The following is a 72,089-nucleotide window of genomic DNA, read 5'->3' on the forward strand; positions in this document are numbered from 1 at the left end:
ATGGATAAATGCTATGGAAGAGGAGCTCAAAATGATTGAAAAAAATCAGACGTGGGAGTTGGTGGATAGACCTAGTCATAAGAAGGCCATTGGAGTAAAGTGGGTTTATAGAACCAAGTTCAATCCCGATGGTTCTGTGAACAAGTACAAGGCAAGACTTGTTGTCAAGGGATATGCTCAGATGTTTGGGGTGGATTTCTCTGAAACATTTGCCCCAGTTGCCAGGTTAGACACAATAAGATTGCTGCTAGCACTAGTTGCACAAAAGGGCTGGCTTATACATCAATTGGATGTAAAATCAGCATTTTTGAATGGATATTTGGAGGAAGAAATTTTTGTGGAACAGCCAGAAGGTTTTGCTCTTCAAGGACAAGAAGACAAGGTTTATCTACTGAAAAAGGCATTATATGGTTTGAAACAAGCACCAAGGTCTTGGTATAGCAGAATTGATGCACATTTAATGAGCTTAGGCTTTGTGAAAAGTCTGAGTGAGTACACCTTATATATTAAAAAGGTGAATGAAGATATACTTATGATATCTCTGTATGTTGATGACTTATTTGTTACAGGAAATTGTAAGGAGATGATTGACAAGTTTAAAGAAGAAATGGAAAATGTTTTTGAAATGACAGACCTTGGAAAGATGACATTTTTTCTTGGTATGCAAGTGCAACAAAAGAAGAATGAAATATTTGTGTGCCAAGAAAAGTATGCAAAGGAAGTGCTTATGAAGTTCAACATGGGAGAGTGTAAGTCAGCTGCAACTCCAATGAACCAAAAAGAAAAGTTCTGCAGAGAAGATGGTGCTGAAAAGGTTGATGAAAAGCTGTTTAGATCCTTAATTGGATGCTTAATGTATTTAACTGCCACCAGACCAGACATCATGCATTCAGTGAGTTTGTTATCAAGGTACATGCATTGTGCTAGTGAAATTCATTTTCAAGCAGCAAAAAGAATTCTTAGATATGTTAAAGGCACAATTGATTATGGTATACGGTTCAAGAAAGTTGAAAGCTTAAGTTTTCATGGTTATTCAGATAGTGATTGGGCAGGATGTGTTGATGATATGAGAAGCACTTCTGGTTATTGTTTCTCACTTGGTTCTGGAGTTTTTTCATGGTGTTCCAAAAAACAAGAAATTATAGCTCAATCAACAGCAGAAGCAGAGTATGTTGCTGCTGCAGCTGCTGTAAATCAAACTGTCTGGATAAGGAAGATCATGGCTGATTTACACATAGAACAAGAAGACAGCACAAAGATTTTTGTTGATAATCAAGCTGCAATTTCAATTGCCAATAATCCTGTTTTTCATGGCAAAACAAAGCATTTTAAGATAAAACTTTTCCTTTTAAGAGAAGTTCAAAGAGAAGGACAAGTGAAACTAGTCTACTGCAAATCAGAAGATCAAGTTGCTGATATCCTAACCAAGGCACTTCCAAAATCTAGATTTGAGTTCTTGAGACAAAAGCTTGGAGTTTGCAGTTCCAAAGTCAAGGAGGAGTGTTGATTAATGACTATTGGAAATTAAAAAAATTAAAATTAAAATTATATGTTATGCTATTTTTTAGGAAAATAAAAGTCATGTTGACTAGTAGAATTTATTTGCTATTTTCTAGGCACTAAGAGCACTAGTTTGTTAGTGGTTATAGAGGCCAACATTTTCGTACATTTACGTTCACTTATTTGCTTTATAAAAGCAATTGCACTCCAAAAATTAAGATTAAGCAGTTTAATATTCCTCTGTTCCACTCTCTCATTTGTCTCTGTTCCACTCTCTCAACCTTTCCTTCAATAATATGGATTAACCTGACACAGATAATATGGAGGTAACATGGAACATATTGATTTGTTCGGTTGATCATTAACTGACTAACATTGATCGGATCTCTGGAATTTATCAGATTCAATATGCACTCTATTGATGTTGCATTTTTGTCTAATTTAGTAGCATTAATTTTCATATTAGGTTTTACTACGTTATGGAAATGAAGAACAACTACAAGAATGGCTAGTTCCTTTGCATGAGGGGATAATTGGGTCTGGATTTGCTATGACAGAACCACAGGTAGCATTCTTATAGTGGTGCTATGGATCTAAGATGTAGAATTCTTATAGTCATGGTGAGCATTTGATTGAAAGTTATTTCACTAACAGTCATCTGCCATTCATGTCAATAATCAAGTGTGATCAAAACATATGGACAGGGGAAACCTGACTTCAACGCAACCATTTCATAGGACATGGATTTGAGATTGCTCAAGTAAGTAAAAAAGTATTTCTTAGGTTGAACATTGGGATCTGATGTTGGTTTGAACTCTGTTATCTACTATTGAATATTGGGATCTAATGTTAGTTTGATCCTTCCTATCCCCTGGGTTCACTTTTGCTCAGCCATTTCTGATTTCACTAAGCGAAAAACTATTAGTGTTGATGTTAGTTGTTGCCCCAAAATTTACTTAGCTTCTGATGTTCAGTCTCGAATAGAGCTAGAGAGGACGAGATTGTTAGTGTTGGAAGCCGCTGACCAACTTCATAGGCTTGGGAACAAAAATGATCGGGAGATACTAGCAATGAAAAAAGTAATTGTTTATAGCAGAGCGTAATGTTCTACTCTATGGCTCTTATCACTTCACTCTGATGTTGATTCTTTCAACACTCTGTTTGGAATGGGAGCAGGTAGCTGTATCGAACATGGCACTAAAGGTGCTTGACATGGCAAAGCAAGTGCATGGAGCAACTGGTGTTTCATATGAAACCATTCTGGATCATCTCTGGACAACATCAAAGAGACTGAGAATCTCTGATGGTCCAGATGAAGTTCACTTGGGGACCATTGCCAAGTTACAACTGCAGAAAGCCAAGCTTTGGAAAACAAGAAAATGAAGAACTTCCTAATTTGCTTAATTATTATCGTGATTATTAATATTAGTAAATTCTTAGGCTTTATATTTAATTTTATGTTTGGAGATCTTCGACTCATATTACATAACTAAATATTTGTATCTTATAATATTTAGAATTTATAGTGTTTGGATTTTAAACTTTTTATATGGGAATATGGTTGAATTTTAATATTATTTGCTTAATGATTATTTCTTAGATATCATATATAAATTTTCTATTATAATATATGTATTTTAATAAATGTCTAAGTCTGAAATAAATTGTTTCATCAAAATTGATAACTACATACATACAAGTTTTTCCGTAAATAATTATTTATGAAAAAATATATATGTAAAATATTTACGAAATGTGTAATTCCAAAGGTTGCAGGTACCAAAAATTTACTCACCTAAAAAATTTAATAATCAAAATCGTCAATTATATAATTTTCATTATATAATATCTAATAATACTAAACAACCACCGTCACTTCTACAAATCCTTAAACCTTTTTATATACATTATAGTATAACAATCCAGAAACATAATTCATATTAAAACTGCTACTTCCCATCCTTATACAAAATATGTATATAATATTATAACACAACGGTAACCACTTATAAAAAATTATTGAAACTGCGAATATGAAAAACACCAGTAAAAATATTTATATATTATATAATTTTAACGAAAACAAAATAGTCACCAAAACACTACATATGCAAATAAATGAATACACATGATATAAAAGAAAAAAAAATGGAATTATATTAACCTTTTGAACTAAAAACAAATCATAAAACTAGTTAACTCCTCTTACTTGGATTGTTATTTTCATTATAGCTCTTGATACTTCCGTCTATGTGCTTAAAAAAATATGATATTCTTCTCTCTTCTCCTTTTACTCTACATACTTCCAAACGACATTGTCTAAACAATCCGAAAGTTTCATTACTAATAAAACTCTAATGAGTATCATAAGTCTTATTTCACTCTTGTTACTCTTTTCCAAACCCGAAAGAAACATACCCAAACTCATTAATCTTTCAAATTAAAATTTTATAAAATCTCAAAAATGAAAATGCTGCTAATAAAAGTTGAACTCAATACTTTCCATACATTACCTAAATACTCTAACCAATGAGTTATATGTTGTTTAAATATTTTGCTCATTCTACTAAATTTAATTTTCTAGACTCTTACACCATGTGTGTATCATCTAGTATGAAAATACTTATTAAACTTAAAACTAAGATTTCACAACAACACAAAAAACTTACGTCTACATGATTTCTTATTTTGACAAAACTTGTGTCTTATAGGTAAAATACAGTCATATTTTATGTTGTTTTCACACTTAAATCAAGATCGTGTTGAACTTTTCTATAATAATGTTTATCTTCAAGATATAGATGGAACTTCAACCTTAAGTAGTGTTTATTTTTTCTATTTTGCCCTTCTTCATTTTTTCTCTGTTATGTTATTCTTTAAATGTTTTAGTCTTGTTTCTTCTCTTTCTTTTTTTACCTCACATCTAATTGTTTCTTAATTCGGTCATGTGTTTGTTCAATTGTTCTTGCGTTTTACTTATTCATAATTCATATAAGTTGATTCGTGTTATTTGATAATCCTTACTTGAAGTTGGTTTTTAAAAAAATAAATTCAAATTCATGATACGAAATAAAGATGAGAACAAACTTAAAAATAGATCCTGTGTTTGTATATGTTAAACTTGTAAGACACACTTTAATCTATCGAGTATGCATGTATATCTTTTTTTCTCTATTTTGTTATCAACCATCACATTACTACGTTCCACCTTCTTAGAAACGCAGTTTACCAAGTTCATTACGTTCCTGCAAAGCGCGTCGTCAATTAGAAGCCATGCAGAATATTCAAGAGCCCTCACAGGAAACTTAAATCACTTTTTGATAAACCAAGTCAGCAGTAGTTAGCTGTTTACCTGTTACTAATTCGTTATTTCCTTCTCACGACATACAGAAAATAATTTTAATATTAAAAAAAGTCAATTTATTTTAATTTTTTTAAGTATTTTGTGAAAACAAAAAGGTCTAGTCACTTATTTATTTTTATGTAGTATAGTAAAAGTCGATTGCTCATGGTCCTGAGAAGTATCACCCATATATCGGATAAAGGTGATAAAAATAGAGGCTCAATGAGAACGTGAGTGATATGAACTGGATTTAAAGTAAATATTTGATGGAGCTAGAAAACTTCCTTTTATTTTTGTTTGTTTGAAAGCTAGAAAACTTAGAAGGTTATCTTCACGGAAAGTACGCATGCATGCTGTCACTTATAATGTCATATGAACTCGTATATATCCGTAATTGAGAAATTGCTATTTTTCGTGGATATAATTTAATAACATTAACCTTTGACTTTTCATTCTATCCTATATAGAAAATGTCAATGACTTCAATGGCTATGAAATCTATCTATTTTATCTTTATAACAGAAATATAGATGAAAGGTCATGACCTTTTATTTTAATTGGAATGTATCACGTGATTTTTGTATTTTATTTTAAGATATCTATAAAACTCGCAGAGATTCTAAATAATATCTGAATATGACCCTTCCATTAAAAATGTCTTTGTATAAAGATATTTAAACCTGAGAACAATAATATATCAACACAAAATTATAGAGATAGATAAATATTAATACACCAAAAAGAAAAGCTTTGAGTATTTCATATCCTTAACATTTTTAACTATGTCCATAATTAGTATTTATCAAGTCCAAAAATTATTGAAATGAAAAAATATTCCAAAACACCATATTGTTGTAAATTATTTAAATAAATCATAACAAAGAAAAATATTTGCATGCAACTTTTTTTCTTCTTAATAAGAGAGAAACTTGATGTTGTGATAAAAAATATTATGAAGCAACATCTCAAAATAGCAAAGTCAAAGCTTAACAAGATCGTTAAAAGTAAGTAGTTATTATCTTTCTTTCCAATAGTAAACACAACGCGCAAAATATGTCTTACAACAAAGACACTTCTCTTTTGCTCACTTTATAAACACATTAAATGTATAAAATTTTATTAGCTTTTTAACATATTTAATTTATAGGAGACAATTTAATCAGAAATATAATAAATTTATATTTGAAAAGGCTGTCAGAAAATTTTGAAAGATCGTGTAGGTATTTTATGATTTATTAATATTTTTAAAGAATTGTTATGATAATTATTTTAATGGAATTTTGTATATAATTAAAATTTAAAATATGTGAAAGATGTGAACGCAACTAAAAAATAAAGAAACTTTTGCAACAAAAATACCTAATTCCGAAACATTTAAAATTTTATTAGCCAAATTCATTTATAAATTTTATTAACATATTGAAAATTCATCAACAATTATTGATTATTAAAATTTATCAATAACTATTTGTTTATAAATATCTAATAGTAATTATTAATGATTTTTTTTAAGTTGATAAAATTTGTTGGTAAATATTGTTATTTGATTTTTTTTTCTTCTTTTTTTGTTTTTCTTTCTTTCTTCTTCCTCATCTTCTCTTTCCTCCTTTGTGTCGTTCTTATTTATTTTTAATATTTATTTTAGTTAATGTGTGTTTAGTCAACACTAACTTATTGATTTTAAATAAAATTAAATATGTTTTTCATCTCCAAATTATAATAAAAAGTTGTGTTTCGTTCTTAAACTAAATTATATATATATACACTTTGTGAAAGTGATGTAAAATGTCAGAATCATTAAAAACTCACCCAAAAATCCTTTGAACGGACGCCAGGTGTCAAGCGGAGGGGATCCGAAAATCAGATAGTGGAATGCAGGTGTCGGCAGATGAGCGAACGTTCGTTTTGAAGTGGGAAGCAAAACTGATTTTTGAAAAAATTCACGTCACACTCTCTGCATGCACCTTCTTTCTCAAACTCTGAAAATTTTCATTTCTCCTTCTTCTCTCTAAAAACCTCTCCCTTCTCTCTACCAAATCTCACATTTTCTCTTCTTCGATCACCGTTCAAGCACCGTAGAAGCACTTCCGCGTCCAGAGCTTCAATTTGAATCGATTGATTTCGAATTCTGAACTGGTAAGTTCTTCTTGTCCTTAGTCGTTCGTTCTCTGGCACATGCAAATCAAGTTTTGGTTGCATGAGTTCATAGTCTCATTCTGAACCATTTTGGTCTGTTGTTTGATTTTGGTTTAAAGAGTTGTTGAGCGTTGAGGGTAGAGGGAAATTGTAGTCAGGCGAACCGTATTCTGTCTCTAGGAACGTTCATTTACACTCAGAGGTAAGGGAAGCTTATTTAATTTAATTTGTATGTTTACCGTGTTGCATGAACGTTCGTTGATTTGATGATTTTGAATGAAATATGATTATATATGAAATTTATATGATATGGATGTATGAACTTACGTAGATAAATGTTGAGAAATTGAATTGAGAGAAATGACTTCTAAGTATGAAAATCCCCTATGAGAGTGTACGTTCGTAACTGGACGGTTCTTGACCGTTCGGTTTTCATAGTAAACTTGGTTAGAATTAGATTCTTTTATTTGGGAAGAATCCTATTTGAGAACGAGCGTCTTCACTACGAAATACTATGCATGAGCATTCGGCCAAGCATAGTTGGTTATTGATGTTCGGTTATAAACTTAAGTATATATATATATATATATATATATATATATATATATGTAATTGTATATTTTCGTTGTTCGTAAACACTACTACAATAGTATCTTATTATATTTATCAAGGCCTTCTATCATAAGTTTAGTAGTGCTCGGTCTTACACCAAGCGCTTGTATTGAGTAGTGTTCGGTCTCACACCAAGCGCTCGTACTGAGTAGTGCTCGGTCTTACACCAAGCGCTCGTACTGAGTAGTGCTCGGTCTCACACCAAGCACTCGTACTGAGTAGGTGCTCAGTCTTACACCAAGCGCTCGTACTTGTTTCTTTTATAATCTATTTTGATGAAAATAGCGTTCATCCAACTTCAATAGAGTTTTTCTGTTTATCGTGCTAGGTCATTGACTAACATTCGAATTTTTTTATGTAAATTCAAATAAACTAAGTATTTATCAGCGTTCGGTTTCACTACAAGAAAAATCGCATTTATATACGGCCAAAATCCGTATATAACATCGAAAATCCGTATAAAAAGTGGTGTTATATACGGATTATATACGGTCAAAAATCCGTATATAAAAGGGGCGTAGATAAGATTACATACGGATTATCCGTATATAACTTATATACGGATAATCCGTATATAAGTTATATACGGATATTCCGTATGTAATTTATATACGGATATTCCGTATATAACTTATATACGGATATTCCGTATATAACTTATATACGGATATTCCGTATATAACTTATATACGGATATTCCGTATATAAATTATATACGGATATTCCGTATATAAATTATATACGGATTATCCGTATATAAGTTATATACGGAATATCCGTATATAAGTTATATACGGAATATCCGTATATAACTTATATACGGATTATCCGTATATAAGTTATATACGGATATTCCGTATATAATTTATATACGGATATTCCGTATATAAATTAGATACAGCTTGACTTGAATAGCAGACCTGGTCATCCAACATCCAAAAAGAGACAATTTACAAGACCTGCCCATACCACACAGATAATTCACAAGACCTGGACATTATATCCATTCACAAATTTGATAAATAAATTAAGTCTTTAAAACCTACAAACATGCATTTCACATTAATCATAATAAGAAAGTTTACATAATTGTTAATCATAATAAGTTCAAATAAGTTTACATAAAGTGTGAGTCATACACATGTCCTACTTCTAAAAACATAACTAGTAATCTCCATAAACAGTATCATCTTGTGGTTGATCTGTTGGTTGCTGTGGTTGATCTGTTGGTTGCTGTGGTTGTTGTGGTTGAACATTAGCTTGTGGCTGATTCTGGGATTGAAGAAATTGTTGTGCAATTGCGGCTGCAGGAGGTGGAAGATACTGCATCATGACACCAATAAAGCCTTGCAATTGAGAGTTCATCTGTCGAAGTTGGTCATCATGGGTTGATACTCGTGTGTGGAGGTTAAGAATGTCCTCTGCAATCGGTTGCTGAGAAGAAGATGCCTGTGTCTGTTGTATGTAACTATCGACACAGTCATCTTGAGCACTGACATTTCCAATGCCGTATACGCGTCCCTTGTACCTTCCACCAGCAACATCCAACCAACATTGGTTCCTCAATCTTTCCTCATCTGCAGGGTCTAGGGGAGCACATGTTGAAGCCCCAACGGATGCTGTCTCAGATCTTATTTGAGAAAATCTGGCTTCAAACTCTTCCTGTTAAATGAATACATGATTATCGTTAAATAGATAGACCTAAGAATTATATAACCTAATAAAGAATAAGTTAGTAGAAACTAACATGTGTCCGCCTAGACCTTTCATCGACAAATTCTCCTGTTGATGCTCGAATATGTGTCTGCTGAAATATTTCATCAACATGCACTGACCGACCAAGCTCCTGTGACTGCAAGCAAAGAAGATGTAAGTTGTTAACATCAAATATTTTTAAAGTTTATCCGTATAGAAATGTAAAAATAAATTTATATGTACCAGACGAATTGCATGCTCATGCACGCTAATGGATCCCCCAGTGTGCAAACAACCACCCTTGTCAGATGTCCTGTTCTTTTTGGCCGTTTCACATTTTTGTCTATAAAGTGGCATGTTCCACTTCTCCAAAAGACCATTCCAAACAATATCCCCCATCCAATCAGGTTTTTTTCCTTCTGTTCGAGCTTTTTTAAACATCTCAGATAATCTATGAGATGCTTTTGTGTGGAAATTTTTTTTCACCTTTTCTTCATGGTTAGACCTCCATGAAACCTTTCTCTGTTGACAAAAAAGATGAATATTGGATAAGATAATTGAGGACCTTAACATTTAAAATTAAGTGTAGTACATAATGTAAATGAACACAAGTGTACCCTAAAACGCTCAAAGAAAACATCTCTTCGTGTCTGAGGTATTTGTCCCCATGTCACCCATGGCTCATCAAACTGTGCCTTGATGGTGGCTGTGATTGCTTTGGATGCTGTTTTTGTTGGATAAAAGCTATACCAAAATAAAAGTCAAATATTAGAATAATACAGTATATGCTTGGAACATTAAATTGATGTTTTCTTACCCTCCTCCAATAGGTGTAATGATTGGACGATTGTTGGAAACATCTTCAAAGTCATTGGCTGCTGAACTTGAACGTGGAGGGTTATCCCCTATAGGAGATGGTGATGGCATATTTGTGGGAGTTGTTGGGTTAGAACCAACATGGGGGGAGGGTGATCTCCATTGATCAGCAGCAAATTGTTGTGAACTAGGTGTCAAAGGAGGAACTTCCAACGAAGGTGGAATTGGTGGTGGAGTAGGTGTCAAACCAGGAACTTGTAATGGTGGTGGAACAAATCTAGCAGTGGAGGTAGAGGTAGGTGTAGATGGCTGACTACTTGAAGCATTTACGTTATTGAAACGGTTTAACAACTTGACCGTATAAGATTTCTTCTTGCCCTTCTCCTTTTCTGATTTTGAAGAAGGTGGAATAGGAGGGTCACAACCATCTGATGCCATATTCTTGAACAAAAAACAAAATTGTACGGTCAATTTATGTTTACAATTGAATAGAAAGGAAAAGTAAGAAAAGAACATTTTGTGTTATTATGATATTACCTATTAAATGTGCAGGGAAAAATTGCAAAACCTATTATTGAAGCCTTGAAAAGGAAAGGTGCTTCTGCTATGGGATTTGTTGGTTTCTATTGGGGTGGTAAGTGGCTTCCACTAAATTGGTTTCTATTGGGGTGGTAAGTGGCTTCTGCTATGGGATTTGTTAGCTATAAAATGAAGTTTTTTTTTTGCAGTGAAAAAACTTCATTTTATAGTGCAGTAAACTGGAGAGATATTGTTGGTAAGCTGGTCTAGGTGCTGTGAAGAGTAGTGCAGTGGGAAACCTCCACCTGACAGTAATCTGAAGTTATAAGAGAGAAGTCTAATTTGAACGTGAATTGATCTGAGATAGGGATGTGTGAATTGTTGGACCAGTCAACTTGTTGCTGCCAGTCAAAAACTCTAATGGACAGTTCAGATTATTCTTATGCAACTTGAGATAGCAAGTCATTACATCTGAAGATGAAGAGCTGGAAAAGACTACGAGACAAGGAGGATATACAGCCACAAATTCGAGTGTAGTATATATATATTAGTATGTGTGCATAAAATCAGATTCAATTTACTTTTTTATGTTTTAGTTCTTCTGTTTCCTTTTACTTTTTTAATCAGTTTTTAGTTTTTACTAACATTAATTCTTTACACATCATTCAAGCAAAATTTAGCGAGGATTGACTATTCACAGCAATTAGAAGGAATAATAGAAGATCTAATAGTAAGCAAACATAAGAAACCACAAAATTATCCAAGAAAAATAAACTATGATTTTGGAGAGTTATGCACAGACTTCAGAAGATTAATAAGATGATCTTCTAAAGCCCTTTTGTGCTCCCCCAACAGCCTTTCAATCATTGTCGGAAGATTCTTCTGAGGAACTTGTCTCAGCAAGACTTTCAACCTGATGTGTCGTATAGCATTGGGGAATTCTTTAAGCCTCGTTGTTTCTTAAGGAGTTATTGCCTCTTGCAATTGGATGTACATTTTTGTTGGGTATCTTGTGGATATTGCAGAATTTTATTTACAGTGTTGCTCTGTTTCTGTTTATTAGTTCCTGTGTGTATCTAAGTACTTTTAATGTTTAGTTTGTTATTGAGTATACTCCTTTTAAATGGAGTCAAAACTCAGTGAAATTCAAGATTTTGCAGTTCATTAGAAATGACAAACATTGTGCTATTTCATGGTAGTATTGTGTTTGAATTTACATGAAGTCCTGCCTGTGTTGTCTTTATGAAGATGTTTAACCTTCAAATTTATGGTTGACAGTTTATGTATAATGACAACTGTGACTGTATACAGTAAATTCTAGAACAATTTTGTTTCTGGGTCCCTCATTTGAGAACTGGTTTAAAAATGTTACACTATGATGGTCCATCTAGATTTTACAGAACAGCATTATTAAGCAGCCTACGTTTTCTGGACACTCACCTTTTATCCAATGAATGGTAGAGGTATAACTCAATTAAATGTTATGTTAGTGTCATAGTTCACTGGGTTAGGTTAGGTCTATGATGGAGAAAGTATTTGGGCAATTGTGTCGTTGAATTGAGTGGCTGAAGATGCAACTGAAGTTGTTACATAAGGGATTGCTGCATGCATGCGTTTTATGGCTCAATTGTCTCTCAGAAACTGGTAACCAGAGTGATTGTTTTGTTTCCTATGCATTGTACCATGGTTATTTGGTGAAGTTGCTGATCTATTAAGAGTTAAGTTGACTTTTGTACCTATGAATCTCTGGATTTGTGGTTGATACATGACACCACACTCGAAGGGTGTTCAACAAATTCCAAGATCAACTAGAGTGCTGATACTTTGATATCAGTTAACAGCTATTTCACATTTTTAGAAAATTACAATCAATTTATCTTAGTCATTCTGAACAATATAATTACATTTTTTTCACGATTAAATGTTTTATTAATTAAAGATGGATTGTCAATGATAGTTGTAAAAAATATCTCTTAAACATAGCTCTTAAAGTTTCTCATTGGCACTTATTTTTTTTACAGAACAGTGCAAAGCAGATATAAATTAATATGGCAGAAGGCATGATAGCCAATAGTAGAAACCAAATTAATAAATATATCTATAAATGCTAAATATATAAAATAGAATAGAAGATAAATAAATAAATTAAAGAAAACAAACTCATTGACTAAAATCCAAGAAAACATCACAACTCCAACATTATTTTGGGCAAAAAGATCCAAATAAAAGGTTAGAACCACTTACTTGAGTTTTGATTTCACTGTTTTACTACAACTTTGGGGGAAATTTTGACCTGATGATTAACATAAATCAGAGTCAAGACAAAGAACACTACTTATTAACATAAATCATACAATGCCTAAACACTAGATCTAACTACAGGATATCAGCTAGAAGATTTAAAGTGACCTAAAACCACACAAAGACAGCAAGCACGGTGCAAACACTTTATTTAAAACTGTGACAGTTTTGAAATCCAGAATTTAATCAACTCAACCATTCATTTTTCAATTTTGTGATTGATTGGAGTTGCTATCCCTTGAGACATGCTTAAAATCATAAAAGAAACTTGTCTCAAGCTTTATACACAACAAAACTGAGCAGAAACAGTATTGACCAAAGCAGACCAGAAATTGAATTGGAGAATTGTGAAACAAAGACATGACAAGCTACTGAAAGTACGGAAATCAGGTATGCATTTTTCATTTTAGTGATTAACAAGAGTTGCTACTACTTGAAACATGTATAACAATAGTAAACACACTTGTACCAAGATTCAAAACCACAAAATCTGACCAACAACAGTGAGCACAACTTCAAACCAGTGAAGAATATTGATGCAGATTTTTGAAATCAGAGTGTGAGGAATTCAACCAGTCATGCTCTATTCTATCTCACTGGTATGTATATATATAACTTTATAAAATTATAATTTCACTTAATATTAGTAAGAAAAGGAACCCTGACAGCAAATATCAGTTCCTTATGATATGGAGGTCTGGACAACCTCAAAGACTTCCAAAGGGAAAACATGAAAACTATCACAAATATGGGTCACCTTTCTCATTTCTAATGTGACCCCTAGCTCTCATGTACCTAGCTCCACCATTGCTTAAGCCCAATTCATATACTGCATCAAAAGAGGATACTTGTTGGACATAGCAGATGTCATAACTGAGGAGATTTAAAAGTTTCATGTTCTGAACCTAATGGCTTGGCCTGGAGACACACCCTTTCAAATGGGGGAATCTAGTGTAGTTATAGTGGACGACTCTTGTTTACAAATATAAACTATTTTGATTAATAGCTTGTGGTACATGCATGGATGTTGTTTTTTACAACTCATAATAACTTTGTTGTGTTGTTCTAACTTCTAATTCAGAAACAACAGCCTATTCAGAGAAAGATACACTTACCTGGATACACTTGTGTGTTAGAAAGATACACCAAATCTATGAGAAAACAAGTGTTCTTTGGTTTCCCAATAATTGTCATTGTCATTTTTGTTATCCTTGCAATTGCATCTTGGCTGTGATCGCATGTACGTACCACAGTGTATGATTCATATTATCAGAATTGTGTTTCAAAGACTTGAGTTTTGGAGGTATGAATGGAAGCAACTATGGGTGCTTGATTTTAAATCATGTTCAGTTTTCTATGCTTAGCATTGGTTTAAGTTGATGTACTAAATAGGTTTTGAAATTAATCTGGCAGTGAGGATGTGAAAAAAGGAATAACGGCCCAAGTGATAGGATTTGAACATTCTGATATAGTGGCTGAGAGAGTCTGTCCTTGGCTTTCACTTCAAATTTCTTCATTTCTTAAAAGAAATGGTAATTCCAATGTCTAGGAGTAGCAAACATTTCCTCAGAATTTTATATTTGAATTTTGGATGTCACAGGTTATAAATAGCCATCCTCATCCTTGGTAAAATCACTTTTGATATATTGAAATTTCAGAGCAAGTTTTGACAACTTTGTGTGTGTGAAGTAGATTATAGAGTTTTATCTTATTTCTTAGGAGTCAGTGATTCAACATTAGGAGGTTTTCTTAGAGAAGCATGGAGTAATCTCTACTTCAACAAGTGTCACACCTTTCTCTATTCCTTCCTAAGGCTTCTGACAGTTTATCTTTTATTCTTTCTTCATCCGTCCATTTCATACTTGTGTTCATATAAAGTTATTATGTTGATATAAACTTGTGATTGGAATCATTGATTGTAAGATGAGCATGAAGTCATTTCATGAGATCACCATGGGAACAAATTCAACTCTTTTTTAATTCATGTTCATAAGCCTATATTTTTCCTATTAAAATATGCATATCACTAGCCAAGCTCCTCATTGCTTGGGTTCAATGTAATGAAGCTAAACTCCATGCAGTCTCGGTGAGCTAAAGTATAACAACTAAGAAACCTTGTGCTGACGACATTTGGTTTGTCAGTCATCCTTAAATTCTTCTCCTACGTAAGCTCCATTGCTAAGATAACTAATGAATGAGGGATTAAAAAACGGAAGTTAGACTCTTTATTGGACGACTCTTGTTTACAAATATAAACTATTTTGATTAATAGCTTGTGGTACATGCATGGATGTTGTTTTTTACAACTCATAATAACTTTGTTGTGTTGTTCTAACTTCTAATTCAGAAACAACAGCCTATTCACAGTGCAGAGAAGAGCATATGCAGAATTATATGGTATTTGGTGAGTCATGGAACCTGATGAATATCCAATATGCGGTCCCAGCTCAACATTCAATAGGAACACCTGTTCCCATTCTTTCCCTCTACACCAAATGTAATGACAATGTACTTCCCATCTCCTTTGCTGTTACATACACCTTACTTACAGAGATCTCTCAAGCTTGAGAGCAATTTATCTTCAATTAGATTAAAAGGTTTTCCCAAAAACAAGGACGATACTATTCTATAGCAGAATCCTATATATATGCTGATATTTCGCATCTGCAGTTAGAACTTAGACCAAAACTTGGATACTTAATGGGAAATCACCATAATTAATATGGAAACAATTGTATTCGCCATGGCCAGTTTTCAGAAAGGCTCTCTTACAGCTATGCAGTAATGTGCTTGCCATCATTATGCTATCAGATAAAGGAGGACAATATCTGCTCAAACTTCTCTTCATCATATCTATTTCCCCTTCAAATAAAATATTTTCTTTAATTTTAACAAAAAATGACATAATGCAGAATACTTGGCTTGGTCATGGATTTCATTTCTTGGCCAGGAGAAACATTCTGCTAGTAGTACTAGTTGATCATTAGATTCATTATGGTCCTGGCTAGTTTTCTTGTATTTATTTATTTTTTATAGTTTGATGGGATGAGAGAAAAAGAAGATAAAGATGGGAACTAAACACACCAACGTATCTTTATCTTAACACTACTCTAACTGTAATAACTATCTCCATTATACCTAACTCATCATTTTCAATCCAAATCCATATCACTTCCATTATACCTTGCTTCAGTACCTAGCTCTTTTGCTTCACTGTACAACACTTTAAGCCTTCCCAATGAGGTACCCCACACTTCTCAACCACTTCAGCTCCTGTATCAAAGTCAAAATAAAAATTTCAATAACGAAGCAAACCATTTTCAGTGACTAGTTTTCGTCAAGATCCATTTTCAATAACAACCAATAAAACGAAACCAAAATATAAGCAATTCAAACTTACTAAATGCAGAAGGCAATAGCAGCTCGATCTTATCTCTTCCACTTCGAAGACCCCATCACCTAGGGTTTCTTCATTCGCGATTTCAAACCTCGAAACAACAACGAGCAAAAATAGGACAATGTAACAACACCGAGAGAAAAGATAACTCAAATAAACCTCAAATCTAAACGATTCAAACTTACCAGGACCAAAACGCAACTACAGCTCCAGCTTATCTCTACCACTTCGAAGAAACCAACCTAGGGTTTCCAAAATCGCAATTTCAAACCTCCAAAGAACAAAAAGAGAAAACGAAAACAAAAATAATCCTCAAAGCTTCCATTACTCACCGTAATCGACAAATGAAATCCGAATCTACGAGCAGTGACGTCGAGTGCGGGTTTCACTGAAGAAGAGCCTCCCTGCAGGCGAGGTGGACTCACAGCGGAGAAGAGAATGCAGTGAAGAAGTGGACTGAGCTTCGACAAGAGGGAGAAGAGGCAGAACTCGACTGAACGTTCGAGGACAGAAGAGGGAGAAGATATGTTTTTTTCAGAGTGTGGGAAATTTTGGAGCTTTCAGTTTCATTTTCACTTGTTTTGTTATTACGTACGCTAGTTACATACGGATCCTCCGTATAAAAATTTTTTTTTTATTATATACGGATTTGTCCGTATATAATGGATTTCCCAATATCCGTATGTAAAATCCGCATATAATACTTTTATTACATACGGATTTAATCCGTATATAATGATCCGCGGGTAACTAGCTATTTTCTTGTAGTGTTTCTTCATGTAAATTCTTCTAAGTATTATTATTGGAATGTCTTGAAGTGTCTGTATCGGTTGGTTCCGGCCTAGAGTCTTAGTACTTGGCATGGTCTTTTCAGCGTTCGGTTGGGGCTCTCAAGAGTCAGTTCATCTAATTGGCTCACTTTGTAAGTAACGTTCGTTCTAGTCGTTCTTGTGATATATAGTTGTACTCGGTTTCTTTCTCAACCTGATAGCAACCCTGTCGGTCTTAATCTATTCTGCAACTGGAGACCTCTCTGTCTCATTCCAAGTGTTCGTTCTCGTTTTGAGTTAGGATTGAACATTCGGTATCTATGTCCTTAATAATTTTTGTACAAAGATGAAATTGAGATGTTTGATAATGAAAGATGAAATTGAGATGATTGATAATGAAAGATGAAGGGAATATGATATTGATGAAATGTTTTGGATTATGGACGAGCGTTCCGAGGAGGAATGACTCATGAATGTATATTGGATTTGGTAAAGTATGAATGTGGGCATGCTAAGCTGACGGTTCATCCTGATGTTCCGTGATTACTCGTCCTCACGTAGAGGAAGGTAAGTCATGTGTGGGAACGACAGGAGGTCCTAGTCCTTATGGTTAATTTGGACAGATAGGACTAACCTCGGGTGGCAGCTATTGAGGGTATCCTAGTTACTACATCACCTGGGTGCACGAACATCTGTAGCTACACAGATTTCATACAGTCTAGATAGTCAGTCTAGTATTAGGCTTTGCATGAATCGTATAATGAAATATATCTTATGTGCTTGATTGTGTGAAATGTATGTTTATACATGAATTAAATTACATAAGCTTACCCTGTGGTTCCTGTCTTGTCTTGTTTTGTACGTTCGTCTTTGTCATTGCAATGATCATCCGTGTGGATGTGAGCAGAAGGAGACGAGCTGCTGGAAGAGACGTTGGAGAAAGAAAACCTAGTTGAGGTTGAAGTTAAGATCGAATAGTAGGACGTTCGGTCAGTAGTTTAGTTTATAGTAAGGTGGTCGTTCGACCACCTTCCCTTTTGTTTAGTATGATCGTTCGGTATTTTTCTTTTGTAAATCGTTCGGTCAGAATTGTATCCCCTATTCAGTTTTATTTTCTCGTATTGCTTTATAAGGCCGTTCGGCCATAACCGTACGCTCTTCTTAGTGTAAGACTGATCTGTATATTATTAAATGTGATTATTCTATTATATAGTTTTAAACTGTAGTTTTGGGATGTTAGATAAAACATTACCCTAAAAAACAAATGTGAAATGTTTCTTATGACAAACGAAGTTTTACAATAAAATACTTTATAATTCAGTGCAAAGAGAAAATGCAATTTTTAAAATTAATTTACAAACAAAAATCATATTAACGGTTGGTAATATTTATTTAAGTTAAGATCCACTTAACCGATGCTAACTTATTTATTTTCAATATTTGTTTTAAATAGTATTTATTGATGCTAACTTATTTATTTTTTATATTTAGTTTAGTAAGTATTTAAGTTATTTATTTCTAATATTTGTTTTAGTTAATATCTACTAAGTCGACATTAACCTATTTATTTTAGTTAATGTTCATTAAGCTTACACTTATTTATTAAAAAAGTTAAAAATAATTTCACAGTTTTTAACTTAAAAAAAATCATTGCATTGGTTTAGTTGGTTAAGTCAACTGTAATAGTGTTGACCCACACTAATATTTAGAAATTAAATTTATATTTTCTTATATTGTTTTATAATAAAGAAAAAATAAAAATTTGAAATTCTAATCTAATAATATATTTTATCTATTGTTTGGATAGATAATTTTACAAGAAAAATTCAAATATATTGATTTTGAATTTATCTCATTTCAAATTGTTTATTTTTCAAATGTCTTGGACAAGAGAAAAGTGAATTTTATTTTATTTGTTGTTTAGATAAAGTATTCAAATTACCAACAAATTAAATAAAACTATTTAAATATCAAATATTTGTCAAAGAAATTAAAAACATCAATATTGATTTTTTTTCAACATTAATGTTATTTTTTTGTCAAAATTTTTTAAGATCTTTTCATTTTATATTTACAAAATATTTTCTCAATTTACATTAAACAATTCTATTTTCAAACATAAAATGCTTGATTGAAAGAAAAAAAAATAAGGTTAGGTTAGTCTACGATCCGCTTTGGTTTAGCTGAGTTGGTTGAACTCAGGTCAAACAAAGTTGGTCTAATGTTAGGTTAAGCCCAATTGCCTTGACCTAGGTCAAGTTAATTCAACTGAAATGTAGTTTGAGTCGGTCTGGATCTATATTGAGTCCATTTAGTCCCAGGTTGAGTCGGTCTAAACCTAGGTTAAATCGGTTGGAATCCAATTTAAGTCAATTTGATCTAGGTTAAGTCAAGTTGATCCAAGCTCACATTCATTCAAGATAGAGTAGGTCAATGTTCACCTCATGAGTCTAAGATAACCTATGTTTAACTAAGTTGGATTAAGTCAAGGTTAGTCTTAGGCTGATGAAGACCAAGGTGGCCCTAGCTAGATCAAGATTAGGATCAACCTAGCCAGTAATAAATCTTATCCGCTAATTTTAATGGAACCAAAATAATACACTTAAAATATTTATATTTTATCTTTATTACTAATACAATAAAAAAAATATAGTTTAATATAATATAATTATAAAATAAACCATATACATCTAATAGATTGTTCGTTGTTCTTTCAAATCATTGACATCAATAATTAAATTCATGCTAAAATTTCCAGCTATTTATTTTTCAATGTAAATAATTATATTTTGTGAAAAAAGTTATCTCCCATTTTATTTTGGAAACTTGCTTTCATTAAGAAAACTATGTTCAACCAAAATATATGTCTTATTATTATTATTAAACATTGACATAATTGAAATATAGTTTATAAATTCTTCAAATTTGGATAGTTAAAAGCATCACTCTCATGTTGAAATTTTAACCTAGTTTTTTTTCTTGAATATTATATTAACAACTTAGTAACATTTTTTTTAATTAATAGAAAGTGAGAAAGAAAGTAATGATAAATGTTATCATAATGTTTTTTCACGTTTTCAAAGTTAATAGTATATTTTAAAATAATAACAATATATTATTATATTTTAAAATAAGAGTATATTATTATATTTCAATGAGAAATTTTGGGGACCAAGGCCCCTAACAATGTAATGAAGTTTCACCACTAAACTTAGCCTAATCAACACCAAGTTAATCTAAGTCAAGTTTGGTCGGATTGAATTGATTCAAGTGAACGAGTCAAGCCGAGTTAGCTTGGGCCTAAATCAAGTTCAAATTTATTGGGGCCTAGGTCGAATTAAGTTGACCCTAGCTTAGGTCGAGCCATGTTAGAGTGGGTCAACTTTCATCTTAGTCGAGGTTGAGCCATGTTTGATTGAGTTGTGCTAGGCTCAAGTGGGTCCTGAACGAATTAAGACTAGGACAAGCATAGCCTATTCAAGCTGAATCTAACATAGAGTGAGCTAAATTTGCCTTATCCCACATCGAGTTGAGTCAGCCTATGTTTAGGTCGAATTGCCCTTACTTGGACTCAATCAAACTAAGTCAGCCTAGGCGAGCTGAGTAGAGTCGAACAAACTATAGTAAAAGTTAGTTGACTCAAATTCAGGTCAACCCAAGTTAGGGTGGGATCACATTCAACTAAATTGGGCTATGCTAATATTGAGTCAAACTCGATAAGGTCTAGCTTAGATCGGACCCAAGTCGGGTTGGGAAAAGATGGGATTGTGATAAATGAGGTCATATTTGACCAAATTGAATTGGACCATGACATCATATCAGAGTCATGTCAAACTAAGTTGGGTCGATGTCACATTAAGTCAAGGCGAGTCAATATAAACTTAAGTCAAGCTAAATTGACTTAAACAACCAGGATTGGTCTAAACTATAGAAACAAAAATATGAATTTGAGAATAAAAACAATTTCAAATTCCTTTACAAACAATATATTTTATCACATAACATTTCATATATTTTAAAATATTTTATACAAACACAACTTAACCTATTGGTCAAAAGTAACCTAAAATGTTTTTTAGGTTATATATATATATATATATATATATATATATATATATATATATATATATATATATATATATATATTTGAGTTGGTTAACTTATGTAAGCTCTTTTTTCCGCTGGTATATTTTAGTAAGGTGTACCAAGTTTTAGTAGACAAAAAAATTCTCATTCATAAAGAAAAATACTTTAAACACTTGGGGTATTTTAATAATTTTTTTTATTTGAAATAAAAAAATAAAAAAAAATCAGAAACACGCACTTAACCCTAACTCATCTTCCTCACTTATCCAATTTGTTTCTCTCTTATCTCAATCCTCTCTCTCACCCACATACACCAACCTGCCATACTGCAATTTGTTGTTCTTGCTTTGTTCGTTTATTTGTTTGCCACTTTAATAATAAAATAATTGATGATTTGATGTTGAGTTTTGATGGGAGGGTTGAGTTATATTTTTTCCCTTCTAATTGTTATTAAATTTCGTTTTTAAATTTTAAAAGCAATAATAGATTTGATACTTTAACTATTATGTGTTCTCCCTTATTTGGTGGTTTTCTTGGGTTTGCTTAAAATTTGAATAACAAAATAATTGACAAGCTGACTTAAAAAACAAACACTATAATACTTTATATGTTTACACTTTATACGTTTATACTCATGCTTGAATCTCTTTATCAGGTTAAAAAATTGATTAAATAACTAAAATCATACCGTTTCATTAATTTTAGTCAAAAACCAAATTTATATAATTACAAAATGCAGTTAAATTAAATGCAAAAAATTAATCTTAATTATTTCTTAAAACTCTTTATACCAGTTACAGCAAGTGATGTTAATATGTAGTAAACGGATAAAAACACGTGAAAGAAAAGAGGGAAAGTTTGAACAATGGGAAGAATAATCATTGACAAGGAATTTTTAGAGTACGTCAAATTTTTAGTGTACATATAATGTCATGTTTAAGATCTTTAATTATAGGTTGGATTTCATAAAAAAAGAAAACGTTCTATGGCTGTGGAAAGAAAATAATTTGAATGACAAAATTAGTTTCCTATAGTTCAAAATATTCAATTGTTGTGTGTGGGTGAGAGAGAATGAAAATGGGAGAGAAATAAATTAAATAAATGAAGAAAATGAATTAACACTAAAAAAGTGTTTTTGATTTTTTTATTTTAAATTAAAAATCAAAATGATTAAAATACTCTGTGTTTAAAGTATGCTTTTTTTTTTATGAATAAAGATTTTTTTTTCTACTAAAACTTATACCTAAAATGTATTAACCGGAAAATGAACTTAGTTTAACAAAACTATATATATATTTATTGCAGAGGTCAGGTCCAACGATGATAATTATATTTTTAATTTTTTTTATTTATTAGCAAGATTTTATTAAGGTGAAAATGGAAATGGTTTTATAAAACGACATCTTGTTCGTTGATGAATTAGTCTAGTCTATTAGCAGCCAGGAAGGACAATGAGAATTGACTTTATCATTAAATATTGATTCCTTTACTTTAATATTTTTTTAACTTTTAATCGATTATAACATTTACGTTTAAACAAAATAATAGACTTCATTAGATAATTAAACACAATAACTTTGTTTTTACCTTTCCAACCAATAAAAATTAATAAGATTTAAATAAGACCAATTTTATACGAGATTGTAGTATCGACATGTGTTTGATATATAAAGGTGTAATTTATCTCAAGTATTTCACAATTCAATAACTTTTAATGGATAATTTTTTCTAAATGCATGTACATTAAAATTTCTTTTCGCCAAAACTCTATCAATAAAAAAATATTAAGTTAAATATTTGTTAGTATATAAACTTTCACTTGAAATTGAAATTTGTTTTTATATAAAACTTTAATATATTTTTGTTTCCAAATTTTATAAATGGATGAATATAGTTTATTTAATTTAATTGTGTTAATTTTTTTTGACATATGTTAAATACATTTCTCGATTAACATCAATTGAAAAAAGGTTTAAAAAATTCAAATGCTGACATGAAACATGTTTTTCATGTTAAAAACTTTAACATAATTGAGTTGAAAGAGCTTTACCTATTCATTTTTAAAGTTTAACGACTAAAATGTATCAAAGTTTTAAACAGAAATAAATTTTTATTTTATATCAAAATCCAAACATTAAAAATATATTTAACCAAAAATTAGATAACAAACAATTATTAATACCTCACACACACATATATTAAAAACGATAATATATATTTAAAATATATAAATATTTATGTGATTATTAGATATAATTTGACATAATATATAATTATAAATGACTAGTTAGATTAATAAGATTGTATTTTATTAAAACAATTATTATCAGTGTAGTAATTTAGGTAAGTTACATTGATATAATTTGATATATTATCTTATCATTAGGGTCAATCGCTACTCATCTGAGGTACGGTTTGTTTTGGATTGTGAAGCTCTATCATGGTTTTGTCATTAAAATGCATCTCGGAGGATGGATGTAGGAAGGAATATTTAAACTATTTTTAGCCTCAACTCCTAAGTGATGTAAAACTATTAGGTGTGATAAAAACATAAGCTCTTGCACTTGAGATCTAAAAGGAATGACTATTCATCTGAGCTAAAAGGATTGATGCTTCTTAGAACATCATTTATCAACCTCATGGTGAGTGCCAATCTTCCAATCCTAAGTTCGTCGAGTAACATCAATGAGGTCAATCATTCCTTATCCAAGGTATTGTTTGCTTTGAAATCTGTGATTCGTCATGATTTTGTCTTTAAAAAACATCTCAAAATGTGTAAGGAAAAAATAATATTTAAAGTGTCTTTGAGCTTGATTCCTAAGTGATGTAGTGCAGTAGAAACATAAAAGGGATGGTGGGGTTTATATTCCTACTACACCTAATGTTTTCGTCTCACTTAAATGTAGAGACTTAAATAGTTTAAGATTACTAATTAAAATAAAATCATTTCCAAGGAGACCTATTATTTCCAAAACATATTTAACTCTTAACAAATTTATTTTACTGTCTATTTATTTATATATGGTTCTGGAGACGAAAAGGTAATTACCATTAAGTTATAACCTAATCGTATTAGTTTTTTGTCCAATATATTTATTAAATACTAAATCGCAAAAATGCCTTTTATGAAATTGTGTTTCTACCATTTTATTCATAATTAGAAAAACACTAATGTTATTATGAGCTCATAGCCGACCGAACTGTAAAGGTTCAGGAGAGCCTCTACCTCACTTTGGACTCATATACTACTGATCGATTAGGATGACATACGACCCTAAGGGACCGAACGGTCAACATGCAGTAAAAAGCCTCTCAGCCGTTCGGTCCCGACAACCGTTAAGTAGAGTTAAGACACAATAAATGTGACAACGGCTACCGTTAAACAGTTAAGGTTTGCAGTAATGACCATTAAGAGGTAAATTAATTGGTCAGATTCCTTTAAACTCTATAAACAAGGGTTTAGGTTTGAGGCAAACACAAAGTCAACTCACACTCCACTACGTCCTACTTACGTCCGATCAGGACTTAAATATTTAACTGTAGCAAACCGTTCATAAAACCGCTCCTAGTTTGAGCGTCAGAGTGTCTTTTGCAGGTACCTCTTCCCTTTTGCCACGGGGGTGACCGAGCGGTCAAGATTGAAGTTCACCAAGCGATTAATACTGAAAGAGACTGATCGGTCTAAACTGGAAGAATTCAAGCGGAGCACACAAGTCAAAGGTTATTGTCTCGGTCTCACAAAATTTCTATCGAAACATTTTAGGTTAGTATCTTGGTCTCACAAAATTCCTACCAAAACACACTAATAAGGTGAATCTACGTTTTTCTTTTATAAATTTCATAGCAATTAATAATTATTGATTTGATGGTAACTTCTGAATAATTGTTCATAAACTTAACTTAAAGGGTTGGCCGATTATTATGATTTGATGATAACATTTAATTTATAAAATTCATATTATAATGAAATATTTCAATGCGACATGTTGTTTGAGTGATAAAAGTCATGGATATTTTTGAAAAATATAATATTCAAGTTTGAATATTTGTAAATTAAAAATAAGTATTAATATTATGTTTCTAACTCAACGTATTTTTCTTACTTCAGCAAATAAATTACGCTTAAGACCACATAACATTTAATTTATAAAATTCATATGATAATGAAATATTTCAATGTGACATCTGTTGTTTGAGTGATAAAAGTCATGGATAGTTTTGAATATAATATTCAAGTTTGAATATTTGTAAATAAGAAATGAGTATTAATATTATGTTTCTAACTCAACGTATTTTTCTTACTTCCGCAAATAAATTAAACTTAAGACCACATCCATCATTAATCTCTTATAACTGCAAGCAACTTTTCTTATTTGAAAATCTGGGCCCATCCTACTTTGTATTGCTGTATTGGGTAAGTGAAATAAAGGAAAAGTTTACCATCTTTAGATTTAGATTGTAAACAGTCATTCAATATTTATTACAGATTATTTAATGTAGGGATCTGAATATCTTTACCCAACCAAACCTATTTATGGTACACGCTTACTATTTTTCCATTCTTCTATTTTTTTGTTATAATTACAAAAGTTTTATTATGTTCACATTACCCTTAAAAATCTATAAGTTTTCAAACGGTTGTACCATTTTCCAAAAAATAATTTTCGTCCTTCAATAATAAACTACACACGACAAAAATGGGTGGTTTAAAAATGGGCTAGAAAAGGCGACTACGAGGATAAAGTTGCTTCCAACGTGGAAGGTTTAACACAACATCAAAACCCTCAGAAAAATAATTGTTCAATTTGTCTAAGGATATGAAGTTAAGATGCTATTGCATAATTGCGTGAACATATATGCATGACAAGCAAGTTTGCTAATGTTTACTTTTTGTTTTTTATATCTGGTCAGTGTGTAGTTCTTACATTGAAGCTTCTCCATGCATCATTTGTAGAATAGTCTTATACTAGTTTACGTGATTGAATTGTCTTCTCTGATATGGCAGAATTAGGCATGCGTTGATTTTTTTATATAACCAAAATTTCGCAACGTAGGGCTTACGTTGACAAATTTAGTTCTACACTTAAGGACGTTAACATGAAACTTCAGACTACTATAAATTCCACATCCCTCACGATCAACTTGCACCTCTCGTATGTACAACAAAGCATACACAAAAATGAAACGTTTTAGCTCTTATTTTTGCGCCGTTTTTGCCTTTGCTCTTTTATTTTCACTTACACCTTCTTCAGCAGATTCTCATGAAAAGTTTGTTCAATGTCTTTACGATTATCCCGAAAACACCTCAATCTCCAGTGTTGTTTACACCCAAACAAATTCTTCATACTCCTCTGTCCTAGATGTTTCCATTCAAAATCTTAGGTTCTTCAACGTAAGTTCAAAACCCGTGGTCATCGTGACTCCACTCGTTGTTTCCCACGTTCAAGCCACCATAATATGTGCCCAAAGACATGGCCTGCAAATTCGAACCCGAAGCGGAGGCCATGATTACGAGGGTCTCTCATACGTTTCTGGAGTTCCATTTGTCGTCGTTGATCTCATAAAGATTCGAGAAATCGAAGTTGACGTAGAAAACAACACTGCATGGGTTCAAGCTGGGGCAACCCTCGGTGAACTTTACTACACGATTAGTCAGAAAAGCAGAACACTAGGGTTCCCAGCAGGTGTGTGCCCCCCTGTGGGCGTTGGTGGCCACATTAGCGGTGGTGGCTATGGATTCTTGATGCGTAAGTACGGTCTTGCTGCTGATAATGTTACTGATGTTCACATAGTTGACGTCAATGGTAATCTCCTTAATAGAAAAACAATGGGAGATGATCTATTTTGGGCCATTAGAGGTGGTGGTGGGGCAAGCTTTGGAATCGTCGTGGCTTGGAAGATAAATCTAGTTTCAGTTCCATCAACTGTGACAGTGTTCCGAGTTCCAAGGACGTTGGAAGAAAATGCAACGGGAATTATTCATAAGTGGCAGCGTGTGGCAAACAAACTTAACGAGAGCCTAACCATTAGGATCAACATGGCAAGGGTAAATTCAAGTCAAAGTGGGAATCTAACAGTACAAGCGCAGTTTGAATCTTTGTATCTAGGACGTGCAGATGACCTTATTCCCTATTTGCAAGAGAACTTTCCGGAGTTGGGTTTGGTGAGAGAAGACTGCACTGAGATGAGTTGGATAGAATCAATTCTCTTCATGGCTGGATTTACAAACGGTCAATCGACCGATGTATTGCTGAACAGAACTCAGCTAAACGGTTTGTCGTTCTTCAAAGCAAAATCAGATTATGTGAGAGATCCCATTCCTGATGTTGGGTTAGAAGGGTTATGGCCTTTCTTTTTTGATGATGAGGCTGAAAATGCTTTCGTTCAATTCACTCCTTATGGAGGCAGGATGGATAGGATTTCGGAATCCGAAACTCCATTCCCACACAGAGCTGGCAACATATTCCACATTCAATACGGAGTGTCTTGGTTTGAGAAAGGGGATGTGGCAGCACAGAGGCACGTCAACTGGATTAGAAGATTGTATAATTATACGGAAGCTTATGTTTCAAAGAATCCTAGATCTGCATATCTGAACTATAGAGACCTTGACATTGGAGTTAATAACAATGGTCACACAAGCTTCAGCCAAGCAAGCATTTGGGGCTTCAAGTATTTTAGTAACAACTTTAACAGATTGGCTCGCGTGAAGACAAGGGTTGACCCTCGAAACTTCTTCAGAAACGAACAAAGTGTACCTCCTCTTGGCACGAATGGACGCAAATAGATTTTCTTGGGTGCAGTACATGTCATTATAAAATAAGCTGCTGTCATTTTACTTTTACGTTTATAAATTGCAGCATTCATCAATATTCCTTAGTATGATGTACAATATTGATTTGTAGTATTTTGACTGGTCACACTTATCAATTTTTTTCACTAGTTTCTAGGTTCATCTCATATTGAAAACCTTTAATAATTATAGTCTATTAACGATAATAATAAATGGATACATACATCATACCGACTTAATCTTATCATTTACATTATATGTAGGTTGCATCATAAGATGAATTCTAACAAAAAAAAAAAATTTCTTGTCAAGGTTTCAACTCTTTGAGATGATGATACATGAGTTTTGAATCAAAGTTCTTCCAGAAAACTCTATGATATTTAAATAAGTTAAAATACAATCATTATATGATAAGAAGTATAAGAGAAAATATTTCAATTTTGTTAGTTGTGACTCTTTCGATTCTTATGGCATAAAAATATTTTGGTTTAATACTGGTTCAAATTTTTATTACCTATGTTCGAAATTGTCCTAATTTTTTTAAAATGTTCAATGTAGTCCTAAAGAGTGTAATTTGTGTTCAATTTAGTCCTTTTTACAAACGTCGTTTAAATCCTTAACAACCATTGCTCCAGCTGTGCAAATCCCAAATGAGATGGCGTTTAACTACTGCCACGTCACCATCTTCTTCTTCCTTCAGCCCAAATAGAAACTGAAGCCCTACTTTCTCTCTACCTAACCCTAGCGCCGCCACACCTAAACCCTCAAGCCTTTTATAATGTCTGACTTTCTATTGCCAATATGAAAAGATAACTAAGTAAGGTCAATTAAAAATGTATAGCAACGAGAAAAACAAAACTACTTTTGCTTTATATCTAGCATAATTTAGTGATGATTGGAAAAACAAAATTACTTTTAGTCTCTTCACGCCAAAAGTAGAGTCTGCGATGACAATACTTCGATGACCAAAGCGATTCATCTGTTGCAGCTGCTATTCTGTTTGGATCCCCAAGATGAAACTAAGTAGGACTACATTGAACATTTTAAAAAAATTAGGACCATTTCGATCATAGCAAACAAAAATTGGGACCAATAATAGTATTAAGCCAAATATTTTAATACCAGCTATAATTTATCAAGTCGTGGAACGTAATAATTTTGTAAATATCAAAAGTTTTTCTATACCAATTTATTAGTTTAAAAATAGTCTATAACATCACGCGTTCAATGTTTAATCACTAAATAACCAACATAAAAAATGACCAGTGACAATTTTATAAATAAGAATATGCATTATAGACGTCAGCTAATAGTGTCCTTAATGTCAACTATGTATTAAACGTTGGCCTCCTCAGACCAGACGTCAAATCCTCTACCCGAAGAATTGAAAAGTTAATTTTTTTAGACTTTAGATGTAGACATAGAGGAAGTCAACGTCCTATACCCTTTCGACATCAAATCCCCTTACACGGACGTCAATAAACTTCAAAAATAAGCCAAAAGTGGTGCCAGAATGGATTTTTTTAGCAATTAGACGCCGTCTGGGTTTGGGGGCCGATGTCCTATACCCTTTAGACATTGGGGGTGGGGGCCGACGTCAAAAGCCTTGTAAAACCCTATAATCAAAATGCGAGCCTCACTTTCACTGCTTCGTTCTTCTTGGTTCGCGTTCATCATTGTTGTTGGTATTGTGTTTCTTCCAATTTGCACCGATTAATGTTAGTTTGGACCGATTAAATTTTGTTTGCATCGATTAAATTTTGTTTGTACCAATTAAGTTTCGTTTGCACTAATTCATTTTGGCTTATGGTGCAGTTTTGTGCGCGAGTTCCACGGTGGCATAAAGTGCCTAATGTCCATTGCTTGAAAACGACTTCCCTCCGCTCTTACGGTGATAATGATTTTCCATCCCTCCAAAAAGGTTAGCTTTTTTATTTTTTTGGACATGTATGATTGGTTATTGGTTATTGATTATCAATTATTGAATATGTGATTTTTAGTTTCTCTATTACACATTGTCTCTTGAGTATGCATGATTGGTTAAGTTTGATGTGTTAATTATGATTTTCATGTTATGTAAACTTTAGATTGAATTTTGGTAATTTATTGTTGATTAAATTTTGAATATATTTATAGTATGAAATCATTGAGTGAAAATTGGCTCCCATTTGATAGTTAACACAAACAATTAAACTCTTAATCGTTTGTATTAAATTTTGAATTATCCGATCGGATAGTTTGAATTTTTTTTTCATAATTTGCTATAACATTTACGTTAGAGTTTATAGATAAGTTTGATAAAATTTTGGTTGAGATTATTTGTATTCTCCGAATGCATATTTGATTATGGTCATCCGTGACTACTTTCATTTCGTGTATTTTGGAGATCAATACAAAATGCTGCTGAAATCTTATCGAATTTATCATGTTGGACTTCTTTGTATGTGTGTTAGCATTCGCTAGTGCAATCAAGGAAAACGACAACAATTATTTTCATCCATAGGCAACGGTTCTTGAACCGAGTCATGTACAAGCGAGGTAAAAAGTCTACCCCTTTTTGCCTCTGTTGTGAATCGAGGCAAAAAATGTTAGGATATTGCCTCGGTTCAAAGGTAACCGAAGTAGTAGGGCTTTTGCTTTTTTTATTTTTTTTTCGAATGACTTTTCGCCTCGGTTGCTTATAAAGCGAGGCAGTATCTCAGACTCTACTTCCTCGGTTTAGGTCCCAACCGAGGTAGTAGACTGCTTTTTTTTTTTGCTTTTTCGGCAGCCTTTCTACCGCGGTTGTGACCTGAACCGATGTCACAAAGGGATTTTTTCCTCGGTTATGGTCACAACCGAGGAATATTCCCTTGTTTTTTTAAGAACATGTCATTTTATGCAACATTCCCAACTACAGAAACAGACCTGCATATATTTAACAACCAGAACAATGTAGAAGCATATATTTTCAATAAAAATTATATTAAAACATAAATCCATTCAATGTAATCATAAATCAACTTCTTAGAAGCATAAATCAATTCAATGTAATCATAAATCAACTTAGAAGCATAAATCAATTCAATGTACAAAGGTAAATTAATAATAATGTACAAAACATAAATCAACTTAGAAGCATAAACTTAGAACTTACTATATCCTAATATCTACTACATACTATTATACAATTGAATTACATATTTAACTAGTTATTTCTTTGAGTTTAAGTGACATCTCTGAAATTGAAGTAGTAAAATTGAATCTCTACATAAAACACAATGATTTCCATTAGTTAATATGAAATCTAAACTATATAGAAAATAAAATTCAAACTAAAATATTACCGTTTCTCATCCAGTGGTAACATGTGCACGAATAATGGTCATAATCCAATACATGATGTAGTAACCACACTCATATGACCTCGTTTGTCTATTACACTAAAATATATCATCATAATTATAAAATGTTAAGTAACACCATTGAAATGGTACAAAATGTAACAAAGTATGGATTAAAATACCAAACCTTAAGGGTCAACCATGCAAGCTTTTTAGCTTTAGCAATTGATCTCCCAGACAACATCATATGTGCTACAAGGGAACTATTAAAAAAACACTTGCTTTAGCATACATTTATATAACAAAGAAAGTTCAAACATTGAGGTTCTAACCAATCTACTACTTGTCTAAGAGGGTTGGGAGGATACTTGTGCAATGAACAAAACCATACAACAGTGTTCTCCGGCATGGAGATTACAAGTAGCTGCCAATGATGCTTGAAATTGGTAATAACTTAATTGTCATATACTAAAATCATAAATGAAACTTTAAAGTTAACAAACTTCACTTACCCAACTATATAAGGGAGAAAATATATCTCCTTCCCCATTGCAAAGCAGCTGGTGATGTATGCTTGGATGTCCTCAAATCTATTTCCTTCATGACTCAATTGGGGTCAATGACCCATATACATCATTGAACCCCATCTTGTTACTGACACCAAACATATACTTGAAATCAAGAAATGATCTGATATAATAACTTGATAAATCATTTTTATATAAAAAGGTTCTCATATACACTTACATCATCCACAACTAAACAAGTGAAATTGATAACGGTTGAAAATACCGTTATCTGTGATTCAATTTTGATATTAAATCAACCCTTTTTTACTTAGAAGCTGGCTTGAACTCATGTTTTTAGTTTAGTTTTGTGAATAAGTGAGTAGAGGGTATACTTGATGATTTTATCACTAAATTCCCTTGATTTTGTAGGTTATTAGTATGATTTAAAAGAAGAGCAAAGGTGTCAAGGAGTTGGAATTCAAGAGGGACGGTTAAAGCATCAGAAAAGGAGCACATGAGGTCATGCAGGGCGCCTGGGCGCCCCATTAAGGACGCTGAGCGCCAGTTTTTGTGGTTCAAGGCGCCTGGGCGCCCCATTATGGGCGTTGAGCGCTAGCTTTTCTGTCGTATACTACCCCACTTAGGGCGCTGAGCGCTAGCAACGTGGGCTTGGACCCGTTTTCTACTATATTTTTGATCTATTTAAGGACTTGGACGTCCCAGGGATTGTATCTCTTGATTACTTGAGCACAGAAACACACTTTTTGCCCCTTGGAGGCAGATTTAGGGATGTGGGAGCTCTTCTCTTCAGTTTCTAGGGTTTTTCTATCTCTTTCATTCCATTGTACACCTAGTTTCTTCATGACGATGGAGAATTAAACTCTTTTGTTGTTGGGGAAGATGTAACCTCTAAACTCTCATGTATTTGAATTTGTTTTGAATTATTATATGCTTCTTTCATTAATTGTTAGGGATTTTCTCCTTTGCTAAATGTTTATATTTTATGATTTGTCTGAGTATCGGGAGATATCTTATGAATCACGATCTGGAGAATTTCTCCCAAAATCAGTATTGCTCAGGGATGGGGGTATGAGTTTTGGTCATCTTAAGCTTCTAATCGTAATGCCGAATTAATTATTAAAGATCCAAAGGATTGTGGTCTAGCAATTAAGGATAGGCTTTCTTCACCGATGGATTGAGTTTTAAGTAATTTAGAAAGTGATGTTAACAATTGAATGAAGAAGATGAATTCTTATATGCAAGAGAGTAGACTAGGTGAAATCTAAACCCCAACAACATATTCATCTCATATTATCAACTTCATCCATCCATTCTAGCGTTTAACCTCAATTGATCAAATTGCAATCATGTTTACTTTTATTGCATTTGCATTCAAAAACCCCAAAAATTGTTCTTAAGTCTTAATTAGTTAAGCGATTACATGACTGTTTAGTGCCGTGAGTCTTCTGCGATACAATATTTTTTGTCGATATCTTAACAGAAATATTAATCCACTAGTGCAGAAAGGGCTTTAGACGTCCGTTCTTTTGGCCTTTTGACGTCCGACGTACGCCCGACGTTTATGTGGGTGACGTTACTCAGACGTCCGCTGTGCCAGGATGGACGTCTATATAGACGTTCGTTGTGCAAGACCGGACGTCTATATAGACGTCCGCTGTGTTAGGACGAACTTCTATATAGACGTCCGCCTCCTCCCTCCCCGGACGTCTACCAGGCTGAATTGTTTGTGGTAGGGTTTGGGGATGGACGTCCGTGTGTGCACTGCCAGACGTCTATAGACGTCCGACTGTACACTAACTGACGTCTACTGGGCGTTTTTTTGAAAAAATTAATTTATTTTTTCAATAAAACCACACCTGAAAAGCAGAAAAATGTCCCAGAACAATTTTGCAATAATATAAATGTGCATTTTATATAAACAAAGTTCTACTTAATGTGGAGTTCAATCCACTACCAAAACTATCAACATAAAACTTAAACTAAAACTAAACAATGTTCAACAAGAAATATAACTATTCCTAACTCCATCTTTGCAGAAGATAAGCGGTCCACTCCTGCCTTATCTGTTTAATTGTGTCCTTTGGAATAGGCGATGTACTCTTGAAGCGCTGCAAAATTCAAGAAAGATTCATTATTGTTTCATATATGTTGAAGATGAATTTGATTTGTAATGTATTGAAGGTATACATCATTACCTCATTCCAGTCATCTGTAATGACAGCTCGAATGATGGTCTTAATCCAACACATCACATAAAAGCCACATTCCCATGAATCTAGCTGCTGGTTACACTAAAATCACAAACTAAATAGTTAAGAATTTAGATCATTCAATAACATAGAAAATGAATTAGAAACTATAAATGACTTACAACCTTTGGATACAAAATTTGAACCAGTTGATCACGAGATTTACCAATAACTCTGTACAGATTGAAAACACAAAGTATAATTAATATGACTATTTTATCATAAAAGTTAAAGGTGGACATCAAATTCAAAGTCATTTTTGGAGAAACACTTACCCTTGAAGCATGGTGCTCAACTCATTTTTCATCCTCCTATGCAACGAACAAAACCATATAATTTTACATTGTTTGGGAATGATGACCATCAGCTGCCAGTGCGACCTATCACGAAGGACAAATGGTTATTCAACTAATTAAGGAAACTATAATAATGAGCTGACCACATATAACAACACCTACACCTTAATGTATGGCATAAGGTATACGTCTCTTTTTGACTCATCCATCCATGTTTGCAAATAATGTTGTCTGTTTTGAAGTGTGTTACCAGACGGTTGAATGGTCTGAGGTTCAACAAATCCATACATGGAAGACCGACCTTGGTCTACAACAATTGTGTCCATGTACCTAAAACAACAAAGTTAAGTTGTTAGAAACTATAACAATGTAAATAAAAGTAATATGAAAGACCAAATTGACTATCTTACATGCACCACAGCTAAATGATGGAAATATTCAACATCCTGTCTCCCCCAATCACCTCCAATGCATCAGAGAATGTGATATAAACTGACACATGTTGGGGAAGACCAAATACCCTCAAATCCCAGTATAGTTCTAATGATGCTTTCTTCAATCTGGGTAATTTTGTCATTAACTTTGATAGAGGATCATCCTCCGCTTCAGCCATCTCATCATCTTCATGTATGATTGTATCATGAATTGGCTGCTTCTGAGGACGTGTGAACTGAAGATAAGAATTTACGTCAAAGCTTTATCAACAATTATATGAAGAATAAACATAGAAATACTAAGGAAAAAGACATTATACTTGTGGAGTAGCGATGTGGGACATGATCGATGCTCTAGGCTAGGCAATAAATGATCCTATGGCCTCTCGCACAAAGTTAATTTCTGGAGTGGGTACAGGCACCTGAGCCTGGGGATCCCGAACCTCATCAATGGTCACACGTGATGGACAAATTTATGAACACCAAAATATGATGTCACAAACTTGTTTTTCAATCGGCAAGTATGACCGAATCGTTCAAGTAATAAACTTGGTAAGACCAAGTATCGTTCTTCCCAAAGGACTCACGGCCTAGTTTAGTTGTGTGGTTTCTTGATTAGCTAAGACTTAAAGACGAAATATTTAGATTTTTATATGCAAAAGACGAAAATTAAATATGTATGCATGAAGTTTTGATCAATGGCAAAAAGCAAAAGATAAACAGTTTCAATGAAATTTATGTATGAATATGTTGTTGGGGGTCAATTTCATCCTATCCACTCTCATATATTTTAGGAATTCAACATTCAAATCATCATTGTTAATGCCACTCTCTAAAGTACCTTTCAAGAAGGCTTCTCCCTAATCACGAGTTCATACAATTCCTAGCATTCCTAATGATCAGTTCATAAGTGCAGGAGCTTAACGACAACCAATATCATATTGGGAGAAATTCCCCGGATCTAGACTTCCCCGTACGCGCCCGTATCGACAAAACCAATTATCATGCATCGAATGAGTTAAACAATGCAAGCATTAAGCAAAGAGGAAAAACCCTAACTAATGATGAAAGAAAGCATAAGTCTTAATTAAAAGATGTAAAAACAGATTCCATATATGAGAGCTTCAAAAGATTACATTGATTCCCCAACAAACATACAGAGTTTAGTTCACCATATTCATGGTGAACCTAGATGAATTACAATGAAAGAATGAAAGATAAAACCCTAAAAAGGTGAAGAGGAAGCCTCAGCATCCAAGATCCTCCTTCAAAGGGGTGGAAGAGAGAGTGTTTACTTCGTTCCAGCCAAAGATACCTAACCCTAGGAAACCCTAAAGCTTATATATTATTCGTAAATTACAGAAAATTAGGTCCAAGCCCATTAAAGTGCCGCTCAACGGTAAAATACCGCTCAGCGGTAAGTGCGTGTCACGTTTCTTCCCCTCAGCGGCCATTTTGCCCCTGAGCGGTCCTCCCGTGAGCTCCTGAGTGCCGTTCAGCGGTAAACTGCCGCTGAGCGGTGACTTCGGCTTCTCCTTTTGCACTTTTTGATGTCTTTTCTGATTCCATATCTCTCCTTCTTCACTTCTTTCACCAAATTCACCTTAAAACCTGCACAAAAACACTGAAATCAAGCATAAACCTGTCCAGCTCTCTTATTTATGAAAATATGAAGAAAAGCATGATTTTAAGCTAGTTTCTAAGTATAAAGATTGCTTTTAATATCAATTTTAAGCATGAAAATAACAGTTTTTCAACTGTTATCAACACGCACGTGCTGGGGTAATATGGCAACACCATGAATGGTCTGCCCTCCCTCAAGAACTCGTCCGACAGCCATAATGCGTGGGGGATCCCCATCAACCAACAGCTCATATTGACCGCTATACTGAGTGGGGTCTACAGCAGAGCATGATCCTCTAGTGCTGACACGAGGTGGTGTGGGAGTTTCATCGGCCCCTATGTTGCCTTGCGTCATGGAATGCAGCTTTTCTTCAAGCGCTCTTTGTATTTGTTTTTGTTCTTGTAGCTGCTCCATGAATCGTTGCTCCATTGATCTCATGCTTTGGTTGAGTCTTTCCTCCCACTGAAGATCCATCTGCCTCAATGTCTCCTGACTCATTGATTGAGGGGTTTTCTGTGTAGGGCCAAAGTAGTCACGAAGACCAATCGCCCCAGGAACTCCACGTACACGTCCTGGGTGCTCGGGCCTTCCAATGGCCATTGTCAGAATGTCGTCCCTACCTTGGCCAGCAAATGTGCCCTGAGTCTGCTGCTCAACCAACTCATCCTGCACATAAAAAAACCAAGTTACTTAGAAGACATGCTGTGATAGATACACAATCAAATAACTGCTTATAATTTGAACTTACAATTCTCTGTGAGATCAAGGCAGTTGTGGAAGATGTCATGTTCCCATCAGATTTAGTCTGAGCAGCCTTCCACAGCTCGTACCTAGCAAGTGCAGGTGCTAGGTCCGACGACTCAAGTCCCAAGGCATCCGCTCTAGAGTTTCTCAGTTTCTTCTCCAGTTTTGCATATCCACCTCGTGATAACAAGTGGGGTGCGTCGTTTAGCCTTTGTCTTTCTTGGGCGGCTAACCTTTTACCCTGTGAAACCATGTATATAAGTAAGTGTAAAATCATAAAAACTCAATGAAAGACGATCTTAAGAAACATAACTTCCATTCCTCAGACTCTCTAGATGCACGAAACTGCATCCAATCCTCCTCTGTGAAGGTATAATGCTGACATGGATTTTCATGTTGTCTATCTCCAAAGACATATAGTCGTGTCAGCCTTGTCTTGAAATCCCTCCATCTTATCACTATATGCGATAACACTTTCTTTCTGATTTGCATTGTGTTTGGAATATCAAAATGTTGTTGTTTAAAACAAAAAACTTGTTATTCCAAAAGAAAACATAAAAGATAAGTATATCACAAATTGCATGAAGTCTAAACATACCTGAACATCTTGCCATAAGAGGTTCTTGTCGACCTCTAGGACGTCATCCCAACATGCATGAAGGATAGAGACATGACTTTTTGCTAACTTACCCAGATAACTCCTAAACATATCAGCATTTGGCCCTGATGGATGACCTGATCTGGGGTCGATGTCAACATGCCTCCTCTGACCATCCACGCGTCCGGATGTCACATATGCTACTCGGGTGACGCCTCGTCCACGTCTGCTCTTTCCCGATCCTGAGTCTGAGGCTGACATACCTGAAAAATTATACAACGTTAGTAATAATTCAATTATGATGAACATACATATAAAGTCAATAAAAGTGAAAATATTAACCTATTAATTAATTGTTTTTTCCCAAATGCCTTCGTTGTGATCACTACGAATTGCCTGCATTACATCGGCAACGTCATCAACTGGGTCTTCAGTGGGTCTACATGCAACAGATGGTGTCTCAAGTATATCAAGAGAATTGTCATCATCATGTCCATGCATGTTTTTTCCTTCTAAAACCACTGACCATTTGTTATTCGATGGATCATTTACGTAGAATATTTGTCTTGCTTGACTAGCCATGATAAATGGTTCATCAGTGTAATCAATCTTATCCGTAAACTCCAATTGACATCTTGTAAATTATGAAAATTAATTTTCTCAAACTGTCCAATCGGACAATTCAAAATTTAACAAAAACGATTAAAAGATTAATCGTTTGTGTTAAATTTCAAACGGGAACTAAGTGTCACTCAATGATTTCATACTTATAATAACACAACTAATACATGCATATTCAAAATCCAATAACACATGCACACTTTAGAGTAAAAAACATGCATACACAAAACCCAATTACATGCATACAAAAATTTATCAATAACAACAAGCTAACCTGAAAAGTAGATTCGAAATGAAAGGGAGAGAAATCGAGGAGGGAACGACCTAACACCTCGTCCAAAAACAGTCAAAGAAGCCGCCCAAGAACACGCAAGAGACTGCACAAAAATGGACAAAAAACGATTTTTAATCGGTTCAAATCAAAGATATTTCATCACAGAGCAATGTAATCGGATTGAAAGTCAATTTAACGGTCCAAAAGAGAGAAAACGCACCTGGAAAATCAATGGCAGATAGCGTTCGCGGGGGACGACGATGAACAGTGAGCGTACTGCTCGCGGGTTCGCATTTCGCATATTAATACTGTGAGACGTCCGGCACTCTGGGCCCTGACGTCTATAGTAGTATAGACGTCCGACCCGTCACTAATATGACGTCTATGGTAATTTAAAATTGATATTCGCGGGGGTTTTAGACGTCCGTGGTGGGGGGCACGGACGTCTATAATATTATAGACGTCCGTGGGAGGGGGGCGAACGTTTAAGGGGCTGAACAACTGAACGTTTCAACTCCCCATGTCAGCCCCTTAAACATCCTGGAAGGGGGCGGACGTCTATAATATTATAGACGTCTGTGGGAGGGGGGCGGACGTTTAAGGGGCTGAACAAAATCAACGCTTCAACTCCCCATGTCAACCCTAAAACGTCCGTCCTGGGAGGGAGCAGACGTCTATAATATTATAGACGTCCGCCCCCTCCCAGGACGGACGTTTAAGGGGCTGCCAGGGTGGTTGGAGCATTAATTCTCCAACCACCTGTCAGCACCCTAAACGTCCGTTTGGGAGGGGCGGACGTCTATAATATTATAGACGTCCGCCCCCTCCCAGGACGGACGTTTAAGGGGCTAAAGACAATTAATGCTCCAACCACCCTATCAACACCCTAAACATCCGTTTGGGGGGAGGGGCGGACGTCTATAATATTATAGACGTCCGCTCCCTCCCAGGACGGACGTTTTAGGGCTGACATGCGGAGTTGAAGCGTTGATTTTGTTCAGCCCCTTAAACGTCCGCCCCCCTCCCACGGACGTCTATAATATTATAGACGTCCGTCCCCCCTCACAACGGACATCTAGAGTTTCACTTATTTACAAATATGCCACCGGTCAATTATTTACGTTGGGCCTTTTGTAAACGGACGTCTATGGGGGGACGTTAAAAGCCAATTCTGCACTAGTGATCTCTTCTCTCCCCAACGCAAGCTCCTTAACATCTTGCTGATGCAAGTACAATGGGATCTCAACATGTCTTCCAAACGTAGTAGAATCCATGGTACATTCATCGGCGCATCTGCAATGATGTTACAAAGCTCGTCTAATGCATCAAGAGGGTCGTCCTCAGATAAATGAGTCTTCTTCGGTGTAGGACTTCCCTCTTTACCTATCTGTTGTTACATGAAAAATGGTTATGTTCTGATATCAATAAGAAGTAAAGTTTAAAACTGAGAAGTATATAGTAGGAGTGTTTACCGGAGGGTCAGATACAACACCATCCAAATGTTTAGGCCAGGTGGCGAAGCACTTAAATGTCTGTGCCACAATGATAAACTCCTCTGTAGGTGTAGGAACAAAGGCATTTGGTACGACACCTTCATCCACCGTGACCTTGACCTCATCTTCTCATAGATCCATACATTGCACTACAGTGGCTGCATCATAGACTGTGCCATGAGCCACTAGCATGGTCCGATAAGAGATATAACTGACATGGATGAGTGTCGTCCATGTCGTCCATGTCGTCCCTTAGGCACTAGCAGTTGAGCAACTTGTTTTGCTGCTTCTACCTGTGAAATAAAATGTTAGGTTATACAAAAAGTAAATTAATAAACAAAAATGATTATTAAGTTTACCTGTAAGGGGCTGCTATAGGAGATGGCTGCGAATGCATGCCATGACTCTCATACTGTTGGAACTGACACATAATCATTTTAGCAACTTCATCATACTACTCTGCCCTGACCTTCTTTGTGATCTCCTGTGTGATCTCTTTTGTGATGTTCTACTTCAGGTTTTGTTCATACTCTTTACATAATTCGTATGAAGATGGACGCGAGGAAGACATAAAGAACTATTTAATGCCTGCAAGTTCCAACGGCACACACCCGTTCTGGGTGCTCAGATCGTCCAATGGAAGTGGCAAGAATATCCTAATGTCCTTCCTGTGTGAATTGACTTTGGGAGCTCTGCTCAACCAAGGAGTCTTGTAACATAACAAAACTTCAAAATTATTTGAAAGATCAATGTAATATATATAACAATAATGTTGTCAAAATAAGAGAAATGCCATCTTACAATTCTTTATGATATGTCTCTGGCACTGTCGGAAGTATAGGTGCCCGATGATCTTAGACGAGCTAACTTTCACTTCTCGTGCCGAGATGGTGGTGAAGGAGGAGGAGGAGGGTCACCACCCTCAGAAAGTGAAAGTCTACTATCTGACTTCTGCTTCATTATTTTTTCCTCCAACTTCCTGTATCCACCACGAGAAAGTAGGTGTGAAGTTTTATTCTGAGAACTTATACCCTGTGCTTTTGACCTTATTTCCTGTGACAAAATGAAACAATTGTTATCATATAAAATTATGAATTGAGTGATTTTACCTACACTTACCTGCCACGACTCAGATGAACGAATCTATACAAACTGACGCCAAGTGTCTTCGTCGATGCAAAATATTTAGAACATGAAGTTTCATTACTTTTTGCTTCAAATATATATATGGACGTCAATTTTGTCTGAAACCCCCGAAATCTTTCGACAATTACAGATAAACACCTACTCTTTAGGCGCGCAACGTTTGGAATATCAAATGTCATATGCAATAAAGAAAGTAATAACCTCATATCAATACAAATTTATCAATATAATGAAACTAGAATTCGGAGGAATATTGATTAACTTACCAATATAATGAAACTAGAATTTGTTCTAAGAATAAGTTGTCTTAACCTTATCGCTCCTCTGGTGGGTCTAGAAGTATAGACTTCATCCCCTGATGAATGTGGTGCCTCAACCATATATCTCACAATAAATAAGATGAAAGATTAATAAGACTTATAAAATAACATATATTATTTAACAAAAGCTATAAATTTTTACACAAATACGAATTCATACATAACCCTTTCTATCTTTCTTCTCTCCGTTCCTCTAACACTCCCTTCCACACACTAGCATATCTTTTTTCTCATATTTTTCTTTCATTCTTTGTTTCTTCCTGTATCCACTAAGACTCTCCTTTCCCATCTACCATCTCCCAGTATAAACCTTCTAGTATATTATTCATTTATAACATAAACCCTTCACTCCACTCACACACCATCGCACCCACTGTACGATTCTTTTAATTTTCTTTCTTCTCTTCACAAGATAACCAAACTCATATATAATACACAACCCACTGAACCTTACTCCATTTACTATCTTTCCTACACTATCTAACCCAAAACCCTCACCCTTTACGTAACCTTATTCTTTTCTCTACCAACTCATCTTCCATCATTTTCCTCTCAATCCCAGGCTAGACAACAACTCTCTTTTCCCTTCTCCAGAAACGTGAAACCATGCACAAAACCTTATTCCATCTAAACATAAATCTGAAACATGCGTGAATTTAACCATAAACTCATAACACACGTGCATATTCTTTTCCCTGGACAAGACCTTCCCCATCTCTTACTGAAAAACAAGGGTTCCGTTTAACACCCCGAGAACTTGTTTACAGACCCACCTATGGCTTATTCCCCATACGATACTTTACCCCATAGTTTCACGCATTTCCTCCCATGCTAAGATATCAAAATTAGAACAACATCCTTACCTAAACTTTTACACCATCCTAACCGTTGACTCTAAACCATAAAACCCTTGCCCTCAAAAAGACACCACACCTGCTAGTTAGCTTCTCGGTTTATTCTTATTTTACTTCGTTTTCTTTTTAAGCTCACAGATATTCCAACCCTAGTGCATATGAACATACCCACCTTCCATAAAACATTATAACATGCACGATCCATCCCATGAAACCATTATGAACATGCATATGTGTAACCCTGATATCATATATATCAATTCTTTATATGCAACAATAATTCTAGGTTACTCCCTTTACCTGATTCTCTTCTTCCCACGGTGCTTGAGTTTTCACTTTATCTCTCACGAGTTGTTTGATCCCTGATATCGTTGCAAGGTCTCTTCTCCCTAGAAACAGCGGCGGCAAACCCTTCCCTAATGATAACGGTGGAGACTCCCACAATTTCACTCTCACACGGTTTAAGGGTTCTTCCCCTCCACTTAACCTAAAAATACCTCTTAAATAATGTTGCCCTTTCTGCACTCGTCCAAGGCCCAAACCATTTCAATTGTTCGATATTTTCTCCCCAACATTTGATATATATACCTCCCACTAGCTGACCCAAATCTCCTTTATTAACATTCTTCCCATTCCTACAACTCTATCCTTTAATGTTAAAAACTAGGTTTTGAAGAATTTTAAAGGTACCCTTAATTTGACTAAAGAATGAGAAGAACAAGGTCTTCTCTAGAAGCATATCAAAACTAAACTTATTTTCGTCTTGTATGCTATAGGATGAAAGCTAAATTCTTTATATAACCTTTTTCTCTCTCCGTCCATCCAATACGACCCATGCAGCAAAAATAATAGATGCTCCTTATTAAAGTGTGATACAAATTCTAGAAGAATATAGAAACTTCTAAGATAGAAGAAAAGAAATGTAACACAAGCTCTAGAATATTGTAGAAAAGTCTAATATAGGAATAAAAATCAAGAATATTGTACATAGGTCAAAATCTAGAAGATTCCACATAAGTTGTGGCTTGCATGTTCTAGAAAAATCTATGGATCTATAAATACCCATGAACTCTACCATTTGATGTAAGATGTAGACAACATCTACCATTTGTATGAACTAACATCTACTACAACTAAAGACAACTACAACACTTCTTCCAACTACTACTTTCATATTTAACTATCTCTACATGTTCTCTATCCCATCTACTATGCCTTTCACAACCTCAAAATACTAACACTCCGAATAAAACAAGGTCCTCTCTCTCTCTCATGATTTCCTCGTGCCATATAAAAAAGGAGCAACACAAATCTTTAATCTATTAGTTAAAGCTACCCCTAAGACCCACAAGGAGTAACGTCTCTCCCTTTATAAGCAAAACACTGACCGCAGGCCCCACCTGCATAACATTAGAATGAGGCAAAAAGCCTTCAAGACTACAAAGAGTGATGAGAGAATATCGAACTCGAGTCATAAGTAGGGGGGACAAACTGCACCATCTGCACTATACTATAAACCAATTATAGTTAACTATAAAATAGTTCAAATAAACTGAACTGGACTAAAAAGTAGTTCACAGAAACTGAACTGAATTATTTTTTAGTTCAGTTACACTACAATACAATTCAGTAAATTGTTTTTTAATTCACAGTTCAATTAACTATTTATTGTGCAGTTCAGAGTTTAGTGAATATACATGCTTCTGAATTGTGAAAATAGTTCAGAATTAAAGCTAAAGCCTAAAGGATACATAACAAGATGAAAACAATTCTCAATTACATGCAATTACAGTTCTCAATTAAAGCTTAACAAATATTTCTCAATTAGAGGCAATTACAGACTTTTCTACTAAAGTGAGTTTCTTAAATTGAGACTGAGATTCATCAAGTTCAAGCTCAAGAATAACATCTTGAATAGCCTGACCAAATTTATTGTCCTCTCAGCATTATGGAAGCATTCTCTTTCCTTGGCATCAAGAACCAGTTGCTATTGATCAATGTTGAAGCATTTCCTAATATCCAAAGGCAGTATCTGAAGTAAAAGAAAAATAATCCATTAGCTATATGCATATTGATATAACGTGGAAAAATAATTCTTAGTTGACGATGAATTGATACAAGGAGGTAAATGATCTCATAATATCTCTTTTACATAAAAATATCAAGTCTAAAAACTTTTCAATAATAGAAAACAATAATAAATCCTCGAACTTAAATCCCAACTCTCGTCAACTACTTCGATTCAGTCTTATTGCAATAGCATCTACTCTCGTACAAGTATGATCATCGTAGGTGGAAACCACAACCACAACATGCAAGTGTGAGCAACCAGAAATATCATAACACACAATATACAATAATCACTTTAGACACATAATAATTAAATCACAAACATATATCTCATCAAAGCATGAACATCACAACCACATGACCCATGAACCAATTTCATTTCCTTCTACACTACCAAACCCCCTAATCATCATAACCAGTTTATTATGAATCACCCAACATCTTCTTCCCGTATCACACGACCAACGAGAACCTCTTTTCCGCATCACAGGGCCATCACTACCAAACCATCCTCTTCCCACATCACACAGCTGAAGAGAAACATCTTTTTCGCATCATAGAGCCAAAAGAGTCATTAATATCAAATTATCCTCTTCTCACATCACACGACCGAAGAAAATCCACATCACACGATTAAAAGAGTCATCAGTACCCAAATCATCATCTTCTCACATCACACGACCAAAGAGAATCCCTTTTCCCGCATTGCACGACCGAAAGAGTCCTCAATGCTTGAATCTCTCCTTTTCCGCATCACACGGCCGAAAAGATCCATTACAAGAAAAATCGCTATTACCTACGACCAAAATTCGTATATAACCTTAAAAATTCGTATGTAGAAATGTGATAGGTAATATTACATACGAATAAATCCATATGTAATTACATACGAAAAAATCTATGTAATTATATAAAAAAATATCCGTATAAAATTATTCATATGTGATTATATACAGATAAATTTGTATTTAACTTTATGATTTTATAAAAAAAATTAAATGATCTCAGTGTTCACCGAAACTGCTACTTATTTAAAAAATAAAAAAATCTAAAACAACATTGTAACATAAACGGCTACTTATTTAAAAAATAAAAAAATCTAAAACGACATTGTAACATATATTCCATTTTCAGGAATGATCATTTATTTCAGTATTCTTTAAAAACAATGAAATCGTTAGAATCATTGAGTTTTTACATAAAATGAGGATAAATATGAGTATCAGCATCTATGAAATACACCCAAACAAAAGACAATCAAAATGGGTCTTTATATAGTTAAAAATGACCATCAAAATTTTGTAATAGTGATATTTATCAGGAAAAGTGTATCAAGATACAAGTCCGTCTATGACTTTGCATGTTGAAAGAGTATCATTGATGGGAGAGGCCATTTTAACTGTAAACAAAGCACCACAACATGATTAAATATATGACTGATAATACCTGAGATAAATTAATTCATAACTTATAACTGAATCCACAAATTGAAATATTCAATAATAATATTTTTAAAACCTATTATATCTCTCGCAAGGTTTAATAGTTAAAAAAAATGGAAAAACAGGTTATGTTATAAAATATAAAAAATTCATAATATATAAAATATCATAATAATTTTAGTTTATTAAATAAATAAAAAGAAGGAATTGTCTAAAATTTTCCTTAGTTAGGAAAATTTTCGCTAATTTAAAGTTATCATGAAGTACAAATTAAATAAAAACAATCATAAATAATGTAATGATTAAAATAAACAATACAGTATTAAATAAGGAAAAAAAGAGTAAATAGGAAGAAAACATGGTGAAATTCATTTTATTTGTATTACTTTATTTTAGTGTTTAAGAAAAAAATTTATCCGTATAAATCTTACTTCTTTCTAACCATTGAACTTGAGGATTAGGATTAATTATTGTATAACTGTTATCACTTAATCAGTAAATTTAACTTCCAAAATCTTGTAATTTTATCTTTTTTATGTTGACCATACACTTGGCTTAAATATTTAAAAGATAGTTTTATTCTATAATTTTATCAATCTCAAACAACATATTTATACCAAAAAAATGATAATCCTCTGTAGACATTAAATAATTACTAGTACCTTTTTCTCTATTATTGGTTGAATTTAAGATTGAACTTTTGGTTGAGTTCCCTCTAGTCTGGCATTAATAGATTTCACTTAAAATCTTTGTAATTCCAATAAAAAAGAAAGTTAAATCTCATAGTAGTTGATATGAAAATGTTAAAGGATCTTCAATATCTAAATTACAGAAGTGAAACACAGACATTATCTTGAGTATAACATATTAAAAATAAAAGTTAATGCTACTAAAGATGAAGGAAGATTGTGGCACTGAAGTTCATCACGAAACGGGGACCCCCAGCTTGTGAATACATCTCCTATAACAAAAGAGATATACTTTTAAGAGAATGTACTGAGATCCTTCTTAACTTTTAAACTACTAACCACTATGCTTAAGTATATATATATAATATTATTCAAGCGGCCATCGCCCAATTTATCATGATACCAATATCAATCACCTAGTCAATTAAACATTTAAAAAAAAAAACTAATCCATTTATACATTGTTGATAATTCAAATGAAACAGCACTTTGAGCTCTCAAAGAACAAGGTCGCACCAATTCTTAAATTTTAAGCCATGTAAATTTGGCAAGATGGAGTTGAAAAGTATGATAAGCATCGAAACTCAATCACACGATATGCAGGAGTATGAAAAATATGAAGCAAATGTTTGATAGATACAAATCAAGGTTGGAAGACAATGCACAGATAAGCAAATCCTCGTCCAAACGTATCAACATTACATACAGATTTTACGTAGAAATATTGATAGCTAAAATTAATATGTAATTCAGTTTTCAAGATCCGTGTGTAATATCTAATCCGTATGTAATATCTAAGTTATCTACGGATCAAAAATGGGTACATAAATATCAATAGGTATTTTTATTTTTCTTGTAGTGAATCTCTTTCCTACGTCGCACACGTTCGAAAGAGTGATTCGTACTCAAATTATATAGTCCAACAATCTTACTCAAATTAATTCTCTCATACAAACTTAACAATATAACCACAGTCAAACTAAAACATAAATACTTAACTTTATATCAGGCACAACTTTTTTTTTCTCACTTACACTCACCAAAAGATGTAAATCTCCTCTTTCAAAGTTTTCTCCCACTTTCTCTCTTACTACACATATAAGCAAACTCTTTTTCAAACTTAGAAACTTTTATTATTTTGTGGGTATTAAACTTTCTCCTTTTACCAACACTTTGCATATTTTTTAAAAGAAAAAATTTTCTACAAACTCTCATAAGTTTGATCTTAGCAAGGATCATAGGCTCTTGAATTTGTTTTATATATTATTAACGGACTATTGATGATTATCAACAAAGATAGATTGGCAGTAATTATGTTTGACAAGAACATTATTAAGAAATCTGAATCCATCGGAAATCTGTCGAAAAACATAATAACAATTAATTTTTGATGTTTTCAACCGTTTATATCAGCTGATAATTACATTATTTTTTTAGTGTGGTGTCAAAACTCCATTCTCCAAAAGTAAAATAACAACAGCTTATTTTATAATGATATGTACTGCACCCATGGAAATCTACTTTCGTCCCTTCGATATAAGAGAAGGTATGCTTTGTTCGTTCCTGAAGAAGTTTCGAGGGTCAACCCTGGTCTTCACGCGAGCCAATCTATTAAAGTTGTTACCAAAATACTTAAAGCCCCAAATACTGGCTTGGTTGTAGCTTGTGTAACCATTGTTATTAACTCCTATGTCAAGGTCTCTATAATTCAGATACGCAGATCTAGGATTCCTTGAAACATAAGCTTCCGTATAATTGTACAATCTTCTAATCCAGTTGACGTGCCTCTGTGCTGCCACATCCCCTTTTTCTTGCCAATACACAATGTATTGAATGTGGAATAAGTTGCCAGATCTGTGTGGGAATGGAGTTTCGGATTCTGAAATCTCTTCCATCCTGCCTCCATAAGGAGTGAATTGAATGTAAGCATCTTTAGCCTCGTCTTCATATAAGAAAGGCCATAACCCTTCTAACCCAACGTCTGGAATAGGATCTCTCACGTAATCAGATTTTGCTTTGAAGAACAACAAACCGTTTTGAGTTCTGTTCAGCAAAACATCGGTAGATTGACCGTTTGTGAATCCAGCCATGAAGAGAATTGATTCTATCCAACTCATCTCAGTGCAGTCTTCTCTCACCAAACCCAACTCCGGAAAGTTCTTTTGCAAATAGGGAATAAGGTCATCTGCAAGTCCTAGATACAAAGATTCAAACTGCGCTTGTACTGTTAGATTCCCACTTTGACTTGAATTTACCCTTGCCATGTTGATCCTAATGGTTAGGCTCTCGTTAAGTTTGTTTGCCCTACGTTGCCACTGTTGAATAATCCCCGTTACATTTTCTTTCAACGTCCTTGAAACTCGAAACACTGTCACAGTTGATGGAACTGAAATTAGTTTTATCTTCCAAGCCACGACGACTCCAAAGCTTGCTCCACCACCACCTCTAATGGCCCAAAATAGATCCTCGCCCATTGTTTCTTTATCAAGGAGATTACCATTGACGTCAATAATCTTAGCATCAATTACATGATCAGCAGCAAGACCATAGTTACGAATCATGAATCCATAGCCGCCACCACTAATGTGGCCCCCAACGCCCACAGTGGGGCACACACCTGCTGGAAACCCTAGTGTTTTGCTTTTTTGACTAATCGTGTAGTAAAGTTCCCCGAGGGTTGCCCCAGTTTGAACCCATGCAGTGCTGTTTTCTACGTCAATTTCGATTTCTCGAAACTTTACGAGGTTAACGACGACAAATGGAACTCCAGCAACATACGAGAGACCCTCGTAATCATGGCCTCCGCTGCGGGTTCGAATCTGCAGGCCATGACGCTGGGAACAGATTATGGTGGCTTGAATGTGGGAAACAACCATTGGAGTCACAATGACCACCGGTTTTGAGGTTGCGTTGAAGAACCTAAGATTTTGAATAGAAACGTCTAGGACAGAGGAGTACGAAGAGTTGGTTTGAGTGAAAACAACGCTGGAGATTGAGGTGGTGTTTTCGGGATAATTGTAAAGACATTGAAGAAAATTTTCATGAGAATCTGCTGAAGAAAGAGCAAGTGAAAATAAAAGAGCAATGACAGTAATGACGCAAAAATAAAAGCTTAAATGTTTCATTTTTGGGTATGCTTTGTTGTTCATACGAGAGCTTCAAAGTTGAGCATGAAGAATGCCGAATTTCGAATTTATAGTATCTGGGGTTTCATGTTAAGAAAGTGTAGGCACTAGATTGGTCAACGCAAACATTACGTTACGAAATTTTGGTTATATAAAAAAAGAAAGAAATCACCGCATGCTTATTTTGGAAGTTTGAATATGCATCGTATGTCTTTAACATAAGTTATCCATTTCTGTAATAGGTGAGAAATTCTACATAAAACACATATCGATACAACAATCTCATACAAAACTTGTCTAATTTAAATTTTATTTATTTAATGGTTGGAAGGGTATAAGAAATTGGTGTGTTTCAATCTCTAATGAAGTCTATTATTTTTTTAATGTACATTTTATAAAGGAATAGAAATTAAATAAATATTAACGTAAAACAATCAATATTTAACAATAAAGTCAATATTGTCCATTCCTGGATGACAACGACTAGACTAATTCATCAGTCAACGGTTTCATGAAACCATTTTAATTTTTACCTTAAAATAATCTTATAATAAATAAAATAGTTAAAAATATAATTAATATTGATTGGACTTGCTGCTCCTCTCTCACTCCCCACCCCTACCACCCACACACAAATACTATATATATATATATATATATATATATATATATATATATATATATATATATATATATATATATATATATATATAATATAAAATAATTAAATTTTTTAAGGATAAAATTTATATGTAAGTAAAAATTTCGTAAGTAACTGAAAATTATCGATAAAATACATATAAAATTTTTTTGTATATAAGACAAGCGCCTGTAGCTTTACATATTAATTTTCATATGTAATTTTACATACGGATGATTCGTGGGTAATGAGACCTAGAAAATAATCCATAGATAATGTTTCTGGATATAACAATAGATAATTATCAGAAGTGTTACATACAAAATTTGTCTACATGTAACTGTGAATAGATTTACATACCGAAATGTATCTGTGTAACAGGTGCAGACATTACATAGGAAATTTATTTGTATGTAACACGTGTGGACCTTATATACAAAATTTATCGTTAAGAGACATTCCATACAAATTTATCATTATATAACTCAGTAGTGCTTTATGTGTGAAAGAAAACTTATGCAACACTAATCAAGTAAATAAAGTGCTAATAACACACTAAAATCAAGTCAAAACAACATATATTTTAATAAATCGCTAAGAACATATATCTAAAACCCAACAACTTAATCCAAAATGGTGAAAGAAGATAGCCATCATGTTTTACAAAAAGTAACATAATTGAAGTACTAACATGATCAAAAAGTTATTAAACCTAATGAAAATTGAAGTTTGTTAAAAAAAAATTGTTGAATTTTAAACTTTTGTAATAAGTCATTTGTAGTTGTATATTATACTTCGCATAAAAAAATGTATAACAAGTTGAACAAATCATCAAGAAAAAAATATTATTTTAGAAACACACTAGAATAATCGATTATCACTGGAGATAATCGTCAATCCTAATCTAATTTAGAATTAGTAAAAAAGAGAAAAGTATTTTTTAAAAAAGACCTAAGAATAATCGATTATCACTTAGGTAATCCATTATTCCAAAAAGAAATTATCTTTGAGAAAGCCTCTAGAACAATCAATTATCTCAGAAAGAAATGGTATTTGAAAAAGCCTATAATCCATTATCACTTAGAATAATCGATTATCAGCGACAATGGTGAAAAGACTTCAACTTCTCACCTACATTCAAACTTGAGCCTATAAATACTTTGCCTTTGAACACTTTCAAACTACTTATTCTTTCTACGAAGTTTAATGCTTTTCTTAGAAACTTTTCTATGCTTAAGTTGTGAGTTTGTTATACCTAGTGTTGGTAGAAGGAAGTGTTTCCACTAAGTGTGTCTAAGTGAGTATACATCTTTTGTTGCTAGGATAAGTTGTTCATCCTTTTGTTTGTTAAATGGAAACGATATTCATTTGTTGTGTCTTAAATAGAGGTGAACTCTAACTTTTACTATACTCCTTTTAGTTGTAAGTTCTGGTTATTTTTAGTTATTAGTTAATCATTCTTTAGAGAGATTAAAAACTACACGTAAGATCTTTTGATTTGAACTAGCATAAAATTATCTCTGCTTTTCATATTTTCTTCAACAAACTCACTTTTTTCTTCAATTGATCTTCTATATATGTAGCTTCTCTTGAAAGATGACCGTTAGACAGAGAAGTTGACTTTAGGAGAGCAAGTAGCCTTTTGGTGTGAAGTTAGACTTTAGTTTACTTTGTAGAGTTTAGAGCTTTTTCGCATAGTCTTAAGCGAAACTGAGCTTGTATGATGTCACAGAGCATATGGCTTCAAGGGAAACATTCCCCGAATGTTCTTTTTATCTCACAACATTTTTTTCTTGGATGTAGTGATTCTGATAATATCTTTGTACTTTATTGATTTTCATGAATATCAAGAAACAAAACATACAACCAACGAGATTCTTTATAGTACATGCATTAAATGTTTTAAACGTTCACAAGCGTTAAACAACGTTGCGTGTTCAAGCCATTTTAGCATTTGTCATTTCATTTATAAATGCATCGCTTGGTATGACATGTATAATCATCAAATGATATCATTATAAAATGCTTTTCCAAAGGCTGTAAGAAAAGAAATTCCTTATATCTCAAGCCAAGAGGCGGGTGAATTGGATTAACCCTTTTAAAATGATCTTTTCAAAATCTTTATAAGTTCTTTGGCTTCTTTGAAATCAATAAACAAAAATGATAAATCAACATGAGAGAAGGGATAGAGAAATATCAACACAGACAATCTATACTGGTTCAGCTAATCCAAAGCCTACATTCAGTCCTCCTTTAACAACCTTAGTTGAAGGGATTCCACTATAATTGATTGAGTTTGCAGAAATACAAAGATATCCCTCTCAATGCACTCCTCTCACAACTCAAAACCAATATTGCAACCCAAGAGATGAACAATCCTCAGTCTCTTATAATACAAGAGCACTCACAACCCTTAAACTTGTCAAACCCGCACAGGAACACAATACAAACATTTTCAGTGAAGAACCAGATCTCTAAGATACACTCCTATAGTGTTGATCATATTAAAACAACTTTAGCACACTTTTCTTGAAAGAATCTTGATGAGTAAGCAAGCAATGAAGCCTTGATTCTCCAAGATCACTTCTTGAATGCTCCTGTAGTCAAAACTCAATGAAAATGTTAGAATTTGAAAATGATAGCAATTCTTGTTTTGAAACAAATCTCAACACGTATATATGTATGTATATATATATATATATATATATATATATATATATGTATATATATATGATTTTTCAAATCCTGACGCATTATAATCATTTAAGATATTTATATAATCTGTTAAGCTTTTCCTTCTGTTTTAAAAGATTATCTTAAGCATGAAATCGATTATATAAACATATAAGCCAATTATTGATTCAATTGATAGTTATAACAAATCAGACTATTAAATAAATGGATTAAACAAAGTAAACTGATTTAATCGATTAGACAACTTATGTAATCGATTAATCCTATAGCAAATTTTCAATCCAAATTCCATTTTAAATAGATTAACTCACTTATGAAACTAATTTTGGCTAGCTTTCTGTTTTAATTGGTTATATACCTTGTATAATTGATTACTACAAAACAGTTTGCCCCTGTTAAGCTTATTAAGTGATCTGGTGAAATCTAATATATTATATACTATGTTTCATGGATTATTTCAACCAGAAATTATATATTCAATCTATTTTAAGAATGATTCATTTAACAATAATGAATTCATATATCAAGCACAAACATAATTAAGATAAAACAATTTTTATGCCATTTGTTGTGCAAGAAACCATAAAACTATTCTTTATTTCATCATAAAAAAACAAAGATCTATAAGGAGGTTAAAGCTCCCCCTATCAACAATCTCCAATTTTTATGATGACCAATAAGAAACATGTTTTCCAATTATTCTCCCCCTTTGGGCATTAGCAAAAAATGGCAAAACAAGTAACATGGAATTCATAGTGCTAAAGTAACATAAAAAATTACGTACAGACCATCTAAGAATATGATGTTCCCTTATCAAAAAGGGATATAGAACTATGACAATGTATGAGCAATATCTAAATAGTATCAGAGTGAATTACAGCTCAATGTAACACTTCAAAACAATATATCAAAGATATATGACATGTGTTAGAGCATTTATATTGATGTCACATTAACATAGCATTTGATATTTGATGAACAAATTTTCAATCCCCGAAAATGAAGTCAAAAACTTGTTAACCCTCGGCAAGTGTAACCAAATCGTATCAAGTAATAAACCTGGTAAGACCAAGTATCGTTCTCCCAAAGGACTCACGACCTAGACAGTTATGTGATTTATTGATTAATTAAGACTTGTGAACAAATTGTTTTAAGTTTCAAATGCAAAAGACTGAAAAGTAAATATGTATGCATGTGATGATCAATGGGCAAGAAGAAACAAAACACGTGAATTGAAATATATGGATGAATATGTTGTTGGGGTTTATCAATTTCATCCTATCCACTCTCTTGTATTTAGGAATTCATCATTTTTTTCATTAATGTTAATGTCACTTTCTAAATTACTTAAAACCCGATGTCTCGGCGAAGAAAGCTTAATCATAATCACTAGTTTACAATGTCTTATCTCCCTAGAAATTAACCATGCATTTTAATGAACAGAAGCTTAAAGGCAACCAACTATCATACTCTTATGTCTAGGTTTGTAATATATTGATGGGAGAGATTCCCCAGATCTAGATTTCCCCGTATGTGTCCATGTCGACAAAACCAATCATCATGACATCGAATGAGTTAAACAATGCATGCTTTGAGCAAAGAGGAAAAACCCTAACTATTAATGAAAGAAAGCATGTATCATAAACATGATCTTGAAGAACAAATTCCATACAAGAGAGTTTCTAAGGATTTACATTGATTCCCCCAACAACAAAATAAGTTTAGTTCACCATATTCATGGTGAAACTAGATGAAATACAATGGAAAAGTGAAGGATAGAACCCTAGAAAAACCCGAGAAAGAGAAGATGAGAGCCGTCAACATCTCCAATTCTACCCCCAACGGGTGAAAAGTGTGTTTCTGCTTCATTCCAGCCAAAGATCCAAACCCTAAAACATCCGGGTCTTTAAATAGGACATAAAAATAACATAAAACGGGTCCAGGCCCAAAACAAATCATAAAATCGCATAAAACTAGCCCAAAATCGCTCTTGTTGACTTTTTCAGCATTCTGGTTGACTGGTTGACTTTTCTGGTTGACTAATTGACTTTTCTGCATTCTGGTTGACTTTCTGCATTCTGGTTGACTTTTCTGCACTGCAACTCCTTGATACTTCAACCGTTCTTTCAAATCATTCCAAAAATACAGAAAAGTAGGCCCAAGCCCAGAAAAGTAGGCCTAATCATAATCACTAGTTTACAATGTCTTGTCTCCCTAGAAATTAATCATGCATTATAATGAACAGAAGCTTAAAGGCAACCAACTATCATACTCCTATGTCTAGGTTTGTAATATACTGATGGGAGAGATTCCCCAGATCTAGATTTCCCCATATGTGTCCATGTCGACAAAACCAATAATCATGACATCGAATGAGTTAAACAATGCATGCTTTGAGCAAAGAGGAAAAACCCTAACTATTAATGAAAGAAAGCATGTATCATAAAAATGATCTTGAAGAGCAAATTCCATACAAGAGAGTTTCTAAGGATTTACATTGATTCCCCCAACAACAAAATAAGTTTAGTTCACCATATTCATAGTGAAACTAGATGAAATACAATGGAAAAGTGAAGGATAGAACCCTAGAAAAACCCGAGAAAGAGAAGATGAGAGTCGTCACCATCTCCAATTCTACCCCCAAGGGATGAAAAGTGTGTTTCTGCTTCATTCCAGCCAAAGATCCAAACCCTAAAACATGCGGGTCTTTAAATAGGACATAAAAATAACATAAAACGGGTCCAGGCCCAAAACAAATCATAAAATCGCATAAAACTGGCCCAAAATCGCTCTGGTTCACTTTTTCAGCATTCTGGTTGACTGGTTGACTTTTCTGGTTGACTAGTTGACTTTTCTGCATTCTGGTTGACTTTTCTGCACTGCAACTCCTTGATACTTCAACCGTTCTTTCAAATCATTCCAAAAATATAGAAAAGTAGGCCCAAGCCCAGAAAAGTGCCGCTCAGCAGTAGTAGCGCATGTCAATTCTTCCCCTCAACGCTAGTTTTCCCCTGAGCGGTGCCAACGAGTACTGAAAAGTGCCGCTCAGCGGTAAATGGCGCTGAGAAGTACTTGCTGATTCTCTTCTTTTGCACTTTTTGTGTCCTTTTCTGTCTCCATCTCTTTCCCTTTTCACTTCTTTCATCAATTTGATCTTAAAACCTGCAAAAACAAGGAAATCAAGCCTAAAACCTGTGCAACTCTGTTATTTCCAATAATTCAACAAAATCATGAGTTCAAGCTAATTTCTAAGTCAAAAGGTTGTAATTGAAGTCAATTTTAAGTATAAAAATAACAATTTTTCAATTGTTATCAATATCAAGTACATTTTTCAATACTCGTGTAATGTATACATTGTATATGAAGCAATGAGTATTATTTCACAAAAGACAATAAGATACCAACTATTATCTGCTGTGATTTGTATCATTTTGAACATTTTCTTTCTAGCTCGTTTCACATCATTTGTACCTTTGTGAGTGACTCTAAGGACATCCCACATTTTTTGTGTTGTCTTACAAACTGAAATTCTGTGAAACTCATCAAGCACAACAAAAATAGATATTATATTACAAGCTTTAATATGATAACGGTTGAAAGTACCGTTATCCGTGATGTTATTTTGATACTAAAAGCACCCTTTTTCACTTAGAAACTTGCTTAGACTCATGCTTTTTCATTAAGTTGTGTGAATAAGAGAGTCGAGGTTGAATTTGATGATTTTATGACTAATTTCCCTTGTTTTGATAGGTAATGAGAGAATGCAGAAAGCAGAGATGAAGTGCTAAAGAGTTAGAGCTTAGAAAGGCCTGGAAAAGCATCAAAAGGAGGGACTGCACAAAGCTTGGGCACCCTATCTAGAGGCTTGAGCCTCGGAAAAACGACGTCCACCACCCGGGCGCCCTCCTAGGCCGCCTGAGCATCGGACCCCGAAGCTTGGGCGTCCAAATTGGAGTCTTAAGCCCTACATGAGGAACGTCCACCGTTCGGGCGTCCTTCTAGGCCGCCTGAGCGTCAGGATTCGCAGATCCGACCCAGTTTTTGATCTATTTCGACTCTTTTGGACTAGGTCCTGTTTCTACTCTTTTCCGACTCTATTTAAAGGATCTAGGCACTCTAGGTTTTGTATCTCTAGTTGGAGCAACACAACAACACACTCTTATACTCTCTGAAGGTGGATCTGGAGGCGGAAGCTTCCTCTTTTACTTTTAGGGTTTCACTATCTCAAACTTTTCCATTATTCATCTAGTTTCTTCATGTCTATGGGGAACTAAACTCTATTTGTTGTTGGGGAATGATGTAACCTTGTGAACTCTCATGTATTTGAATTGATTCTTAATCATATATTCTTTTTCATTAATTGTTAGAGTAATTCATCTGTGCTTATTACATGCTTTGTTTAACTCATTCGTCGCATGATCTATGAATTGCATGAGTGTCGGGAGGTTTCTTACGATTCAGGTTCTTGTTAAATTCTCCCAAAAGTATAATATTTCTCAGGGATGAGGGTATGAGTCTTGGTCGTCTTAAGCTCTTGATCTTCACATTTAATTACTGGGGATGCTAGGAATTGCATGAACTGGTGATTAAGGACAGGCTTATTCGTCGAGGGATCGGGTTTAGGTAATTTAGTGAGTGACGTTAACATTAATGCATAAAGAATAATTCATATATACATGAGAGGGAACTTGGTGAAATCTAACCCCAACAACATATTCATCTCATATTAAATAACATCCGTTCATCTTTGTGTTACTCTACTATTGATCAATTTGCATTCATATTTAATTTTCTGTCTTTGCATCTTAAACCAATCATCGCGTTTCTTTTAAGTCTTAATTAATCGAGTTATCACACAATTGTTTAGTGTCGAGAGTCCTCTAGGATACGATACTTGGTCTTACCATTTTATATTACTTGTGCGATTTGGTACACTTGACAATCCATCAACATAATATCAAACTAAGCTCTCCTATTTTCCTTAGCATTCCAATTTAAATAAGGTTTTTCTTGTTCAATACCATCAATAGATCTCATTGGAATAAAAGGACCATTTTCAACTGCTTCCTAGATGCCTCTGTCGACAAACCCAATAAAAATTTGCATTCTAACTTTCTAAAAGGCATAGTTATCACTAGTAAAAAGTGGTGGTCTGTTGATGGAAGCACCCTCAGCATAAACTTGTTTTTGACCGACCATTTTCGTAAAGTTTGAAAACTATCACAACGAGCTATGATACCAATTGTTTTGATTGGTATCGCGCAGCGGAATGTTTAAAGAGCGTGATAAACTGTCAATAACCAAGAGGGGAGGGGTGAATCTGTTCTTTTAAAAAATATGATTTTCTTTCAAAACTTTTATCAAATAGATTATAACAAAGATGTACAAAAAGAGAAAATCACACAAGAAATTTCATCCTGGTTTGAATCAACAAATTGTACGTCTAGTCGTTAATCACTATAAAAAATGATTAACTTTTTCACTATAAATCAATTTCATATTACAATCAAAACAATACACAGATTAAGAACAGAAAACATCTTCCTTTGACACACAATGGAATGACTATCAGCTCAATCAACTTGAAGAGAGCCACTTGCCCCTTTAGACACACTAAACATAAGCTTCTCCTTGCATAAGAGATTAAGTTCTTACTAAAGCTAGAGAACTTCCTCAGAACAAATCTTTGCTCTCAAATGGTTTAGGTAACTTGTTAAAGGTTTAGGAAGGGTGTATATATAGGCCAGAGGTCAGGAAATAGAAAGACAACTTCCAACTGCCAATGATAATCGATTACCATAAGTGATAATCGATTATTTCAGGCAGTTATGGGTTTTTAGAAAAACGTTATAATCGATTATCCTTAGTGATAATTGATTATTGTCGAACCCTAGATAACATCAAAAGTTGTAGTGATAATCGATTATCCCCTATGATAATTGATTATTGCCGTAATGAATCACTAAGTTATGAAACTTCTAAGTGCTTTACAATTTGAGAAATGATTCCTATACAATTATTTCTGTAATGAATGCTTTTAACATTTACAATATAGGTTCTTCAAATCTTCAAGTATTTCATCATAAAAATAACTTCAAGTGATGAACTCATAATCTAACATGTGCAACATTTACAATATAGCTTCATGGTAACATTATGCAACATAATATATAATACATGTGTTAACAAATTTGTAGCAGAGTAATGAACTTATAATGAAACTCATAATGATGCATATTTCACACAATATGACGGGTTTCCAAGTGAATTTGAGCTATATACAACATATGATATGTATTTCATGTTAAACATGTATATAATGACATTTAAAATGTGTCCAACAATTCAATGATGCAACTATAAGGATATAAATCATATTTAAGCGCATAATTGATTACATTATTAATGTAAGAGAATATGAATTACATTATGGTTATTTAACAAATTATGCACTTTGTTTAATCTGTTAAAATTTGCAAATATGATCAAAAGTATAGTATATGATCATGGAACCTGTTGTGATCAATTTAAACCTTTAAAAACAACTTTCTCAACAATGTACAATGTTAGTTCATAAGAATCATGATAGGAATAACAGTTGTATATCAATATGCATGATCAATGAATGATATGAATAATGAAGCATAAGACCATGTGATATTCCAGTTTTAACATTTAGAGCAGACTCAATAGAATCATTCAATGTATTCATTCAATCATTCATGATAAGTATATTAAACACAGTTGTCACACTTCTTAAGCAATAAGCATCCATGTATATTGATGGACAAATTTATGATCACCAAAATATGATGTCACAAACTTGTTGAACAATTGGCAAGTATGACCGAATCGTTTCAAGTAATAAACTCGGTAAGACCAAGTATCGTTCTCCCAAAGGACTCACGGCCTAGTTTAGTTATGTGGTTCGTTGATTAGCTAAGACTTAAGAACGAAATATTTGGATTTTTATATGCAAAAGACGAAAATTAAATATGTATGCATGAAGTTTTGATCAATGGCAAAAGCAAAAGATAAACACTTTCAATGAAATATATGTATGAATATGTTGTTGGGGGTCAATTTCATCTTATCCACTCTCATATATTTTAGGAATTCAACATTCAAATCATCATTGTTAATGCCACTCTCTAAAGTACCTTTCAAGAAGGCTTCTCCCTAATTACGAGTTCATACAATTCCTAGCATTCCTAATAATTAGTTCATAAGTGCAGGAGCTTAACGACAACCAATATAATATTAGGAGAAATTCCCCGGATCTAGACTTCCCCGTACGTGCCCGTATCGACAAAACCAATAATCATGCATCGAATGAGTTAAACAACGCAAGCATTAAGCAAAGAGGAAAAACCCTAACTAATGATGAAAGAAAGCATAGGTCTTAAATAAAAGATGTAAAAACAAATTCCATATATGAGAGCTTCAAAAGATTACATTGATTCCCCAACAAACATACAGAGTTTAGTTCACCATATTCATGGTGAACCTAGATGAATAACAATGAAAGAATGAAAGATAAAACCCTAGAAAGGTGAAGAGGAAGCCTGAGCATCCAAGATCCTCCTTCAAAGGGGTGGAAGAGAGAGTGTTTGCTTCGTTCCTGCCAAAGATACCTAACCCTAGGAAACCCTAAAGCTTATATATTATTCGTAAATTACAGAAAATTAGGTCCAAGCCCATAAAAGTGCCGCTCAGTGGTAAAGTACCACTCAGCGGTAAGTGCGTGAGTCGTTTCTTCCCCTCAGCGGCCATTTTGCCCCTCAACGGACCTCCCGTAAGCTCCTGAGTGCCGCTCAGCGGTAAACTGCCGCTGAGCGGTGACTTCGGCTTCTCCTTTTGCACTTTTTGATGTCTTTTCTGATTTCATCTTTCTCCTTCTTCACTTCTTTCACTAAATTCACCTTAAAACCTGCACAAAAACACTGAAATCAAGCATAAACCTGTCCAGCTCTCTTATTTATGAAAATATGGATAAAAGCATGATTTCAAGCTAGTTTCTAAGTGTAAAGGTTGCTTTTTGTGTCAATTTTAAGCATGAAAATAACAGTTTTTCAACTGTTATCACAACCCCAAACTTAGAACTTTGCTTGTCCTCAAGCAAACAAGATATAACTCAATCTTCAACCAATTCATATGATGGTTCACTCATTCAAAAATCCTCTTTTTAGATAAGTAAAAACTTCAATCAAACTTATGACCAAGAGTTCAATCAAGATGTGCACATGCTTTAGTGTTTCACAAAGTCAGTTGATACCCAACAAATGCTCTTTTTCATGAATGACCAATCAATTAAGCATGGATGTTCATATGCTAATTTAATATTTCCTCACTAGGTAAATGTTTCACTCAACACACAAGTGTATAAAAGGTAATCACTCATTCACTCTACTATCACAATGTCACATGAATCAACTTTTCCTTTCATTTTACCATAATCAAAATCATTCACAAACATGCATCATCACAAGGACTTTTCAATGGCTTATACTGTGGCTGGGCTAACAAGGAAATTGGTTTTTCTGGATCACAAAATCCTTGAGTTAAGAAAATCATAACAACACAATTATTCTTATTCATTCCAACTTGCCTTTGTATTTGCATTGAGCTTTGCTTCTTTTTCTTTTCTTTTCTTTTTTTTTCTTTACACTGCCTTTTTGGCTCTTAACTCAATGCTTTTCCTTTTTCATGTTTTCCCAACAACCCCAAACTTGAACATTTAACAATACCACACAAGATCTTCTACTTAACTCAAGGTAAAGATTTTCAATCAAGGGTTTCAGTGTATGTTCAAGGCTAAGGGTTCAAAGGATAGAACAATAAGTGTTCTCTTTTAGTGGGCTAACTTTATGAATTTGGCCAATAAAAAGGGTTCCAACAAACGGCCTTGATCATATGATGCAAAACAAGCAATTGATTCAATCATAGAAAACCTGGGCAAAGTCATTCATGCTTTCAAAGTAATAGCATTTAACAATAACAACTCTGGAGCTCAAAACCTCACATATAAGCTCATTCACATTTGACATACACATCCTGCTTAATTTCACAATCACAATCATAATATCATGCATTTGTTCACAAAGCTTGTGAATCACCTGTATAAGCATTTTAATGTGCACATCATCTCAACATCAATCAATCAATCAGCATCATCAAGCATTACTTATCAAACAATCACAGCTAATAGCAAACCATCATAACAAACCAGGTGTTCAATAGAGTACATCAAACCCTAATCTAAAAACAAAAACAAATAAGTTCAGAAAACTTAAACCACAAAAGCATAATCATATGATAGCATTTATCAGTAAATGCTATCTCAGCTCCTTCTTCAGTCTGAGCTGTCCTCTGTATCTTCCTCTTCCTCCTCATCTTCATCATCTTCAAATGCATCATCATCATCAGCTTCATCTTCTTCCATCTCTCTAGCTGAAGCTTCAGCTACTCCAGCTCCTCCTCCATGCACTGGTTCCTCTGGCCAAGCTACCACATTATGGAATTCATCCATAGTCCACCTATGGGCTGGAGGTGTATCATACATCCCCACAATCATCTCAGCAGTGGCCACCTGCCCTCTGTGAATGGACTGCAACTGAGCACCTATAAGAGACATATACATGTCCCTCATCTGGAATGGTTCTGCTTCATGTGTCTCAGCAGATGTCTGGCTCTGTGCTGGCCCTCTCTCTCTACGAGCACGGCGTGGTGGAACTGGCTGAGCTGCTTCCTCACCTCCACAGTACTGCCTGTAATAAGCCTCATCAATAGCTTTTCTTGGCCTCTCAAATGGTGGAGCAGAAGTGTCCACCCCAGCTATCTTGCAAAGGTGCATGATCAAAGAGGGATGTCCTAGTGGTGCTTTGTTGTTTGAGGTATTGGCGCACATACTAATCTCATCAGCTATCACCTGCCCAATATTAACATTCAAGTTTCTGATAGCACAGTAAATGAATAGTGCCCTGCTGAGAGTAATATCTGACACATGTGAACATGGCTGAATGTTGGCATGAGAAAACGTCATCCAATACTTTGCAAGAGGAGTCAAATCCGTCCTCCTAATGTTAACCACTGAGCCAGATCGATTCCTTTGGAAGTGTCCTCCAGGTATACACAATACTCTCTCCACATCCTCATAATCAGCACCTTCCTCCATGCAAAGAGCAAACTGGCACTGCTCACCAGCCCATACAGTATCCAGGAAGTTATTAATAGAATCAGAATCATACCTGATAGCATAGCCTCTGACATAGCCCAAATAATTCTCAGCTGGATAATCACCAATCTTCTTAGCATTGGTGTAAAATTCCTTTACCACAGCTATGTTGGCAGGTGCAGGATAGGTGGCTAGCTTTCCCAGTCATTCCCTAACACTTGCTCTCCAAATTGAGGAGCAAAGTTAGGTATCATTCCAACCTTTCTCTCCATCAGAAGTCTCCTGTCCTGAACCACCCTAAAGTGTTTCTCATGTTTCCTAGAGAGGAACCTGCTAGAGTGGGGTTGCTCCGGTTCCTTTTCCTTTCTCTTGGTTGCCATGGTTTTCAATCTCTTTCCTGAAGAGGATGTCATTCCTACATTCAAACACAAATACAAAACCACAGAACATGATGCTAATCATTAGTAAAACATAGAACACAACTCCTTTCGAAGCTAAACCACCGCTGAGGGCCAGAATTTCCCCTCAGCGCCACCAATGCCACATTCCAGATCACAAAAAAATCAGAAAAGCCAAATCTGGCAGAGTGCCGCTCAGCGGCAGTTTACCCCTCAGCGGTAACTCTGCAGATTTTTGAAAATCTTGTTTTAAAGTTGTCCTAACTCCACCCAAATGCAATTTTCAGTTTTCCAGTTCATAATCATGCAGTTTAACCGGTTCAAACATCAAATATATCATCAAATCATGCATAGAAATCAAAACCCCTAAATATTCATGCTTTGACAATCACATTCAAATTCAAGAACCCTAGAATGAACAAAATGCATTTTACTTACTTGGGTGGAGATACTAGATGCAATGAGAATGTTTCCAATCTAAGATACTCTCTTCCAACCCCAAACTTGAATGGAACACTAGTGAAAAAGTGAGTGGAAGAGAAATTTTCTTAAGAGGAAAGAGTGAAAAGATGTGGAAAACCTTGGAGAAGGTATGTGGAAGTGTTTGTGCAGAGAAAAGCCTGAAAGTATGAGAACTTGCGCAACTTAGGGTTTAAAAATACCCTAATGGGCTCGGGTCCCGCTAAGGGGAACTAAAGCCCATTCTGCGAGAGTACCGCTCAGCGGTAAATTACCGCTCAGCGGCACTTTCGTGATGTGCTCTTCTCCTTCTTTTCTTAACCTACGTGCCTCCTATACATGCCCTCACTGGTTCCCTGCAAGTCAATGTTTAAAATGCTTATGCAAACCCTAACTAAAATAAACAAACAGAAATATTCAATCAACTGGGTTGCCTCCCAGGTAGCGCTTGTTTAACGTCACGAGCCTGACCCAAAATCCACCAACACCCATCAGTAGGTGCAAAATTTTCTTACCAACACCCATCAGTAGGTGTTACAAACATAGTATCCTTCAGTAGATACTTAACCACCTAGCATCCTTCAGTAGATGCTATCTCCAACAAAATAATTACAAAAATAATGTTCACAAATTAAAAATTACAAAACCAAATCAAAAGTCTTTAAATCCACTGGGTTGCCTCCCAACAAGCGCTCTTTTAACGTCATTAGCTTGACCCAAGCTCAAGTTCCTTCTTCTTTTTCTTCTTTCTACTGAACTTCTTCAAAAATTTGATCAAACCAGGAACCTGTTGCAATGTCTCAATCATAGGAACTTTAATCTCCAATTTCTTGAAGATTTCCATAAAGCACTTGAATTTCTTTTCCTTCCTATGATTCTTCTTTAGATGAGGATGTGATTTTTCATATGATTTCTTCTTCTTTCCTCTCATCTTCTTTTTCTTCCTTTTTCTCTCCCTAAATTTTCTCTTTTTCTTTTCTTTTATTTTTTTCTTCCCTTTTCTTTTTCTTTTCAACTTCTTTATTTTCACACAAATTTTCTTTCTCTCTTCTCTCTCAACCACTTCTTTCTCTTTTTCTTCATCTTTATCTTTCTCACTCAACTCTTCTTTCTCTTTTCTCTCTACCCTTTCCTCATCTCCCTCTAATTTTTCCTCATCAAGAATCTTGTCACTTTCAGTGATAATGACTTGCCCTTCCTCCTTAAGGTTAACTTCAGTATTAACATCATCATTCAATCTCTGATTGATGTAACGAAGTTGCATCTCCATTCTTTTACATGATTCTTCAATGCTTTTCTGAGTAGAGTCGGAATTTTTCAAAAATCGTTGAAGGGTGTCCTCCAACCTATCCAAACTTCTTGATAGAAAGGGTTGTTGCTGCCATTGTTGTTGTGGTTGGTTCTCAAATTGTCCAGCAGCTTGCCAAAATTGGCTTTGATCCATGCTTGAGTGAGGTTCCCACCAATGGTTGAGATTACTTTGGTAGAATTGAGTGTCCATATAGTTAAATTCTTGACCAAATTGCATTCTGCAGACATTAGGCACAAAACCCTAAAAACAATTGTTAGCACAAAAAGATAGAGAAAAAAAAAATCAAAGGATATAATTGAAAAGATAAGAAGATAGGAAATAAAAACAGAAAAATAAAATAAAATAAAATAAAATAAAAACAGAAAATAAAATAAAATAAAATAAAATAATAACCAAAAAATAAAAACAGAAAATAAAAACAGAAATTCAAAATTAAAGTCAAAGATAATCAATAATCACACAAATTAACCAGTTAAACCAGAGTCCCCGGCAACGGCGCCAAAAACTTGATGGACAAATTTATGATCACCAAAATATGATGTCACAAACTTGTTGAACAATCGGCAAGTATGACCGAATCGTTTCAAGTAATAAACTCGGTAAGACCAAGTATCGTTCTCCCAAAGGACTCACGGCCTAGTTTAGTTGTGTGGTTCGTTGATTAGCTAAGACTTAAGAACGAAATATTTGGATTTTTATATGCAAAAGACGAAAATTAAATATGTATGCATGAAGTTTTGATCAATGGCAAAAGCAAAAGATAAACACTTTCAATGAAATATATGTATGAATATGTTGTTGGGGGTCAATTTCATCTTATCCACTCTCATATATTTTAGGAATTCAACATTCAAATCATCATTGTTAATGCCACTCTCTAAAGTACCTTTCAAGAAGGCTTCTCCCTAATTACGAGTTCATACAATTCCTAGCATTCCTAATAATTAGTTCATAAGTGCAGGAGCTTTATTTCAAAAGGAACGGGTTTTGAAAAGAGATTTGGAGTTGCCACCATAGTTTATTTTGGAAAACTACGGAAAAACCATAAAAAGGATAAGGCATGGTCTACAAGAACCAGATTCTAGGCTCGGGAGTCGGTTACGTGTAGGGAAGGTATTAGCACCCTACAACGCCTGCCCTAAGGCAGTACCTTTAACTAAATGCACGAATATGATGTGGTTTTCAAAATGTTTAACTATCCCCTAAAATAAAATTCTAAATAAACAAAATATATTTTTTTGTTTTTTGGGCCCGACAAGGATTGACCTTGCTCCTACGTATTCTCATTCAGAATGAGAAATCAGGGTTACGTAGTTCTTTTTGAATCTGTTTGAGAAATTTGTTTGGAAATTGTTTGAAAATTTGTTTTGAAAATGATTTTGGATAAATTTGGATTTTTGGGGAAGTGAACCTGACAAGGTCTAGCCTTGCTCCTACGTATCTCCACTTTTGATGGAGAATCAAGGATCACGTAGTTCTGGGTAGAAATATTGTCTGTTTGCTTGAAAGTGTTGTTTTTAGTTTTTTGAAGATTTTTATATTTTTTTGATATTTTTATAAAAGACAGAGAGAGGTTTTTAGCACGAGGACGATGCGAGCGATCACACACGTGCTTAACCTTTAGAACATATTTTTGGTATTTTTTTTTATTTAAGAAAGGGAAAAGGTTTTTAGCACAAGGACGATGCGAGCGATCACACATGTGCTTGACCTTTAAAATATATTTTTGTATTTTTATAAAAGAAAGAGAAAAGGTTTCTAACACAAGGACGATGCGAGCGATCACACATGTGCTTGACCTTAAAAATATATTTTTGTATTTTTTATAAAAGAAAGAGAAAAGGTTTTTAGCACAAGGACGATGCGTGCAATCACACATGTGCTTAAACCTTTAAAACATATTTTTGTAATTTTTGTATATATATATTATTATTTTTTTTACGTATTATTAAATATGCATTTAAAATAAATAGATATTTAGAATAAATAAATAAAATAAAATAAAAACAATAAAAAAACAATAACAACAATAAAAATAATAAAATAAAATAAAAAAAACAAATAGAATAAAATAAAGAAGGGAACAAAATAAAATAAATAAAGAAAAGCAAATAAATAAATAAGTACTAAAAATAAAACAAATAGTAAGGGTGCCTAAATGAGAAAATGGGGTGTCTAAACTATTTTTCTTTTTTTTTTATATAGATTGGGCCTAAACCCAAACTGAAAGGGTGTGTGGAAGTGAGAATAGGGGTGTCTAAACTAATTTTATTTCCAATAGCGAACTGGGCCTAAGCCCAGACGGACAGGGGGCGTGAAAAGGAAAACAGGGAGAACAAAAACAACTTTGTTTGGTTTTGTTTTGGGCATGGCCCAGCGCTGGCCCAAAGAGGTGTGGGGGGTGCGCGGGTGAGAAACGGGGGTGCGTGAAGGAGAAAATGTTTTATTATTCTTTTTTTGGTTTATTAGAGAGAGTTGGGGCGAAAAAAGAAAACAGGCCCAAGGCCTTTCCATTCTTCAGCTCAGGAGACCCTTAGGGGTTTCTCCCATTCTTCTCAACGCACCATTTCACCGCCACTGAGACCAAGGGTCTCTTTCTCTCTGAGCAGGAGAAGCCAAAGGCACTCAACTCCGCCGTTCTCCGACCACCTGTCAACCTCCGTCCAAACGCCACCGCGGTGCTCGAGGGGAGAACACACTCACCTTCTGCCTTGCATCCCCGCCGCCGCTCCAGCCAGAAATGACCACTGCGCGCTGCCGTCCGGACCGTCATCAGCTCTAACGCCCACTGTCGAGTCTATCCCCGGCCGCCTACTCCAGCTCCTCCCCTCTTCCGTTCTCGCGTGATAGATGTTGAAAGCGATGAGAGGATCCTCTAGGAGGTGTAGTTCAAGAACCCTTGAAGGAGCTCGATCTCATCCTCGTCGATCTAGAGTCGCTGGAACAGCCACCGCGAGTCATCTAGCGGAGGCTTCTTTTCCGCGATTGGCTCCAGGCGCCGCCGCTTCGGACTGGAGGAGTCACCGATGACGATGATGGTGGCGACGGCTATTGATAGTGATTTGGGGATGGGTTGGGTTGTTTCTTAGATTTCTTGCAGGTTTGGTGTGGTTCACGGTGGTCGGAGGTGAATGTTGAGGGTAGAGAGCATAATGATGATGGGTGTTGATGACTCGCAGGAATCGGAGATAAGGCAGAGGATGAAGATGGTTTTCTGTGATGCGCGTGATGGGGAGAATTGGTTTTGGAGGGTGTGATTTTGTCTAGTGAATAGAGAAGAGCGTGAGAGTGAATGGGAGATAGGAAAATGGTGGGTTCTCTAGCTTTGAGTGTGCTGAAGGAATTGAAAGTTTTGCGTGTGAAGGGGGTATTGATTGAAAATTAATGTTGGCCGTGAAGTAGAGGTGAATGAATGGAATGGGTTTCAAGAGCAGAGAGATTGAGATCAGTGATGGCTAGGGAGGATGACGGTAGCATGGAAGAAATACCAATTCACATGACCAATTTGGACTAGCAAGCAAACACATAAATGCTATCTCTTAAACTGAAACACCTATTAGCTGGAGTAGTAAGATTTACCTCTATCGACTGATTTCGTACTTGTGCTATGGCTTCTAGTTGTCGTTCAATGCTCCTTACTTATCCTCCTCTCTGAACATGGTTGTACTCCTTCTTTGTTGTGGGTGCAGTTAGTTGATGAATGATGAATGGTATTGGGGGTGAGGGGAGTCGAGACTGGATTATGGTTGAAGGTGGAGGTGTTGGCGATCCAAAGAGTCTACGAGTTTTCCTTTGGCTGTGGTCATCAGGTGTGGGGATGAATCTTGTTGAAACTTTGCAGCTTCAAGATGCTTCTCCCTTTTTTGGTTCCCCTGGTCCTGAGGTGTCTGATAGATGGAAGCCAGAAGATGATTTCCCCAAAAATGGTTCCCCCTTCCCCATATTCACGGGTCAGATCAAACCAAAGTCAAAAGCGTGGCCTGTTCAATGGTTGCTTCCTGCAACCACCCCTACTCTGCTCTGCTGTATTTTCTCTTTCAGGTGACATAGCCAGAGACAGTGCATGCATGGCGCAGCAGAATTGCACCAAAATGGGTGATGGCGTGATGGAAAAAGAAAAAGCAAAACGCTGAAATTGGCTCAAATTGGACTGACATTTTTATGTTTTGTTTCTTTTCCCTTTTTTACTTATTTATTTTTTTATTTTTTATTTTTTTTTTTAAAACATTTGACAAATGCAATAAAGTAAAAGAACATAAAAATAAAAATAGAATAAAATAAAATAGCCTAAAATAAAATAACTCTAAATGAAAAATTAGAAAAACCAAGAAATAAAACAAAATAGAACACAATATAATAAATACAATGACTCAAAATAACATAAAATAAAAACAGAATAAAGATAATATAAACTAAAAATAAATAAGATAAAATAAATTTCATTATTATTTATTTATTCATCCGGACGAAATTAGGTGTTGACAGCTGCCCCTCTTTACTTAGATATTACTAGATAACATGAAAATTTGATATTTTCGTATTATCTGAGTAAAAGCTAAGTAAAGATTGAAACACTAATTTCGTCTGGGTTTCAAAAGAGAAAAAAAAAACCAGAGTAAGAAACTGACCTAAATACGATAATTGAAATCAATGAAGATTGTCATGACGCAACAAAGAAAGTTCAACCATTGCCTAGCAAAAGGCTAGAATACAAAAGGAACACTTGAACTTAGGGTGGCGAAGAAAACTGGGCTTTGGGGGCCAGTGTAGAAACTGGGCTTGGGGGCCAGTGTTGAAACTGGGCTTTGGGGGCCAGTGTTGAAACTGGGCTTGGGGGCCAGTGTTGAAACTGGGCTTTGGGGGCCAGTGTTGAAACTGGGCTTTAGGGCCAGGCGAGCTGGGCTTTGTGGGCCAGTGTTGAAACTGGGCTTTGGGGCCAGGCGAGCTGGGCTTTGTGGGCCAGTGTAGAAACTGGGCTTTGGGGGCCAGTGTTGAAACTGGGCTTTGGGGCCAGTGTTGAAACTGGGCTTTGGGGGCCAGTGTTGAAACTGGGCTTTGGGGTCAGGCAAGCTGGGCTTCGTGGGCCAGTGTAGAAACTGGGCTTTGCGGGCCAGTGTGGAAACTGGGCTTTGGTGGGCCAGTGTAGAAACTGGGCTTTAGGGGCCAGGTGAAACTGGGCTTTGTGGGCCAGTATGGAAACTGGGCTTTGGGGCCAGGTGAAACTGGGCTTTGTGGGCCAATGTAGAATTGGGCTTGGGGGCCAATGTTGAAACTGGGCTTTGGGGGCCAGTGTTGAAACTGGGCTTTGGGGGCTAGTGTAGAAACTGAGCTTTGGGGCCAGTGTAGAAACTGGGCTTGGGGGCCAGTGTTGAAACTGGGCTTTGGGGGCCAAGCGAGCTGGGCTTTGTGGCCAGTGTAGAAACTGGGCTTTGTGGGCCAGGCGAGCTGGGCTTTGTGGGCCAGTGTAGAAACTGGGCTTTGGGGGCCAGTGTAGAAACTGGGCTTTGGGGGCCAATGTGAGAATTGGACTTTGATATTTTCGGAATTCTTGAAAGTTGTAACTTTGTGAAATGTTTTGTAATTTTGATAGAAATTTGATTTTTGAAAAGACGTCAAGGTGTTGAAACCCTTCATTACAAATTGTTAAAATCTTGATGCAAGATCAGGATGTCAAGACCCTAATATGAGAGAAAAAGCTTGATCGAAATGAAACAATATGACTTGAAAGAGAAAATCTGAATGTTATTTTTTGTGTTTTTGAAGAAGGATTCGATAACCATTCATATGAATGAAGATGGTTTCGATCAGAAAGACTTTCTTTTTGAGTGGATTGACGCCACATATGAAAACATTTGTTTTGTTTTGTGTGTGTTTTTTTTTTGCTTGAGTCAAACGTCTTGCTTGCAATCATCAAACTGGTCATTATTTTCAATGCTTCTAAAAGCAAGGAATGTCATACATTCGAGATCTAATTTTGAGATGATTACATTTTGACTTTTTCTTCCGAGACTTTAGTGCACACATGCTTGAATTTACTGGCAAGTGAAGGATGAGAGTTGTTTAAAATGGTTTGGAAGAGAATGGGATAGCCATGCAGGCATGTCGCCTCATATGCTCCTTAAAGGAGGTGAGGGCCGAAGCGAGAAACACGAAGTACTTAAAAGTTGCCCCGGTTTGGTGTAATGAGTATAGTGACGAATCCATGATAATTCAGGTGGAAAATTCAAGTAAGATCTGCAAAGCTGCCCCAGTCTTGAGATTACGGGCTAATGAATTTCAAGGAAAAGACGCGTGGTGAGATCCACCAAGCTGCCCCAGTTTTTTTTTTGGCGTGGGGTTTTGTTTGGAAGAGGTAGTGGGCATGAAAAGATCGACTAAAAGGATGGCCCAATTGGTTTTATTTTCTGTTGCATGCTTTTGCCTAGTTGGCAAAGAGATCCCTTCTTCTTGAGACATTACTCTTTTTTTTCATTCATTTTCAAAGTTTTTGTTGTTTTTTTTTTTCATTTTTTTAACCTTTTTTTTTTAACACATTGAAAGTCATTTCGCCTTATCGCAAAATTAAGCTTCATGAAAACGTGAGCAAACATTATTCAATCTGTGTGGACTTTA

At 34.6% G+C, this 72,089-nt stretch overlaps 1 protein-coding gene and 2 pseudogenes across 1 annotated transcript; 1 reads left to right on the forward strand and 2 right to left on the reverse strand.

The window, feature by feature from the left end:
* Positions 1 to 8,755: 8,755 nt before the first annotated feature.
* LOC148205875 (uncharacterized) lies at positions 8,756 to 10,540 on the reverse strand. The gene is made up of 5 exons (XM_088112316.1): positions 10,104 to 10,540; positions 9,904 to 10,030; positions 9,530 to 9,808; positions 9,339 to 9,443; positions 8,756 to 9,253 (listed from the first exon to the last, which is right to left on the reverse strand). Exons 1-5 carry the CDS (start codon positions 10,538 to 10,540, stop codon positions 8,756 to 8,758), a joined length of 1,446 nt encoding a protein of 481 aa, XP_087968442.1.
* A 15,785-nt stretch (positions 10,541 to 26,325) lies between these two features.
* Positions 26,326 to 28,082, forward strand: LOC124821963 (tetrahydroberberine oxidase pseudogene; annotated as a pseudogene).
* A 20,109-nt stretch (positions 28,083 to 48,191) lies between these two features.
* On the reverse strand, positions 48,192 to 49,824 carry LOC124841724 (tetrahydroberberine oxidase pseudogene; annotated as a pseudogene).
* Between the last annotated feature and the right edge of the window lie 22,265 nt (positions 49,825 to 72,089).

This window comes from Vigna umbellata, chromosome 1 (assembly GCF_029865625.1).
Source record: "Vigna umbellata cultivar VRB3 chromosome 1, Vumbellata_1.0, whole genome shotgun sequence".
Lineage (NCBI taxonomy): Eukaryota > Viridiplantae > Streptophyta > Magnoliopsida > Fabales > Fabaceae > Vigna > Vigna umbellata.

Coding starts and splice junctions, on each gene's coding strand:
- LOC148205875 (XM_088112316.1), bottom strand. CDS start 10,540: ATGGCATCAGATGGTTGTGACCCTCCTATTCCACCTTCTTCAAAATCA. Junction 10,031..10,103: donor ATTACACCTATTGGAGGAGG/GTAAGAAAACAT, acceptor ATTTTGGTATAG/CTTTTATCCAACAAAAACAG. Junction 9,254..9,338: donor AAAGGTCTAGGCGGACACAT/GTTAGTTTCTAC, acceptor TTCATTTAACAG/GAAGAGTTTGAAGCCAGATT.